Genomic DNA, 72,089 nt, shown 5'->3' on the forward strand with positions numbered 1-72,089 from the left:
CTCTGTTAAAAGTCAAAATTTCTATAACCTAGTTATATAAACAGTAAGAGCCAGTTTCTTAATTTCTTCCAGAAAGAGAATTTTGAGCTGGTTAGTAATACTCCCAAATTCTCATCAAGGAAGAAATTTTCTTCTGCAGCCTTTTGTCACATATTACAGAGCCTGGATTTATAAAAAGCTGCAACAAGTAACCAGTATTGAAAATGGGCATCATATTGCCTTTGCTGTCTATCAAAAATGTATCCTGAAATATTATTTGCCCCAAGGGTACCATTCTGACCACTAGAGAAACTGAAACGGGCATCTGAATATGTCATGTTCAGAATACTTTCAGGTATGCTAGTGCCAAAGAGACTCCATTTTAATCCTTTCAGTATTATGAGTGCTTTCTTCACAGGTGCCAGGATGTTCCCAGGCAGCTATCTCCCAGAGGAGGAATGTTTTGGCTATCGCTGTTCCAGCCTCCAAGGACTTTCGCTTTCCGAGCTTCAAAGGGGTTGTTTTGAGAACTGTGGGGGGAGGTTGGGCCTGCTGGGATCTGTTACTTTGTGCCTCATGCTTTGCCTGTCATTGGTAACAATTCACATGTACCATCCTGAGTATTGTATTCAGGCTCGTGGACTATAATGCATTCTTTCTTCAGTAAACTTTTGAAAACAATGGGCTTTTGTCTGATTGCAGAAGGTAGTCTGGAGTAAGGACATTATCTAGCCACAGTTCTTTTTTTATTTTTTATAATATTTTTTTATTTTTCAATATCTAACATACAAAACTACTACATACATACATAACCTACAAGACAGTAACTACAAAAGACTACAATAGCACAAGGGATGGGAAAGAAAGGAGAAAAAAGAGAAAGGGAAGGAGGGGTGGAAAAAAGGGGAAGGTAACCTACAAACACTAAACACTACATTTCAATGCTTTCCCTTCATACTGCCATAGTAAAAAATAGCTTAATAAAATAGTGACGGAGTGGTTGATCATACAAATTACAAATTACAGTTCAAATTAACTTTTTCCCTCCCCTGGGCCTCGGGCGCAATTCCCTCTGCGCAGCTACCGCCGGAGCGCTCATTGCCTCCCCCCTCCCTTCAGGCTTCGAATCCTCTTCTCTTTGCTTGGTGTCTGGTCCAAATTCTGAATTTTTATCCACAAAATCCTTTAGCTGATCTTCCGAATTAATCTTGTAAGCTTTATCTTTATAACTAAACCCGATTCCTTCCGGGAGTAGCCATTTATACTTTATATCCCGTTCCCTCAAAAGAGCTGCCAACATCTTGTACTTAAATCTTTTCTTCCGCACTAAAAATGGAACGTCCTTCAATATCTTGACTTTATTTCCCAGAAAGTCCAGTTCCGCATTGTATGAATTATATAGGATACTGTCCCGGACCCTCCTAGATGAAAACTCGATAACAATCTCGCGAGGCAGCTGCCGCTTCGTTGCATATTTTGAAGATGCCCGACGGACTCCCAAAATGGCGCTTTTCACTTCTTCTTTAGTTGCCCTCGCGGGTGTCGCTAAAAGTTCCGAGGTGAGATCCCATAAATCCTCTTTTTCCTCCTCTTTAACATTCTGGAGACGTAAAATGGTTTGTGTTCGCTCCACTTGCAATCCGATCAGCTGATTTTCCACCAACTTTAATTCCCTGTTCGCTGCTCTCGTAAGTGACGCACTTTCCCGGGCAGACTTCTCTGCCCCCCCCCCCGCTGCTTCTTTAATGGCTTTCACATCGCTTTCAATTAAGCCCACCCTTTGATCTGTTTCATTCAGCTTGTCAACAAAGGGTTTTATGGCTTCCATAACCGCTCTTTTAACCAGTTCCTCAAGCGTCTCGCCCCTCTGCAAGGCCGCCGTAACTGACTTGCCAAGAGAAGGACTCTGCTTTTTCGCTGCCATTTTAGGGGGGGGGACCGCCAATCTTCCGAGACTCTATGAGGGGGGGAAAATCCGAGTCTTCTAACCTTCAGACCCCACCACTCTTCACATGCGCTTGTAGTAACAGAAGGGATTCGCTTACTTGCAGGCTTTCGCCTAATCCTGCTCCTTGCCGTTTTCCATAGCCCGGCAGCACACTGGGTGCCGCGCTCGTCTGCCGTCCTCCATAGGGACAAACGGGCGATTTACCCCCTGCCTCGATCTGTCAGAGGGCTCTTCCCGCCGCGTCCCGGACTCAGACTCCCTGCCTGAGAGTCTGGGGGCTAACCTTTGCAGATCAGCCGCCCGGCCAGGCGGCTCAGCCGCTTCCTCTCGGACCTGCCGAGAGGAGCGTCCGACATGGCTGCGAAAACGAAACCGAATCCATCTAGCCACAGTTCTGACAGAATAAAAGTTTTAAGCATATCTTAAAAGTCATTTGATATCTACATAATGCATTTAAGTTTCAAGTCTGTTCTTGTCTTTCCCCAAGTACCAAACATGTCTTCACACATGTTTAGCACAATACTATTAACCATGATGCTTCTACCTGCTGTTTGCTTGGTGTTATTTGTTCACAACTTTATTCTTCGAAATGCTACATGCCTTGCTGGACGTTTCAGATTACATCTACAAAATGAGACGTCATTATCTGCTGCTGGGATACAAGTACCCAGTCATTTGCAAAGTGCCTTTTCTTGCATAAGAGTCAACATTTTAAATAGCCCAAATACTGCATTCTTACACAGAATTGCTTGAGGATTCTGGAGTTATTCTTAAGAAAACATGTAGAGGATCAGGCTGCTCTTAAATCCTTTTGTTTAAGTGTAATTTGTTAAAAAAAGGTGACCTTCTTTTTACCCTTTGAATACAGGCTTATGAGCAGGATAGCATTATCAGTCTGCACTACAGATTTCAAGAGTAAGACTAGAAAGAAAATAATAGGAATAAAATAGTGATATTTTGCAAACAGTCCCTTTGCAACTAAAGCAGTCCTGGCAGAAATCATCTTATTCTGACTACAATTCTCATGAGTCTGTCCTTTAAAGGTGCAGACCCTATTATCTAGCATCCTTTAAGGCTAATACAAGCTTTATTATTCTGTTATAACAGCACACATCTTCTACCATTTTCATTGGATGAAATACAAAGGTTACCTCAAGAGATAATGATGTTCTTCTTTAATTTCCATGGGAACACAGACTTTATGTACATACAAGCATGTTGTGAGAAATGAAATGCTATCAATCCAAAAAGCATGATGTTTTCAGAACAAACATATACTCTTAACAAGTTATGCACAGAAATTGCTTAATATCATTATGACACTTAGTTTGGGCTGCTTTATTAGGATGCTGTTCCCTTTGGTAACTTGTCCTGACACACTGGGATAAAATGTACAGGGATTGTACCCCTTATACCAGGGAATGTTCCTCCCAATTTTCAGGCAGATTGGAGAAAGCAGTCCTCTTCTACGAGTGTTGGGAAGTTGGGAAGACTTCTCCCCTCCCCCTAAAATGGCCAAGAGCAGCAAGGCACGGAGGGGAGGAAGCAGTTTTCTACTTGCATGCTCTGCTTTTCTACATAACCCTTTAAGGTTAACAAAGGGTGTTGTGATTGGATTAATTACATTCTGATTACAATTTCTAATACAATAAAGTTCCCTTGAAACAATTTTTTGTTCTGTAGGGTGATATAGATATCTGTCATAATCCAGTGCGGCTATTAGGGCTTCCCCATCCAAGAATCTGGAAAATGAGCTCAGAGAGCTAAAATTTCTGTAGAAGAGATTTTGCCCTCACTTCCTTCAGTTTCCTGGGAATGGACTGTTTAAATCTGTAATGCAGATCAGACTTAGTGGGAACATCCAACGTAATGATGTGGTATATCACTAAGGTGGCAGAAGGGACTGTACCACTTCAGGTGGGATTATTTTTTTCAAATTTCCCCTATATTAATAATTCCCTCTAAGGAGAAAACTAGCACCTCAAGCAAAAGAATAGGATATAACATTTCTCACAAATATGCTTTTTACAAATCTGCAGAGTTTTTACATGGGAGAGAATTAATCTCACAGGGCTGTACCCCGTGAGATTGCTCCTGGCAATCTCATGGGGTACAACCGTTCTGCCATCTCAGAATTCTGCTTTGTTCTGCTGCAGAGTTGAGAGCAAGTCTTAATCAGCGTTTATTATGTAGGATTAAAAGAAACTAGTAATTCCTTATACCAAGACAAAGTTCATTACATACAAAATAAAAATATAGCCACAAATAAAAATATCCACATAGCATATGCTAAAAGAGAAACATTTTATTAAAGTAAATAGAATGCACCATACAGGTTTGTTGTATGATTTTCTTCTGCTTGCACATTAAACTCAGGCTGTTCAGTTTTACACACTACCATCAGTTTTTTGCTTGCATGTAACAAGAATGTACATACCATAGAAATACAGTGCTATCTCATATATGCAAATTCTTTCATATGCAATCATATGCAAGAATTTCAGAATAAAAGGAACTCCAAAAATGCATTTTAATAAAACACAAAACAGTATTATATGCTACCTATCCAAACTAAAATTGCAAACCAGGTTGCTGTCCTAGTTTAGAGAAGAAACACTAAATAGTTTGCCAGTTTGGCTGCAATGGTGGTTACACTAAAGCTGAGGATACTAATGGACTCGGAGTGCATGACGGGAGGGGGGAGGGGTTTAAGGGGGGGCATGGCAACACAAGGATTGCTCAGTAATGGAAGAAGCCCTCATTTTGAATTACATCTGAACCATGTACAAGATGGGGGGACTTTGTATTTTTGAACATTTGTCCTAGACTATTCTTAAACATCTCATTTTGTATAATATACAATATACAGATTCAGTAAGGAAGAAAAAAGAAACTTACCTGAGCCGACATAAGCCTTACATTGCCACATCTTTCTTGTATCAATTAATCAGTGTGTGCACTATTCTTAACCTATAAACAAGCTTTATCAAAATTAAGTTAACTTCTCTCATTTTCCCTCCATTTTGGTCTGTTTTACTTGATTAAATGGCAAACTCTTAGGGCGGGGTCCCAGTCACTAAATATAGAATGAAAAAGAATTTTTTCTAGCAATAATTATGATTGCTTATTAGCAACCTGGCATAAATTGTAACATATATTTAGAAAAAAATTATCAGGTAGCAATGGTAACTACTTTGGTGTAGGAAAAAACAAGCAGATCACACGCTTGTGATGACAGAACATACTTATGATTTGTCATATAGGACAATCTATCCATTGCCAGCATGTTCCTGCCCCAAAATGCTTTTTATGTGCTAAATTTGTAGGCCCATTTCAGTTAAATAACTTTTTTTATGCTTGAGAGTTTGGGCTGTCTTGGAACTTGGTACATTCAAAGTATTTCAGCCATAATGTGCTAGAAAAGTTTAAAACAAGGAAAAAGACAGTACATCTAATTGTGTTATGTTTACGGTGCATCTTCCCTGCAAGAAAGACCCGCATTCATTGTTTTAGAGTGAAACAGAAAAGTCTGTATTAGTAACAGGAAGTATTTGGAAAGTAGGGAGACAAGACAGTACTGCTTGTTTATCTCTCAATTGTTTTAAAAGCTCCCCCCTCCAGCCAAAAGAAGGCAGAAGGAATGCTAATAGTTTGCTATTGTAAAAAGAGTTGCAATGGAAAGTATACTAGTTTCTATTCTGATTCTGCCAAGACAACCTCAAAAGAATTTTGCACATTGTGCCTGAAATAGTTTCTTGAGTCAAAAGAGAATTTAATTCTTTACAGTTTCAGAAAAACAACATACCAACGTCTGCCAAAATCTCCAATAAATTTATACATATTGCTAAGTTTAGTGTAACAAAGTAAGCTTCTGAAGTGTATGCTTTTGCTAAAAGCTGGGAAAGATTCCAAAATAAGTTTTAATTAATTGCCCATTTATTTTTACGGAGTCATTTCTCCTTCGTATGGCAAATACACTTTCTTTCTGCCAGCACCTGCAAAATAATAATCAGGACTGTCCCCTGCAACAGACACTCATTTAAAATAACAAGTGGAGACTTGTAATAAAGAGGGGTCAAGGATGAGGGATGAAGACGGCTGTCCTTCCTTCCCTTTGCCATCCCCATCTGCTTTCTTTTTATCTCCACAGATCTGACTGGCAAACAGATTCAGAAAAAGCTGCTACTTCTGCCAGTCCAAACAGCCCAGGAACTGCCTGAGCTGCTGGGTAGGCAGCAAACTGCAGTCACAGCCAGGCGCTCCTTGTGTCTCCACACTATAAAGAGAGGGCAAGTGCCAAGGGGCTTGGCCAGAAATGAAGAAAGTCATGCCTACAGGCAATGCTGAAGTTTGGGGTGCATGGACAGCATCAAACTTATGCTGGACATCCAATATCCCAACTTCCAATAAAACAGTTACATTACTGGTTCTATAATGAGCAAGGCTTTCTAAACAGGAGTGATAATTCTCACAACAGACACAACAAAAAAGGTTAATTTAGATTATTGTAGCTCCTGGATCGTAATAATAAACTTGACTTGATTTGATTACTGTAGGTGGGTGAGCTGCGGCTCCAAGCATTGCAGTGTTTCATTTTTAAAACACACATTCATTTGTTGTTAACAGCAGTCCCTGCTGGCTCTTTTTCCTGCAATCACTGGTTCTGCAAGTTTTGCTGAAGAGCCCGCTGCACACTGTAACCCTCCCTCCCCTCTTCCCAAATTAGTCTACAATGGTTTTTCAAATGGATTGTGTTACATGAACGTTCATGCATTTAACATTTCCTTTGGCACAGTTTTTTTTTCAAGCAGAATCCATTTGCAAAATATCCTAAACGCTGTTTCGGGGGAATGAGTGTTGTGCAGGGTCGGCAGCGGGACAATCAGCACCGTGCAAGGCAGCTCTGCTGCAGAACCTGCAACTGGTTTCCCAGTGCTCAGTCCTGAAGGGAAATAAGTACATTTGTCAACAACACAGTGCATTTCCAGCATGCAGTGGCTTCTTTTGTTTTTGTGTATGAACCTAGCTTAAGATAAAAAGCATTTTTGAATTGATTTTGGAAACAATGGCATAAGTAATCTGTGCAGTTACCACAATGATGTACAAATTAAATATGGTTATTATCAAAACCAACGGACAGGAAGAATGGCTCTCAAACTGCTCAACAAGTTCACAATTCAGTAGTTTCTAACTGTACACAGAAATTATGTCAGGTCCCAAACACACTTTCATTTACTCTAGGAAAAAAATCAAATGTTGGAAAAGTAACAATTTACATTAGAATCTGCAAGTAAGCTAATCCTTCTATTATTGTAATTGGTTTAGGAATCCATCTGCTGGACTACATTAAGAAAACAATACTAAACAGGTCTATGAGGACGTAAGAGCCATTTTATTTAATGGGGCTTACTCCTGGGAAAGTGTTTTCAGGATTGCAGCCATACTTGCCTAAGGAAGGACACCATTTTTGAAAATATGTAACAAAATATCCTTGTCAGTTAGTTCCCTTGGAAGAGAACATTTTAAATTCAGACTTCCACAAAGAGAGAAATACATGTGACAATGTCATATATATCATTTATTCAGCTACTTAAGATGGGCAAAATTTGGCAATTATTTTCAACAAATGAGAACCAGCACATGTATACACACATGTAAGCAGCTATTTTTTTATCCCACTGAATTATGCACAAGGAAACACACTACGTACGTAGTGGGGAGCACCAGATGGGAAAGTAATATATATATAAAGTTACAACCATATCTATGATCGCAGCTGCTGCATACTTATGTCCACAATAATATGGACAGAAAACCAGCCACTTGGATTGATAAATCATCCCTGCTTCTTTACATTGATCTCCATATTTTAGTCATAATTATCACATGCAGCAGGCCAGTAGTACTCACTCCGTGGCTCATGGTAAGCCACATTCACAATTCTCCGACCAAAACAGCCACATTTACTTCCATCCCTGACATGAGCCTGCATATCAGGGAGGCGTGCAGCTTATCCATTGCTTTTGTGGCAGCTGTTTCAAAGTAGAAACCACTTGCCAACTACTAGGCAAGGGCACTGACTGCTTTTCTGTAACATTGGGCAGATGCTACATTGGGGAAGAGTTCAATAATGCTCAGAAAAGTCATAGGTGGCATGCCAAAAAGGCTTTCAAGGCAATGAGCGGGTGTCATTGCAATTGACTGTTCATGCTCATGCTCTCCAGGTATAAATCGCAGAGCATTATGCTGCTTACTAGAAGTGTTTGATTTGGGTTTCTGATTCGGATAAAATAACTGAATCAGACCCGATTCGCAAAAATTTGGGATTTCTGGATCTGGGCCCGATTTGGAAACCCCAAATCTAAGCTTCCCGAAGTGATTCGTATTGCTTCGGGTTAAGGGGTTTAAATGCCCTTTTCCATGCCGCTGCGAATAGGCATGGAAAGGGGCATTTAAACCTCCGGATCAGCTGCTGGGTGGGGAAATCCCCGCCCAGCAGCTAATCCAAGCTGGCAGAGGCCGCACTTCCGGGCCCTCCTTGCTGCCCAGCTGGCCCCAGTGGCAGTGGCTCAGCAGCCCAGGTGGCAGCTCCTGGCCTTCCCACCACCCTGCTAGCCGGTGCGGCGGTGGCATGGGTGGTGGAGGAACTGGCTCCAGGCCTTCTTGCCTCCCAGCTGGCCGGCGCAGTGGTGGAGACAATGGCAGCACACCCTCCCACCACCCAGCTGGGCTTCCCTCCCGTTGGAGAGGTAAGTGGGGTGGGAAGTGGGCTAAGTGAGGTGGGGGGCTGGGACACTTCCCCCCCTCACTCTGATATGCTCCGAATCTTTACGGAGCATACCAAAGCAATTTAAAGACCCAAATCCCAAAGCAGCTTGCCACTTTGGGGTTCGAGTTATTCCGGAACAGTTTCCAGAATAACTCGAATTTTTCCCCGGTGCACACCCCTACTGCTTACTTATACACGAAACCTCTTTACCTACAGTATTAGCATTCCCAATCTCTTGCTCTTCAATTCTTATGATGTAAAACATGCCAAATGCTGCACTATGTATGTTGAATTTGCTGGTAGCCTTGGTGAAAGGTGCTGGAAAAAGAGACTTACCTATATAGGACAGTGGAATTCTTTGTGTAAACTGCATTCTTGCATACTGGGGGCTATACACTGAGTACCACTTATTTAGACATATGGTGTTACGTCAGAGAGCCAAATCATCACTTTAAAGAAAGGATGCAAGAGCCATTTTCAATTCTCATTAAAATCAGATGTTGTGCAGAATTCTGGAACTTTCCTCACAACAATGGGCATTCTCAATAGCTCCTTGAAGACACAGCTTTGCCAGGTGGACTCCAGGGAGGGAGCGTTTCATCTTCAAGGATAACCTGGAGCTTCTTTTGCTTTTTCTGGATTCTGTCCTTCAGTTCTTTCTTTTCCTTTTGATAATAAAACAGATTGTCTGTAAATGATCCTTTACATAAATGCCAAATTAATCTGTGTCTAATCTACAAGACACCCTTAGCGATATTTACAAAATCTCAGGCGTGCAAGATGCCTCTTTATGTGAACTTATTTTAGTTTTTTATCCATCTATGGCAGTTTTCCATGTTTAATTACCATCGGGTATAGTGTTATGAAAATGGATTTCAACAATCATTTTCAATTCAATGTTCTCTTTACATTATGCTGACAATGCCATAAGGTCTTAATGACATTTTTATAGCTTTAAATAACAGCAGCAAGCAATTAGAATAAGGAGAGCTAAACAGAATGCCAGCAGTGACTGCTTTTGATTTGTGATTAATTAACCTTTTTCTGAATTCTTTCATGAAATCACTATTTCAACACTATTTTAAACAACTACATGTGTTTTTTTTGTTTTATATATACATTTTAAATGTTATTTTAATGTTTTAAACATTTTAATATCTGTTGATCACTGCCTTGGAGACCTTTTTTGGGTAGAAAAGTGGCATATAAACGTTTTAAACAAATAACCAAACACTATCTAGCTTGCACTGATAATAAATATTTGGACATTCACTATCAAGTGGAGAAATACTGCCATTTAAAAATGGTTACCAGGTGTTACACTTGGTGAATATCAACAGATACTACTACCACTACCACTACCACTACCACTACTACTACTATTTCTTTATAAAGACCACTGCCCTTTCAAAATGCATTTTGTTATCATCTCCAATATTTCAAATATTACCAAACAACAAGGATTTCTTTAATGAACCCTTGGAGCCTATTATAAAATATATCCCTGAAGGCCATTGGCATTTGTTAACACACATAACTCTCCTGACTGTCAAGAATGGCATACAGACCTTTAACTCTCCAAGGAAATAAGGCTCAGAGAAGGGCTGATTTGACCTCAGTTAAACTCTGATTTTTTTAAATCCCAGAATCCTGTACCCAGGCTACCACATTTTTTTTTGGTGCACACGCCTGATTGCTAGGTAAAGCTAGGGCCATTTCAGTCCATTCCTTTTTAAAAATTAAAGGTTCGTGCGTGTAGGCTAGGTCAACCTAACCATCAGCTGTTAGCCAGCTTCTGTCTTCCCTTTAAATTGGGGAGATACCAACTAACAATTAATTGTTCCCAAGCCAGCACACCCTCTTCCCTCCCCACTCTCGCACCTCCACAAAACATTCCCAAAATTCTGGAAGATAAATTTTCATTACTCACAGAATTTCAGGAGGGTTTTGGATCATTTAGAGTATTTGGGACAAGCCAAAACAGCTAATTTCAGGTAAGATTTCATCTTGGGTACACCTGAATACACACCCCTACTCAAAATTAGTATGAAGATTTTTATGTAATCTATACGATAGAGAATTATCATGCTTGTATATATGATGCAAAAATTCTGCACCTAGATAGTGCTGCCATCAAGAGAGGACCATAGAGGGTATTCTTTGTTTGTGAATTGCTGCTTGCCTTTTTCTGTTGACTTTGATCTACCTGGGTGGAGGCAGTAGAAGGTAGTAACCCTGAATCTGCTGTCCTCTTGACCTTGCCGACTTTGGTCAACTGTTTCGGCTCTCTTCTCAAAGGACTCTAATATAGATACCCACAACCAAGGAAACCAGCAGTATGATGCCCTGCCTTGCTGCAGATGATGCCAGTATTTCCAAGGATAAGTTTAAATGCAACTAATTTTGTCCACAATTAATAAGCTATAATGGCTCAGTAGTAGAGCACCTGCTTTGTGTACAGAAAGCCCCAATTCCTAGCATCTCCAGTCAAAAAAGACCTCTACATGAGACCCTGAAAAGCTGCTGCTAGTCAGGGCAGACAATACTGACCTTACTTTGTGCTTTGTATTTTCAATTTCTGTCTCAGAGGCCAAAACTAAGATATTTGAGCTAAGGTAATTCCAGCTGAATAACACTGTTAGTTTGTAGCAGTAAACTTAAACAGGCGTCCAACTACATTTTAAAGACTAAAAAATTCATTCTGGCATCAGCTTCTATAAGTTAGAGCTCAGTTCATAGTAAGACATGAAAGAATGCAGCAGTTTGCAACTCTTTCTTTCTCTAGCATTACATGTAAATTACATGTAAAACATGCAACTTACCAGTAGTTTGTTCTTTAAATGGTCATCTATGCATTTATACTGACAGGCTTTGCAACTGTGCAGAGCAACTATTTAGAAACTTCTAGAGCTAGAATTTAGATGAACAAACCTCTGTTCAGCTTTGAACAATGCATGTCTAAAGGGGAGAAGTTGTGCTTTACGGCTCAGTTCCTTTCTAACTGTAAGGGAATACCACAGCAAATTGCAGGCACCTGTTGCAGGGACCTTGGCAGGTTGTATGAATGTACAGGTGACCACTCAAAGATCAAGAGTTACAGGTAAATTTCATAAATAGGCCAAATAATACAACATTGTATTCTAGATTAAAATGATTTCTTCAAAACTGTTAAAGCAGTAAAATAAGTTTAGGTTTGAATAAAAATATTAAGTAACACAAAATTTGCTTTTTCTATAACTTGCTTGCTTCCTTCCCCACCCCTTTGGGACAGAGCAGAGAAACCATTATAGACAAATGGAGGTCTACGTGAGCCTCCCATATATAGCCTTCTCTCGCTGAGCAATTTAAATTACCTGAGCTCATAACCAACTCCTTTGTACCTAAATGAACTGGGTTGGATCAATACCAAACTTTTTATTTTATTTTTTAAATGGACAAGCTAGAGTCAAATTAAAAGGTGTCTTGACATCAAGTGCTTCTAAATACACCAAGCTAATTTGTGTGCAGGCTGCAGTAAACTCCACATAAAACACTTTAAATGTGCAGCTGCAAAAAGCCCAGCTTTTAAGTGTGACCTTGGGATGGAAAGGCAAAAACCGTCCAGAGGGGATGAGCCACTGCAATCCCTTGAAAGGCCACAAAATGAATGGCTTCGCAAACTAATTTGCCACTAAATGCTGACGAGGTGTTCACAGAATTCTGACAGAACCATCTCAAATATACCAGAATTGTTCATTGTTCATACAGAAGTCACAACAGCAGTGATTCCAAGTAGCTTGAAAAAAAAAAAGGTATTTTACTCAGGCACAAAAATATTGCTCTTTGAGTGCGAGTAAAATGTGGCCTCACTGAGGGACACACGAGTGTTTGACAAATGAAAAAACAGGTGTGTGTGTGTGTATTATGCAAAAAGTCTGGCAATATCTCATTGAAGCCCCAAGTGTCCCAGCTGTACCGATTTGTGCTCTGAGTGGCATGGCAATGTATTATACAGTCTCCCCCTCCACTACTCCCAAAGCCAACATAAAGAATTTCTAGTAATTTTGACTGTGAAGTGATTTTTAAAAAATACAACAAAGTGTATTTTATTGCTTTCTTATGGGATCCAAAAGTGATCTAAGGACTCTGGCAATACTATGCAAGTTCATGGTTTTATTTGCATGTTAAAATTCCACAATTTGATACATATAAACAGTATTGAGAAACAGGTAGGATAGACTGAAAAAAAACTTCCAATAACCAATCAGGATGCTTAAGCCTTCTTTCATATGCTTTTATACGCCAAAAATGTCTCCTGTCACACACTCACACATACACAAATACAAACTATAAATATTAAATATAACTATTTTCACAACTCTTGATTAATAGAAATTTTTGTCTTTAAAAGTGATTGCCTTGTTATCTATCTACATTCACTCACTTTTGCAGCTGCTGCTGCTGCTAGCTTTTGCTGGCTCTGGGCTGTGCTGACCTGGCCCTTCAGAGGCGGCTGTTCCTGACAGTGAATGGGAGAAGAGAAGACTCTGCTGTCACTGACTATAATGCTCAGGACTGCCAGTAGTGAAAGCAGTGGCACATAAAGCTGCCTAAGGCACCTGCTTTGCTCTACAGACACAGGTGTTAAAAACATGACTGGGAAAAGTGCCTCAAAAAGGTGAATCATACTAGCAGAAGCATCTACATGTATATACGTACAGTTTTCATGGGCCTGTTAGGGGATTAATAATATCTAAATTATCACTAGGTATCTTTAATCTGCCAGAAAATATGCCGTTTTTCAGGTAGATTGAAAAATGAAAGGATGCATTTTTGAAAAAAGCAGTTTAGCTACTACGTGCAGTCCTTTCTTCTCCTAGGCAACATCATGATACTAAATTTCAGAGAAATAATATAGAAGGCACTTTCCAGTGACCGGCACATTCTATTATTACAGGAAATTCTACAGAAAGAAACAGTTTCTGCAATAATTAGAACAAATAGCACCATATTTTGGTGAGACATACTTTGTAAAGCATGTTGAACGTGCCAGATGAATGCAAGGCATTGGCGTGTATTTCTAACAACAGTTTTGTTGAACTACCCTTAAAAGAAACTTTGTTAAAATTAGATCATACTGCCCTCACCTGGTAACTTTTATGGACAGAAAGTCTATATACAAAGTAATACTGTTTTAATCATGCCAATTTTGCATATTAACACAACAACCAAACTTACCAGCCATTTTTCATATTCTTCTATAGCTTTTTTATCTTTTTCTTCCTTCTCAACTTGCTCCTCTATTTCCTTTTTTCTTTCTTGGATTTTTTCTTTTTTCTTTTGCTTCATGAATTCTTCTTTTTTCTCATTCCTAAAAGTACAGCAGAAATTCATTTAAAACATGGAGCAAATGAATAAATCTTTAACCAAAGGGGGTGGCAATATTGTGATACAGAGCAATATACTTTTGAGCTATGAATAAAACTAAACTAATTCACTTCCATTCTCAACGCTACTTAATTGGGGTGGTTGCCTGCATAAATATATATATACTAGCAACAAAGCCCGTTGTGAGAAAAAAATGCAACCGGCTCTAGAAAGGGGAGGGCGAACAGGCAGGCATTCGCTCCTCCTCCATCTCTGATTCTAGCTGGTGAAGGAGGGGGGTGGACATTGTCATCTGCTCCATGCCTGATCTGCCTGATCTCGGCCATGTAAAGGGGTGGTGGGCTTTGCTACCTGCTCCATGTCTGATACATGCCAGGTAAAGGGGGAGGATTGCCTCCTGTTCTGCGCCTGACTACAGCTGGGTGAAGGGGGGGGCAGGCATTACCGCCTGCTCCGAGCCTGATCCCAGCGGAGTGAAGGGGGTGGGTGGGCATTGCCACTTGCTCCCCGCTGGGTGAAGGGAGGAACAGGCATTGCGTCCTGCTCCGCGCCAGATCCTGACAGGTGAAGGTGGGCAGTGGGCTTTACTATCTGCTTTGGTCCTGACTCCAGCAGGGTGAAGACAGGTCTGCTCAGCCCATTGCCGCCTGCTCAGTGGCTTAATCCGGTAGGTTGAAGAGGGCGGGCATTGCCACCTGCTCTGTTCCCAATACCAGCTGGGTTAAGGTGTGTGGGGGGGTGGGCATTGCCACCTTCTCCGCTCCTAATACCAGCTGGGTTAAGGCGGGGGGAGGGCATTGCCACCTGCTCCGCTCCTATTACCAGCTGGGTTAAGGTGAGGGGGAGGGCATTGCCACCTGCTCCGCTCCTGATCCTAACAGGTTCCAAAGGGGGCGGGCATTGCCACCTGCTCTGCTGCTGCTACCAGCTGGGTTAAGGTGGGTGTTAAGCATTGCCACCTGCTCCACTCCTAATACCAGCTAGGTTAAGGCAGGCGGCGGGTATTGCCTCCTGCTCCCATCCTGGGCTTCCGACCATGGCACGTTTTCTGGAGGGACATGGTGCCTTGCCTAGGCTTCCCTCCATGGCAGCACCCTCTGGTGGTACACCAGGGTATATAGTGAGTTGTCTGAAATAAGCTTACTGAGTTATATAAGTAAGACTAGTAACAAAGCCCGTTGTGGGGGAAAAATACGATGAGCTCTAGAAAGGGGAGGGCGGGCAGATATGCATTGCCACTTGCTCCACGCCTGATCCCAGCTGGATGAAGGCGGGGGCCGGGCATTGCCATTGCTCTTGATCCCAGCTGGGTGAAGGTAGGGACCAGACATTGCCACTCGCTCCACTCCTGATTCCTGCTGAGTGAAGTCAGGGGGTGGGTATTAACACCTGCTCCACTCCTGATCCGAGCTGGATGGAGGCAGAGGGGAGGCATTGCCACTTGCTCCGCTACTGATTCCAAATGGGTGAAGGCGGGGGGCGGGCATTGCCACCTTCTCCGTTCCTGATCCCAGCTGGGTGAAAGCAGGGAGGCTGGCATTGCCACCTGCTCTGCTCCTGATCCCAGCCGGGTGAAGGCAGGGGTGGGCACTGCCACCTTCTCCGCGCCTGATCCTGGCCTGGGCTTCCCACTGTGGTGTGCTCTTGGAAGGATGGGCTGCCTCTCCTGGGCTTCCCTCCATGGCAGTGCCCTCTGGAGGCACACCAGGGTAGGAAGTTAAGTTGTCTGGAACATGCTTAGCCTTTTACATAGTAGGATAAAATTCAATTCTATACAACTTACCATTTTTCAACAGCAGACCGGCTATCTTTCTTCTTCTCTGCAACAACCTCCTCTTCTTTCTTTTTTTTCAGTCTTTCAACTCTTTTCTCCCTTCTTATTTGCTGTTTTAAATATTCAGTTTTCTTTTCTTTCCATTTCTCAAAAGCCTAAAAAAAGCAAGCCTATCAAAAATGCCATTCTAGTACAGTTGTCAACCAAGAGAAGGATACTTAGCTGATCAGTCAGCTGTCTTAAATTGACTGATCTATCCACTGACTAAAAGTAAACAAATTTCCATGTACATTTAACCAAAATGTAGTTATGAAATAACATGCAATTGATTTTTGTTAGACGGAAAGGTCACTTTTTAAAAATTCCCTATGTAACAGAACCCAGTTTAACCCCCCAAAATGTGCCCTTTATTCTCAGCCTCAGATTAAAATTGCCCACCCAAATAATCAAATAAAGCTTTAGTGATCTATATACTTATTACAGACAGAGCATTTCCATTTGTTATGCTATTTTTCATTCATAGGCCTTATAATTTTTGAGAATATCATTTCTAAGTTATGTTGTTAGAATATCATTTCTAAGTCAATGTTGCTATGGGGGAAGTCCTGTTCCTAGCATGCCATTCAAATGATTGGTTTAAGAATACACTCATGAAACTGGATTGTAAGTGTACAGTTGTTAGTCTCCATTTCTTGTGAGATCCTTCACCAGATTTCGTATTTGAAAGAGAAACATTTCTCACTGCCTTTTGTGCTTCTTCTTTTTTCTTCTCATTTAGTTCTGCTTCCTTCTTTTTCTTTTCTTCTTCAAGCCTCTTTTTTTCAGCTAATTTCTTTGCTTCCTTTTCTTTCATAGCTTTCCAAGCTTCAAAGGATGCAGTTGCTTCTTCTTTCTTAGCAGCTTCCTTCTTCGAGAGAAACAAATATGCTGTGAAAAACACTCTGAACATTTCATTATCCTTAAAGTTGGTCTTGGGGGAGGGGAGCTTGACAAGAGGGCCAAAAATATGTGAACTGTTAGTTTCCATTATCTATCTCAAAAACGTATGAAATCCATCACTTTGCATGATCTCAGCATGCTACCTCAGGGGAAAAGCAGGTATGATATAGCTAATTGTCCAGGGGTTGCCCCATCACTTCTGTACTTGTTAGAAGCCAAGGGGAGAGTGCTGGCTAGTGGTCCATCGACATCAGAATTTGGCCCCATACCTGCTGGCTGATGTAGCAGGACAGTCTGCCTTCCAAGGGGTGAGCCTGTTGGAGCTGGGCCTGATCGAGAGGCTGGTGGTATGCCCAACTGAGAAGGGAAGGGTGAGGGAGGAACAACTGCCAGTTGGGACAGACTTGAGCCTTAGAGAGCTGGCATTAGCTGGCTGTGGGGAGGCTGGGGGTGGCGTGCAAGGCTGGCAGTCAGCATAGCCCTGGTCACACCTGTTCCTGCCCATCAACCCTTGAGGGTGAGGCAACTCTTAGGGAGGCAAAGGCAAAGAGAGGAAGGGGCAGGTATTTCCCAGAGAGTCTCCCTCATAAGGGCCAAGGACTCAGGCATGGGGTTACTGACACCCTAGCTGTCACACTAGCTAACTGGCTACCGGAAGTGCAGTAGGGAGAGAGGAGGTGCCATTAATCCTTCTCCTCTTGAAATAGTCTTTGGAGGGCATGTCAACCCCATCTAATCCCACTGACATGGCAGACTCTTGCACTAACGTCAACACTTTGGGGGAGATATAAACATTTTCAGCAGATGAGAAAAATTCTGCATTAGCAAATTTGGATTTGAAAGTCATAAATATATTGAAAGGAGAGAGAAATATTCTAACTATATTTTTCTACAGCCACACTCAATCTATAAGTACATCAGCTCAGCAATCAGGAAGACCTGATCTACATAGGCAACCAAAGGTGTATAGTGTCTCCAGTGTGGTCAAGGGGATTAATAGAAAAATTTACTTTGACTTGGAAGATATGGATTGATACGGCATGGACTCACTGGGTACTTTGTATAAATAGTAATATTCACCTTCAGGTTCCCATCTATAATAATAACCTACTTCTCACATTTAATATTCCAATATTTAATATTTTAATGTTAATCCTCTAATATTAATACGTCTAATATTTTACCAACAAAAAGCGGTGTAGAGATCTTTATAGCAGGACACCTATGCAAGGGTGGGAGTTTCTGCATACTCCCCAAGTATGCAAAACAATACTTTGTATATTAATTTTTTAAGAATACACAGTGGTGTGATGAAGGATGAGCATACTCTGTAAGTCAGTTTAACTTTAGTTAAGTGGTGGGGAGGGGGAGAAGAGGGGGTGAAAGACCCATTCAAGACCTAGGAACCAGAGGGGTGAGATCAGCAGCAGGGGATATTTGTTTCCTTGTGTCCCTAATTTAATAGATAATAGCAACAGCAAACAGAAGTTAAAACACACTTACACTGAAGATCATAGTACATACATTATTAGCGTCATTCCATTTTTCTTCCAAGAAACTCAGGGTAGCTTATACAATATTCTCCTTACCCATTTTATTCTTACAATAGCTCTCTGAGATTGGCTGACAGGGAGGGAGGAAGGAAGGAAGGAAGGGAGAGCATGTAAAGGGCACAAGATTACCCATTAAGCTTAACTGATGAAGATTCAACTGCATGGAATGGCTTCCTCAGGCTCTCACAGGTTAGGAAAATGTGGGGAAGCATACTTGAATCCCTTCTTCCCTTGCACTACAGTTCCTTGCTGGGATCTCTGTTTGCAGAACTCCCAGCGTCTAGTGTAGCTGAGCCCTGAAAGGGAATTTGCTTCCAGATCTGGTGCTAATCCAACAATCCAACCATTAAATCATCTTTCTCAAACATGAGGAGAGATATGAACCTAAATCTCCCCCCATCCAGTATGTAGAATGTGCACACAAAAAAAGCATATAGTTTATATGCTATAGTGAGTCCCTTTAAAAAGTGTACCTTTTCACTTTTATCTTGCAAGTTCTTTGCTTTATTTCTTTTTATCCTTTGTAGTTCCAGCAGGAAGATTCTTTTCTTTTCCAACCAGTCCTATGAAAGAAAACAAACAAATGTATAGCATGAGATGCAGAAATAACATTAGACTCAACCATGAAACTGATCTATCTATCCCATCTATTATGATCAGTGTCAACAACACTTCCCTCTTCCAAACTCACGATAACCTCATTTCCTAACTTTTAGGAAATGTCTCATTCTTTGGTATATGAGATAACAGGACTTTTCAGCAGAGATCCAGGCATGGCAAATCACAGCTCCTCATGCAGTCTCCAAGATCACTCCTATAACTTTCAGGAGTGCCTAGTTGGGAAGAAAGCACCTCAAAGGTCAGAGACCCCACAATCAAATAAAGGTGGGATCTTTGGTTCATGTGCAATCACCTGTTGATGGTGAGAGAGGAGAAGGAACAGGAGGAGGTGAGAGAGATCCAGTGCAAGGCTCTTTCACAATCAAGGCCCACCTAAGATCCTAAAGAAAAAACAGCATCTGAATCACCTGCTAAAGTGGCCTTATAATCCTTTCTCTGTAAATTGAGTCTTCTGAAGTGGATTCTAAGAAATACAGTATGAAAGAATTCTTCAAACTATTTTTTTAAAAGACGGTACTTAAAAAAATCCCCACCAAGCACTTGCTATATACTTTACAGTAAAACAACGTATTCACGTCTTTTCTGATTTGTGGATCTATCAGTCTGAAGAACTGCATGCTGTTCTGAGGCAATATAGGGCCACATTCTTAGTGGCAGAATATCTAGATACAGATTTAGAATGCATTGAATATTTACCTGATAAACAGCTGCCCGTAAACTATCTGCTTTGTCAAGTTCAGCGCTAAATTTCTGTAAATGCTTGTTGTCCAAGACCTTTAATGTTCCTAAGTATTGAGAAGATGTACTTAATGGGATAGGAATGGACTTCCCCGTTTTCTTCAAGTATGTAGAGCTCAAAGATCTGTAAAATAAAATATGCCATATGGAAGCATAAAGTAGATACAGGAAAGATCCCTTTTTAATTACAAACATTAACAGATATATTATAGTCACAAAAAGTGTTTCCATTTCGTTGGGCTCCAGTCCTAGGCTCAAACATCAGAAGGGTAGGATACAGAGCACCTTGTAGGGAGGAATTTTTTCATGAAATTCCATGAAATAGAAAAACTAACAATAGAAGAGAAAAATTAAAAATCCAACTCCACAGTATTCAATAATAATAAAATCTCCCAGTATATTCCAATCCTAACAATAAATGATTCCACCCTTAGCAGTAATAAAACCAGCAAAAATGATACAGCATAGCTTTATGAATCAGAAGGTTCAAGGATCTTTTGTATTCCAGGAGATAAAGTTTTCGTGGCCAATACAGGAGAACAAAGATGAAGAGACAATTGGTGCAGAAGAAAAAGAATCTTTAATAATTGCACAACCCCTATGCGTTTCGTGTGCAGCTTCATCAGGGGGAATCTTCCAGATCTTTTTAAGTTCCATTCAAATATATACATTTTAGCAGAGTCTGCATCTTTGTTTTGCCTTGGTGTGCCCCCCCCCTTTTCTTCAACAAGGGGGAAGTCAACTGTCAGTTTGGTGTAGTGGTCAAGAGTGATGAGACTCTGATCTCGAGAACCAGGTTTGATTCCCTACTCCTCCACTTGTAGCCAGCTGGCTACAAGGAGCTCTCTCAGCCCTACCCACCTGTTTTGTTTTGTTGTGGGGATAATAATAACATACTTTGTAAACCGCTCTGAGTGGGTATTAAGTTGTCCGGAAGGGTGGTATATAGAATGTTGTTGTTATTATTATTCGAATTATCTGAAACATAATCAACAATAAGCAAAGATCACCTGTTATTATTGATTGGCCTTGCTAAGCTGATACAAGTTTCCACCGGAGACCTAAGTATCAACCAGATATCGGCATAATATGTATGCTGTTCCAAGTAGAGCCATCTTTTGCAGTTCCATGGGCGTTATGTCAGAAAGCTGCAGTTTTTCCATATGAATTGCAAAGTTTTTCGAGATGGTTCCAAGTGTCCCGATGACAATGGGAGATTACTGTTGCATTCTTCTTCCATAGTCGGGTGGTTTCTATTGCCAGATCTCTATATTTAATGTATTGTTGAAGGCTTTCACGGCCGGAGAACGATGGTTGTTGTGGATTTTCCGGGCTCTATAGCCCTGGTCTTGGCACTGTAGTTCCTGTCATTTCGCCAGCAGCTGTGACTGGCATCTTCAGAGGTGTAGCACCAAAGACAGAGATCTCTCACTGTGACACTGAGAGATCTCTGTCTTTTGGTGCTACACCTCTGAAGATGCCAGTCACAGCTGCTGGCGAAACGTCAGGAACTACAATGCCAAGACCACGGCTATACAGCCCGGAAAATCCACAACAACCATCGCTCTCTATATTCAATCATTTTTTCTTGTTCTTTTTCTTCAACTCTGGCATCCCCAGGAATTGCAGTGTTGATTATCCAGACATTTCGATTTTCCACAACTGTTATGTCTGGTGTATTGTTGTTGTTGTTCTCAGCTAGAAAGAGGGACTAATGAATTCCTGGCCTTAAACTATCCCGCAAGGATGGGGTCCCTAAAGTTCCACCGAAACTCAGTGGTAGAATGTTCATGTTAGCGGATTTTTAATGACTACAGTCACATGACACCTCCCTGCCTCTAAAATAAGTGTTTTGTGTTGTTCAACTAGCAGAATATAAGGTTGCAAAAGTACCATCATTTCAGGTAATCAAGAGTTAAAATGTCATACCTCTCAAATGAAAATATGGAATCTAAAAACTAGTCACTTGATTTATGAACCTGCTTACAGCAGTGTAAACAAGGGTGAGCTGTTTATGAATAATATGTCAGGACATGGGCTTTGTTAGCATTTAAAGTCATGTCACCTTCCACAGAAATCACTTTTAGAATTCTTTACAATTAAAACTGCATTCAGATATCACAAACAACCCCAATTGGTTCACAAGCTACTCATGATTTATAATCCTGGTTTGTAGTCAAGGGTGAAAAATGCAACTTCTCAAAGTACCCCAATTTGAAAATCTCAACAAACTCAATCTTTGTAAGGTACGTGATATGAAGCTGGACTTCTGCTCATTCTTGTCACAAGCAAATCATACTGCATTCACAGAGAGAAAACAATAGAATCTGGTATTGAATTTTGAGGGTAAAAGGACCCAAAATCCTGCAGTTCATCCATTTCTGAAAAGCTTATTCCTCAAGTCATAATTTCAATCTTCCTACCTGCCTGCTGGAGGCTTTGTTTTTTGTGGAGCTGTCTCTTTTTCTTCAACTTCTTCCTAACAAATGCAAGAATAAAAAGAATTATTTAACTTGGTAATCAGCAGAATTACCACCAATGCATCTATTTTGGAGTGCGCCTAATTGAAATACTTTAAAAACTCAAAAGGGGGATGATATACAATTGTGAAAGAAGTCTTAATAAATACAAATGAAAGCCCATGGAACCACTATATGGTTTAACACAAAATGTTAATACTATTATCTTCCTTCACCACCTCCATTCAATTTCTGGATCTCTTGTTTGTCAACAAGTAGTTGATTTGTATTTATCACTTGTTAACTAATGGTTTCAGTTCCATATATTGCCATCCTAAGTCCACTTTCCTGGGACTATCCCTTTGAATATACTGAGTAGGAGTCTAAGGTTACCTCCACTATTACAGGATAATTATAAACATTTATAAAATGTACCTTTACTGAATCCTTTGACACATTCAGTGCAACCTTTGAAGTACTTAGTGCTATCTTATGTTCAGACTTATCTTCCTTAGTTGTCTCATCTGAGCCATCTTCAGTAGCATCATATCCTGATGTCTGAAGCTTTCCTTCAAGGTAACCTTCAGTTGACTCGTTCAGTTTCTTAGTTTTCTCATAAACTGTTGTCATCATTAGTTCTATCACAGAGGGAGATTCTCTGCCACTGTCCTGCAATTTCACATCACTGCAGTTGTCAGTTTCTTTTTGTTCCTGGTCTAATGTCAAGGGAGAAAACCCAGAAAATGAGTTTTTAGGATAAAAAGAACACCAGACAAGTAAAGGGGAAGGGGAATAAGAAGCGTGAAAGAGAATGTATCCTGGAGTCTTTTTCTCAGAAAACAAAAATACAAGACTAATGTATTTTAGTGGTGACCTAAGAACAACAGAAGTAAAAATCTCTGAAACATTTGCATGTAGTCATTCCATAATTTGTCTATGTTACGTCATAGATTGCTTTCATAACATATAATGTCACAATGTATTTAGGAAGTACCTAACCTATCACGTTAGTTACCTTATCAGTCAGAAAACGTAAATACTACTTGAATACAAAATAATCATATTCCTTTAACCTCAGACACATCCTTAATATTCTACTGTGAGCTTGTCTAGGTACATATTTCTCATGGAGCGTCTTTCTCTGCACTGGTGCTACATGTAGAGGCTGCCTTTATTCTTCCCTCCCCAAAGATACATACACCATAGCCCTGTGGCAATTATGCTGAGATAGACAAGCAACTTGGTTGACTAAGAAGAGGGCTGGGATGGTGACATGGCAGGTGTGCAAAGACCACTAATTTCCTGTAACAGCCGGCTTACACTGCTGATGGAGACCCATAGGAATCCCTCCAAATATGGGTACTTTCTTGCAAGGGGGAGAATCATGCTAAAGATATTTTCAATGTGTACTTTTAAATATATCTACATAAATATGAATATTTTATATATTAAAAAACAAATGGTCAAGAGTTTGTCATTTCATTGTAAGAGATAGCATAGATCAGGTAACGTACTAGGTAGGTAGGGCCTAACATGGAACAGGTCACTAAAAAGACTACACTGTGTAGAAGAGAACTTGTATGGAATCACAAAGTTAAACAAGAATCAGACCCCAAATAGGCACAGGAAATTATTTCTCAATCATGCCCCTGCAACTAATTAAACTGACCTATAACATGCTACTAATATATTATACTTCAGTTTGTTAGCATATCTTTCCCAAAGCTCTCTGATGTTTATGGAAGATTAAGGCACAGCCAAAGCTAATGATAAAATTAAGACTTTTAAAAAAGAAGTTGTAAGTAACATGAACTTTCTCCCATTAATGGTCAGTAAATTATTTGAAGGCAGGATGCATTTAGATACTTAACATTACTCAGGTAATTCAAGATTATAATCCCTTGCTTATTATCAACAATTTTTTTAAAAAAATAATATTATTTACCTTTTGAAGATTCTTCCTCTGATACTATCAGTTTGGAATCTCCAGTTCTCTCAACCACTGATGAAAAATGAATAGGGAATAGCAATGAGGAGCTTGCTATCCAGGGACCCTGGAGTACAAGGTAACAATATAAGTAAATAACAACAATTTACACCAAATGAAATCCTGTTCAGCATTCTAACATTCTGTCTTCTAAATGTTCCATTAAAATCTCCTGCGGCAAGCATATTACTTACTAACAACCTATCACATTTCATGGATTCCTTTCCTCTGAGGCCTGCCTGCCCCCCCCCCCCCGTTTCCTGACAACTCTACAATGTAGATTGGGTTAAAAGACAGAAGCTACATGTGCAATGAATCAAAAGTGGGTCCCACCCCCGCAAATGAGTGCTAATAAGGCATACATTTCATACATTTCGGCCCACTTGAGGTTAGCAATAAAATGTAGTCCTGTTTTTGTCCTAAGCATGCTGTTTATCAATACATACATCTTCAGATGAGGTGGGTGACAATAATACTGCTACCCTGAGCTTTCCTCTTGAGTACTGATAAGAACTATATTAATTGTGACTGTATGTGGGAATAAACATATACCCCGGCTCAACGATTTTGCTGCATAGTAGAACAGTTGCCCCTAAAACATTTATATACAGATCCATTTAATAACTGCAACTTCCCATTTATACAATACTGTTCTAAATCATTCAAACAGGTAGAAACAACATATCTTGGGATATAATTTGACCATAGTAAATCCAGTTGGGCATACATTTATTACTTTATTGAGAACAAGGGGGCTTATACATACTTTAATTTTGCTGGCGTATGCCTCATGTTTGTGAATAGATATAATAATCCTTTCCTAACCTCAGGAGCAGGACTTTCAGAAAGTGCTCTTTGCTCAGATTTCATCACTTGATCACTCAACCTTGTGAGGGACGATGAAAACAATCTGTGGCTGTAAGAAGTTCTGTCCTCTGCCTTGGAACCTTCGTAGTCCTCCAGGTGGGTGCTTTTCCTTAAAACACTTCTCGGTTGAGGAGATGGCTTTGAATAATCATCTAGTGCAGGAATGCTGATATTCTCAGCTGTATATAAAGAAGGTGATTGTCAAATGGCTTAAAAATAACTTTGTTAATTTAGAGGGAATTAAACAATCTCTTAGAATTGCAGTCTTTTATCAACTGTCAGGGTAGTTCAAACATCCAGAAGATTAATAAATACCTGGTGTTCATTTAAAATGAAATGAAACATTCCCAATGATCTAATACTGACAAGTAAGTGGCTGCTGCTTTTCAAAAACTTTTTACAAACTCCACTTCATCAGCCCTATATCTTTTATGAAAAACTTAAAGACAAATATTTGACAACAACCTTTAGATCAAACTTCTATTGTGGGATCATTTGAAGGAAGTATTTTATTATAGTATTCCTAATGCCAATTTTAGTTTGTTGTTTTTAGGTGTAAAGGTCGATTTATTCTGAAAAATAGGCAGATATCAAGCAGCGTTAAGACATGTCGAATTTATGCTCCCCCCCTCTCTTTTCTGATAAGATTTACCACAAGATCTAAATGCCAGATGGTTCAGTTTATTGTGGTGAAAGGTATTGATATATTTTAATGCTGCTGATATTGCTATCCACTGATGGAAAGTACAAGAAGTGCCAACTATCGAGGACTGGATTCACAAATTGCTGTACATGGCGGAGATGGATAAACTGACAAGAAAACTAAGAGACCTTGATCCAGGACAGTTTAACACAGATTGGGAGAAGCTGAAACAATATTTGGTGAAAAAATGGGAGGTGGGAGGAGAACTGTGGCAGTTTGAAAATTATTGAAGAAAAACAAAAGAAGAGAGAAGTGACTATACCGGGGGGAGGAGAGTTATAGAAGAATTACTAAGCAATTATTCTATTTGATTATTCTATACAGTATTAAGTAATAGTTATTATGTGATATATAAGAATAGAAATTAATTAATTAATTATGTTGCTGGCAGATAGGGGTGTAATTGAGAATTAACAGAATTAAAATTCATGAATACAAGAAGGGGGGGAATGAGAAGTAGCATATAGAATATAGGTTAAATTGATTGACTTATGCTGAAGGTATTTTTGGTTATAGCGATATTTAGAAATGTGCAGAACATGGGTCAAATTGATTGACTTATGTCGAATGTATATTGTGTTTATAGGTATATTTAGAAATGTGTAGAATACGAGTCAAATTGATTGACTTTATGTTACAAAGATAAGAGATATAAGAGGAAGTAAAGAGTAACATATAGAGTATAAGTTAAATTGGTTGACTTATAAATGTATTCATCACTTATGAGTACTCAAGTTATGTATAGGGAGGGATAAATTGTTTGTCCCATATTGATGACATTAGAATGAATAAGTTAAGAGTACAGGATATTGAGAATATTACCAGTATTATTACTATTGAATAACATGCCAGGAATGTATTAGTTAGTTGATAAGCGAAGGGAAATTGACTTAGCACTGTGTTATAATAGACTAGCTTAGAAGAGTGTGAAAGTATATGTTTAATTGACAAAATAAGTTGAAATGAGTAGGGGAAGAATAGACAAAGGGTTGGAAAACTGTGGTTGTTGGGGGTTTTCCGGGCTGTCTTGCCGTGGTCTTGGCATTGTAGTTCCTGACGTTTCGCCAGCAGCTGTGGCTGGCATCTTCAGAGGTGTAGCACCAAAAGACAGAGATCTCTCAGTGATCTCTCAGAGATCTCTCGACACTGAGAGATCTCTGTCTTTTGGTGCTACACCTCTGAAGATGCCAGCCACAGCTGCTGGCGAAACGTCAGGAACTACAATGCCAAGACCACGGCAAGACAGCCCGGAAAACCCCCAACAACCATCGTTCTCCGGCCGTGAAAGCCTTCGACAATACATCGGTTGGAAAACTGTTGGAAGTCAACAAACGGGGGGGGGGGGGGAGGGAGGGGGTTAGAACTGGAATATTAAAGTAATTTGATTGTTATAAATGACAAAATATTTCTAAAAAATTTAAAAAAAATAAAAATAAAAAAGATATTGCTATCCACTGATGATGCCATGAAGGCAAAACCTACCCTTGAGCCCGTTCGCGAGAAGGCCTGGGTATAAATCAAATCAATAAATAATCAATAGAGAAACCATGGGGGTAACACAAGCAGTGTGCACATACTGCACAGAATCCTATTCCAAACTCACAGCCTTTTGGGGACTTCACAATATACCAGTCTTTTTTCTAAACACATTATATAAATCATAATCACAGGCCTTTGGAAGCGTTTAGATAAATCTTGCTTCAAGACAGGAAATTAAACGAAATGATCAGCAAAACCATTTTGCCTCATTAATTTACTTCATTTATATCCCACCTTTCTCCCCAGTGGGAACCCAAAGCAGCTTAAATTGGGCTTCACTGTATCCTCACAATAACCCGGTGAGGTAGTTAGGTTGAGGGGGCGTAACAGGCCCAGAGTCACCCGGCAAGCTTCCATGGCAGAGCAGGGATTCAAACCTTGGGCTCCCAAATCCTAGTCTGACACTCTGTCGCAACACTGGCTCTCTTTACAGCTCTCCAATTTTATGATCCAAAGAGAAAAGAATGAGCCAAAACACTTTTTCATTTCTGTTTTATTCCTGCAAGGGGGGGGGGACGACGACCCCATTTTGGAAGGTTTTCAAGTGCTGCCAGGCAAAAATCTGGATATTAGAAGGAAGTGTGCTAAAGTCTCCAAAGACTGGTTTTTTTAAATGTTCCTGTACTTGTTAGCCCTGGAGTTTCCCAGTCTTCAAAAGGAAACAATCCGTGCAGTTTTTGAGTTATCTGACCATGAATCCTTTCTATATCCTTCCTATCAATCCGACTGTACACAGGGCAAGAGGTGGGGCTAATAAGAGACTGTAATCGGTTGCATAGGCTAATTAGCTTTCAGAAATTTAGGAACCATGACTAAACTTCCAGATCTCTAGAACTTTCCCTGAGAGAAGTTCAAGCCTATACAATTCCCTGACGCCTTAGGAACCAGATTCTGGGAACTTTGCACAGCTATGTCTAAGCTATAATTACTGCCCAGGGCTTGGGTAAAGACCAGATACATTTCTGATTTTGGTCCCATTTGGCTTAGCTGATTGACAAGAAATCCTCTCTCATCAAGCAGGCACATGCCATCACTTTTTAAAACTTATTTCATCTACAGCTTTCCTTTATTGCTGAGACTCAAGGCGACTCTGAAAATCAAAATGAAAAACTGGTTCTGCTTGAGAATCACATCTTTTAAAACTTCAGATACATATTTTAAAACATGGAATAAGTATTTTGAGGTAGATATACCTGGCCTATATTGCCACTTAGTGGACAAAAATAATACTAACTCTTTAGTTAAATGGTGTGCAACTATTTTTCCACACCAATTGATTATAGAATCTTCCAAGGAAAATACTGATAGATAGCTTAAGGCATGACTTGTTTCAGCATGTTAAATTGCCAGGAAGTGCTTACGTGTCCACACGTTTTATTTTTGTCTATTTACTAATTTTTATTCTCTTCACCAGATACATCCAAGGAATTTTACCACTTTAAAAATCAACAATAGTTGCATAATAAAATTTATAATAATCAACAGAAAAAGACTGGGAAACAACGGAAAGACTGGGGAAACAAATTTGGCACCAGCTGAATATCTGAGGAAAGGGTGCTAAGCAACATAGAAATCTTTGCTGTTTGTGAGGTACAGTGATTATTCTCACTGTCGATTCTTTTTTTTTAAATAAATTTATTCCACATTAACTTAAAACATAACCATACAAAACCCACTGTTGATTCTTCATTAGAAAATGCACTATCATTAGAAAATGCAAATGGTACAATTCTCTGACCAGCAGTAGCTTTTGGTCATGAAATACCTTTTACCAAATTTGGTTAATATGCCAACTGCATCCCTTCTTGAAAAGGAATGATCTTGTCATGGTCATTTATGCTATTCACAGTAGTCATACCGGTGTTAACTACTGTAAAAAACTGCACATGAGGTTGCCTTAAAACTTCAGCAGACTGCTAACATAGTCAAGTGACAATGAACATACTCTTCTTCCAGTTTGTTTACAAATGCAGTTTACTCTGCAATCCTAAGGAGAGCTACACCTTTCTAAGTTCATCGAAAAAAACTCCGCTTAGGAATGCACAAAGTTGCAATAGTTGAGAATTCTTAAAACAACATATTCAGTTCGAAGAGCTAACCAACTGTGTCGTACTTTCACAGCATCATAGCAGATTTTGTTTTAGACTTCATAATGAAATCGCTACAGCTATTTTACTTAGTAATAATTTTTAAAATTTGAAGGCTGCATGATCCAAACTGCAATTTTTTTAAAAAAAAAAACCCCACTTACCTGAAGCTGATGCTGTCTTAGTCTTGAATTCCCTGGGCTTTGGCACTGGCTTGATCTCAGGCTTGCGTGGCACCATGTCACTCCTCTCCATTGGCAGCTCAGTCATAGGTTCCTTGTTCTGTTGAACCCAATCCGCCCCAACATCTAATTCTTCTTCAGAAATTGAAAGTTCTGAGTCATCTCCTTGTCTCCTTTCATTCAGACTTTTATTTTCCAGCATGCATGTTGCTTGAGTTCTCTCTTCATCCTCAGACAAAGCCAAGTAATCAACAGTTTCCCTTTTCCAAGAATAGTCATCTGGTGGAGATATTTCAAAAGAAACGGATGTTTTTGTTGCACTCCCTTCATATGACCCAGAATTTTCAGTTAGTGAAGAAAGGACAGCCTGCCTCTTTTCACCTGAAGTCTCACTCTCCAACATGGACACTTGCTGAGGTCTCCCATAGCTGTATGATGAAGCCACCAAGTCTTCTGCGCTTTGACTCTGCAAAATGCCCACATTGCCAAGACTGTAGCTGGACAGAGGAATGGCAAAGGCTACAGATTTCTTTGGGGTGCTTTCTACATTTTCTGGAAGCTCCTCTATCGTACCTGAAAATAGGTTATATTGGCATTTCATGTAGAAAAAAAGAAATGCAGTAAACAACCGTCAAAGCAAAGTGTAATTCTGCCCACAGTGCACTTTTAAGCCTGACAACTGCTCCATGGTACCAGCCTTGAAAGAGTATACTTTCTCCTCTAATTCCCGGCCTCTTTTCCTGAGTCACATGTACTATCATGTGAAACAAATCTCAAAACATGGTACAAAGCAATTCAAAGCATAAAGTTGGACATTCTTAATGACTCTTATAAAATTTCATCCCACTTCAGCGCTGAGAACCCTAAAAACATTAGCAGCATAGTAAAATAAGATATATTAGCCTGATCGTAATAGTATAAAGGTTTGACAGATATAGGGATAAAATCAAATTACAAAGAGACTAGAATTGTATTGTAATCTACATGTCATACAAGAGATACATTTTCCATAGAAGTTAAATGTCTATGAGAAAGCAAATCCATTCTCTCTGTACTGAAAAGGGGCTGAAATTTAATAGCTTCTGGACATGGATAAAACAAAAGGGTTCATTTCACACGTTTCTAAAGTTGGATCCTTAATGGCAGCACTTTGCCAATACAAGAGGCTCTTTCAGGGAGCATATTTATTATCAACATCAGAGACATTACTTTAAAGCTGTCATCTTTAGCACACTAACTAAAGAATAAGGCTTATTTACTTAGAAGTTGTACTGCATGCAATGGCAGCTCTGTAATCTATGGATCAAAAAGGGAGTGAAGACACAAACAGTATTCTAACATGTTTTGTTATACAACATACCCTCTTCATCACTCTCAAAGTCATCCAAATATCCAGTACTGTTCTTCCTTGCTGCACGAGCAAAAAGTGCTTCTTGTAGTTCTTCCTAAGATATTTAAATCAAAGAAAGCATCACTGTTCAAATTTTTAATATTCTATTATGCTGTGCAACACCTTAAGTTTTTCTCAAGCATATAAAGATTATAAGGTGCTTCCTATTGCTTTTGGCCTGCAAGGGAACTGTGTTTTTGTTTGGAATTGTATTTCAGTGAAAAGACAAAGAATACAGGACTTGGGCTGAATACATCTTCCCAGAAAATGTGCTGTAGCTCAGCACCTCAGCAACGAAGTTAAGCCTGCTTGCACCTCACAAGGATGCGTGCAAGATCAGACCTGAAAAATCTGCTTTCTTACCTTTCTATCTTCTTAAATTCCATAAATATCCTTGGGATGTAAATGGCCCTAATGCATTTATATTAACAGAGAAAATCTTATATTGCGTTGGGATAAATAGGACTGCTTAATCATGGGAATATAGTGTTTTAATTTTCACATTCATTCACAGAGAAGTCAAGCAATACTAAACAGAGTTCTACACTTTATTTTCTTAAAAAGAAAATTTGGGGGATGAGCCAGTAGGCCAAGGCTAGCACCATTACCTAGAAGGAATACAAAAAAGATGAAGCGGCTTAAGTTTGTCGGGTGGGTTATTACCCAAACAGGCAGTCTCCTAATTAGTAAGGGGAACTACCTTAGAGGAGACAAGTGAGAGGAGGTAATTGGGATTCTCCACTTATGTTTACAGCTATTATTCTTTTAAGAGAACTTTCAAATTCAACTGGACTTTTTTATTAAAGAAAAATAAAAGGGTAGATGTATAGAAAACCACACACACCACACATACGAGGCTAATGGATCCTTGTATACTAGTTGGAAAAAGCTACCGGCTTTGCTGAATAGCATTAGGTGGTGCTTAATCAAGGTAAGCGGGTGAGGGAAGTAAAACAGGCCACAGATGAGATTAGCCAGAAGCTTCCTGGGAGCCTCATGGTCCTAAGATATGCATCTCTCCAGGGCAAGGAGGGGGTGTTTAGTCAGCCAGCCACTCTGGTTCTAGTTTTAAAATGTTTTTCCAGGATCTTAGCTGGCTGGCGTCCATTTTGTTTTATTTCAGAACAGGCAGTGTCTTTAGGTTTGCCATTCCCCTGCCGGGGTGGGGGATCCCATGCTTCCACCTCCTCCCCTGCCCCTACTTACCTGGCCAGTGGCGCACCCCAGCAGCGCAGGCGCACCCCCAGGCAGTGCAGCGCGCCCCGCCGTGGCACGCTCCTGCTTCCCGCAGCAGGCCCGTTTCGGGCTGAATCGGGCCTGTGGGGGGGGGGCTGATTCAGTCCTTTGGGGAGTGAGCTCATGCTCCCAGGCCGCCCTTCGACCCCTGTGATGACATCACTTCCAGGAAGTTACGTCATCACACACTCCCGGGACTGTGCGCGCACTGCGCGTGTGCGGAGAACTGCAAAGTCAGCACAGGGTAAGTGCCAGCATCCCAGTCTCCCACCGGGAGACTTAAGGGACCTGGCAACCCTAAGTACCTTGCACTTATGCTATATGGGGAAGGATGTTTATGATTTCACATCTATAAACTGCCTCTCAGCGGGGGGAGGAGTCTAACTGCTAATGGTGGGGGGGAGTTGTATGCTTCTAGAGTATGGTGCTACTCCACTGGCAGAACTGGATTAACTAACTGTGTATAGCCTCTATGTTTCAAGAATATTTACGTACTTCACTAAGGCTTTACAGTGAATTGTAAGACATTTGCTGTGTTGATTGGGCTAAACAATATCCAGACGTTCTTTAATTTTCAAAATTGCAGAAACATGCAGCCAACTAAATATGTAGCAATAAGTCTATAATTTGTAGGCCAAAATATTTTACCTGAAAAGTGGTTCTTTTGGAGAACTTTGGGCTCTTGCTGTAGGCTAAAGTGGTGACAATATCTTCATCGGACATGGTTTTGATCTGATGAAATTAATCTTATATACTCACTGTGATCCAGTGGAGGCAAAACCTTCACAAAAGAGTATAAATAAGAGAGAAAAAGAGAGAGTCTGATACTGGCAGCACTTTCCCTTGAAAAGAGGACATTTCCTCTCCTCAGAAACAAAAAAGGCTCTGTTACTGAGCCTAGTTTCTGAAAACGCTTTTATCTTGAGTTACAGGATTAATGAACCAGAGATATCTTCATATCCCATGTGCCAAATAGGTTCTTATTAACCAGTGCCTGGAATTAACTGTTACATGGCACCACCTGACAAAGGTTCATTGGATATGCTGTATATATTAAGGGCTTTTAAAACAGTAACTTTATTGATTATTTAACAAATATGACAATAAATAGGAAAGCAAATTAATAAAGGCTACATTTTTAAAGAGAAAAAACCCACAAATATACATTGATCCAAATGTTCACTGAATAGGTACAGGCTGTTTTTAAAAAATAGTTTACAGTTGTTTCTTTGTTGTTGTTATAACCCCATCCAGTGTCATTCCTGTGAAAATACTGAAGAAACCTCTTTCATCCCCCAATACAGGTGAAATGGGAAAGGAATGGTTAGAAGGATAATCATCTATATAGCAAAATGAATACAAGGGACTCGAGTAGATGTGGTCAAATATTAAAGGCCCTGACCCTAATAGTCCAGGCTAGCCCAATCTCATAAGCTAAACAGGTCAGCCCTGGTTAGTACTTGCATGGGAGACCACCGAGGAAGTCCAGGGTTGATACACAGAGGCAGGCATTGGCAAACCACCTCTGAACAATTCTGAACACCTCTTGCCTTGAAAACCCTAAAGGGTTGCCGTAAGTCAGCTGCAACTTGATGACAAAAACCCAAAAAGGATCTTTAAAAAATTTACACTCTTATAAAGAGCATTACATATTGTTCCTTAGAGGTTAAATCTAAATGTATTCTGGCCAAGTCTTCAATAATTTGGATGAATCAGAGCTATTCAAGTCTTTAGGATCATCTGTTTGGCCAACATGCCTTCCAGTCTAATCTAGGCTGTCTGCAACATTTTAAAGGCACAGATAAATATAGCCAGTTAAAGGAAGAAAAGATAACTCAAAATTGTAGAGCTAAACTGATTTCCTGTTGAATTCTAAGTTCATATAAAAGATACTTGTTTAACAAATTCTTAATACACTTCAACTCCAATTGTATTCTAACCACAAGAAGAATTGAAGAAGATGCTGGACTAGTCATCATTTTTAAGGGAGCCTATGTTTTCCAATCCTGTTCCCAGAGTGCCTCTGCTTATCATAGAAAGAGACACTGAGGTTCTCTAGAAAGCAGAAAAAGTATCTGGGATATCCTCACATGACTGCACTGAAAGAGATTCTTTTGTGGGGAAAATATCAGAGAATACTCCTCTGTGCACAAAGTATGTGAATGACTAAAGTAAAACATTCCTAGAAAACTATCCTTAGAAAAATAATATTTTAACTTTATTCCACGAATATACAGTACAGTTACATTTCCATTAACAACTATTTAGCTGCATGTGAGCCAGTTTGATGTAGTGGTTAAGAGCATGGGACTCTAATCTGGAGAGCCGGGTTTGATTCCCCACTCCTCCACGAAGCCAGCTGGGTGACCTTGGGCGAGTCACAGTTCTCTGGAGCTCTCTCAGCCCCACCCACCTCACAGGGTGATTGTTGTGGGGTAATAATAACACTTTGTAAACCACTCTGAGTGGGCATTAAGTTGTCCTGACGGGCGGTATATAAATCGAATGTTATTATTAATGTTATGAAAACTTCATTTCCATTTCTTTCTCATCACAATCCAAGAAGTATAATATAATTATATTTCATTTTTCCTCACAACCTGAAAGATACATTAAGTTGATTTGCCCAAGATTACCCAACCTGTGTGAAATTGCCCAATTCATAGTACAATCCTAAAAAGAGTTGCACCCTTATAAGTCCATTAACTTCAATGGTAATAGACAGGTGTAACTGTTTAGGACTGCACTCTTAAGTCCCCCTTTACAACTACAAATCTCTGTCTTCTATATCTAATCTACAGCCCCATAACTGTACTCATTCTGTTTTCTTTAGAATTGCCAGGCAAGCAGAAATAAAAGGCAACTGAGCTACAATTGATCTTTTTGAACAAAACACTGAGTGAAGGAGGGACACATCAGAGATATTATGACACCTTTTCTCTTTATGCACATAGAATCATAGGGTTGGAAGAGACCTCCCCGGTCATCTAGTCCAACCCACTGCACAATGCAGGAAATTCACAACTACCTCCCCTTAGCCCACACACACCCAGTGATCCCTGCTCCATGCCCAAAAAATGGTAAAACACTGTCAAGATCCCTAGCCGAACTGTCCTGGGGAAAATTATTACCTGACCCCAAGGTGGCGATCGGCATTACCCTGGGCATGTAAGAAGGGACCACAAGAACTAAGTACTGATGTAAACCTTCCTGCCCTCCCTCTCATGATTGGCCTAGGTTCACAGTATCAGATTTGCTGTCAGCTGGCCATCTAGCCTCTGCTTAAAACCCTCCAAAGAAGAGCCCACCGAAGTTTGTTCCACTGAGGGACTGCTCTGTCAGGAAGTTCTTCTAATGTTTAGTCGAAAACTCTTTTAATTTCAACCAGCTGGTTCTGGTCTGACATTCTGGGGCAATGGAAACAACTCCGCGCCATCTTCTATATGACAGCCCTTTAAGCATTTTACAAGTTACATGTATGAGAACATGTAACTATTTAATCCAGAATGCACTGTACAGAAGTACCTAATATGGGTCACCTTTTCTTGTATCCTTCCCCTCATTCAGAGAAGACTCATGCCAAATCAGACTTGTCAACTCTGAGACTCAAGCGTGTGGCAAGCCATGCAGAGAGAGCATGAAAACTCATTTTTCCACAGTCTTTGCTCAGTCCTCACCAGAAGAGGTTAAACAGACGATCACTAGAGCATGCAGCTAGCTTGTCTAACTTTAAGGCACTAAGTGAAAAGTTTTATATTCAAGATATCTGGTTGAGATTAGTGCCGTTACCGTTGTCTGCTTTGGGAATTTCCATAACAGACATTTATGGGTTTGTTATGTTTCAAGTGGCTATTTATATTCTGCTCAAAGTGGTTGTTTGTTATGTTTTAAGTGTTTTTTTTATTCCTATGATTTTATTAATACTAATGTAAACTACCACAAAAACCTGGATTTGAGAATATATGGCTCATTACCCTTGACCTGGATAGCCCAGGTGAGCCTGATCTCATCAGATCTCAGAAGCTAAGCAGGGTCAGCCTTGGTGAGTAATTGGATGAGAGTAATTGGATGAAAACTGCCAGCGGTCGCCATAAGTCAGCTATAACTTGAAGGCACTCTCCACCACCATCCACATAACACTATATATATATATATTTTCTGGGGTGAGTGGGTGGGGCACTTAAAAACCTGGTCGCTTCCTCCCAAAGCGAGACCCACTTTAAACCGTAAATATAACCGTCCTAGTAGTAATGATGGGTTACAAACGTGCTTTTTTACATTCAAGAATAATCCCTGGGCTTCAAATGTGAATAGCACAGGCCGGTTGATATGGAGAGGGCTAAAGGGGGCGCGCGTGTGTCGAAGATGAAAAAGCATTTCGCTGCCTGTCTGCCGCTGCTGGCCCCGACGAGTTTTCTAGCGCTTGCGAGGGGCGCGTCAGCTGAGATCCAGCATAAAATCCTTCCTCCCGGTTCCAGCGCCACGAGAGCAGTCCCTTGCCTGCAGTTTCTTATCTACGTGAGTCAATAATGACTGACGCACAGCATCAAACGGCGAGGGCTTCCACAGGCAGGCGGCGACGGAGCGATTCCCCCCGCTCTTCACGCCGCGCTCCCGGCGGCTTCCGCTTCCCCGAGTTCCTGGCTGGGAGCGGCGAGCTAGAGCGCGAGGGGTTTAGGCCTGCCCCCTCCCCGCCCGACCGCCTGCCTGCCTGCCACAGACACGCTCTGGGGGCCGCTCGACTTCCCCGGCCCCTCTCCTCAGCCCAGGCTCCTACCTCGCGTCGTAAGAAGGTTCTTGTCTCGGGCGAGAGGGAGCGCGCCCAGAGCTCCGCTGTTTACCCTGCCCCGGCCTCAGGTCTATTGACCGCCAGCGGCGGCCTTAGGCCAGGTAGGCCTTTCCGCCATAAGCGTTACCTAGCAACCCTCGCCACGCTGGACGTGACGGCACAAACCGGCGGTGCGTTGCTGTGGAAACCAAGCCACACCTCCTTTACCGCTGGCGGTGGGGCTGCAGTGTGAGGGAAAAGGGCCTTCGCGCCGCCTCTCTCCCTCACGCGCCTGCGGGTGTGACGGGAATGGCTCGTCCGGGCAGCGCGGGACGGAGAAAACGGCTGCGAACTGACGGCCATTCTCTCTTGTTGACCCCTAAGTCGAAGCAGTTTGAATAGGCTAAGTGTATTAGCTGTGGCGGAAGGAAGAGAGGGGGAAAGTGTTGAGATAGGTTAAAGACATGTGCAGCGGCCTAAATCTTCCTAGCTTAAATAGGTTGTAAAGCTACCTAGGAGTAAGCCTCACACAGAAGGTAGTTTCAGGTGGGTAGCCATGTTGGTCTGTCTGTAGTAGAAGAGCAAGAGTTGGGAATGGTAGCACCTTAAAGACCAACTAGATTTTCAGTATGAGCTTTCAAGTGTCGGAGTTCTCTCTGTCAGCTCATACCTTGGGAATCTAGTTGGTTTTTGAGGTGCTGTTGGACCCAGGTCTTTATGTCTGAGTAGGCATACAAAGAGTGTCCTGTTGTTGACTTGTTGCAATAAATCTGTTCATCTTTATGGTGCCAGCAGGATCCAGTTCTGAGGAATCTGTTCCACTTTTATGCTATGCTATTAATCTGTAATTTCATCTTTTCTTTAGTATGTTTTTATCACATTCTTCCAAGGAGCTCAACTTGGCATACATCAGTCCCCTCTCCTTCATTATCCACACAATAGCCTGGTAAGGTAGATCAGGCTGAGAGAGTGACTGGCCCATGATTACTCTGAGAGCTTTGTGGCAGAGTGGGGACTTGAATCTTGACCTCCTTGATCCTAGTCAGATTATGTTGTGCTGTTGGTGTTAATGAACCAATCTTTTCACTAGCCACTGTATCATCAAGGCTAACAACTTGTTTCTATCCACATTTGTTTGTAAACATAGCTTAATGCCATAGGCCTTTAAGTGTGTATAAGACTGCAGCCACATGGCTTCATTCTATTAAACACAGCAACTTCTCACTAAATATGCATCTAATGCAGTTGACCCTGTCTAAAATCTGTAATTGCGTATTCTTTAGTTTCTGCTTGATCATTATTAATTATATATATATATATACTTTAGAAAGCTCAGAGTAGCTTATAAAGGGCTCCTCTCTTATCCGTGTATGCTTGCAGCAGATCTTGCCAGGGTAGTCTTTGAGCCAAGTATAAGGTTCAATATGAATAAGGTTTAAAATTTTAGTTTTAAGATGATGAGAGATTTAGGTGTAGCAAAGGTTTACATGTTATGAATACCAACCTAAAGTAGAATTACCTAGTATGTAAGAATGATGACAAAGAATGAGGAATGACTATTTCCTTTCAGAAATAGCAGGGTTTGAGTTCAGTGGCCCCTATGTGACCAACAAGATTTTCAGGGTATACACTTTCGAGAGTCAAAGTTCCCTTCATCAGATACCATCTGAAAAAGAAGGGAGCCTTGAGTCCTGAAAGCTTATAGCCTGAAAATCTTGTTGGCCTCTAAGATGCCATTGGACTCAAATGTTGCTCTTCTACTGCAGACCAATATGGCTACCCGTGTGAAATTTTCAGAATTAGTTACCGTGTAAGGTCAGAGTCCTCTAAATTTTCTTATAAAATAGTTATTCGGTCATATAAATATGTCCTCATGTTATTTTATGTGGTATTAGTAATAAGACATAGGATCTTTCCAAACTATATGGTAACAATGCTTTTCAACCAGGAAGTTTAGGAGAAGCTGCCTCTTGCATGTTGAGTTGGAACATTTTGTCCTCTGCGATTTGTCTTTTGGAATAGGAGAGAACCTATTTCACTTATTGGCTAATGAAAGACACAGCTTTTTTGACTTCTGGAAGTTCACAACCACCTTGTTTAAATGCAATTCAAAGAAACTGAAACACAGGATGAGTGTGTTCCTTTCTCCCCGACTGTGCTCAAAAAATTGTCAATTTTTAACCTGGAAAGTTATGAACCGCTGAGTCATCTATACTGCTGGTTAGCAAAACATGGAACCTATGAAGGCTGTTTTACAACCAAGTATAATTATGATAGATGGATAATTGTGCTAGCCATTAGCTGCAGCAATTTATAATTCAATTAGAAGATAGAATATTGTGCTAGCCCTTGCCATGGTAATTGTGTGATGTTGATATCTACTAACATTTTTTTACTTTAGTTATTCAGAACAGAGTTGTGAAACAAGCCACTAATGCCAGCTGTTTACTTTAGTGTGCTGTTACCCTCCAGAGCAATTTCTGTTTTCATAGTAAGGTTGGCAAAACATCTGTACTGCACACGATATTTCTAGAAAATAATTTAACCTTACTAGTTTATTAGTCTTTTTTGAAATGTATACTGGCTGGCTATTCTTTGCTACTTCTGGACTTCCTACCGTCTTTTAAAATAATGACATTTTTAAAAACTGCAGGCGGAACTGACTAAAATAGCTTTGGACAAATTTATTCTGTCATCAGAGGAAATACGAACAGCCTTCATCCAGAATAAATGTTCTACTTATAAACAAGGTTATTGAGAGAAGAATAGTTGATAGCCAAAATTTCTGAAACGTATTAATAGTTCATATATCTCAATCCCACTGGCAGTCTTTACAATGGAATATGAGCACTGTGTCCTTCATAATCCGGGCTAGTTTTAAAAACTATAGTAGCAATATTAATAATCTCCAGAAGATGGCAGCAGAAGATTCTGGCTTTTAAGTCAAGTTTTGAAAGGGACTCAATCGACTGGCTCTACTGCAAATTAGAATGAAATGATTACAGCAAGAAGGGGTGGTTTATATTTGCTTTCAACCAAGTTATTAATGCTACAGTTCTATCTAGTCCTACTAGGTAGAAAGCCCACTGAATACAGTAGGACTTACTTATGTGTAAACATGCTTAACCCTCTGGGCTGAAATACTGTAAGTTTTGTAGTTTTTTAGCTGAGGGGTTCAAAATATGCAATATAATAGAGAATCAACTCGTTATGCATCCTGTGTTTAAATGCACTACATACAGTTACATCTTTCCAGGTCCATTGAAATAAATGGGCTTAGATGGGTGTACCTCTGCTTAGGATTGCACTGTCCTAAGAACATTTTTGTGGAAGTATTGTGTACCTGAGACTGCAATTCTGAACTCGCTTTCCTCGGAGTAAGCTTCATTGAATAACATGGAACTTCCAAATAGTCCTGCTTAGTATTGCTCCCTGAGTAGGATTGTGAGTAAACCCACTTAAGCTCTTTAAAGGAGCAAGCCTAATTCAGTCTACACAGAAGTCCCATTTTATTCAGTAGGTCTTACTTTCAGGAAACGTGTTCTTAGGACTGTAACCTAAGTTACTTAAAGGCCAAGCTATATGTAACGACTTAGATTCAGATCTCCATATATTTTCATTTTTACTTTCAAGCAGTCATAGAAACACCTAATTTGATTAGGAAAAACAGTGAGGAGTATTGATGGTTATCTCTTTCTCCCTGTCTCATTATTCCAAACTACCCCTCCTCCCCCAATAAATCGTGCAAGGGAAAAAGACTGTAATTTTGAAAATGACGCAAGGTAAAAGGACTAAACATTTAAACATAGCTGCTTTAAATAAACAATAAAAATGTTTGGGTGATCTAGTCGCAGATCTTCTGTGTCATGTGTAGCATTGCGCTCAGTTACACTTAAACAAATTGCTTGTTTGGTTTAACAGGAACAGCAGTAACACCAAACAAATTAGAAACATTTCCTGATGTAAATATTTTCCTTTAAAAAGCACTTGCTTGTTTTCTTAACTTGTGATGATAATGGAAACTTACAGCACAGCATTATTTAAAAGTAGCATAAATATTCACAGTTCTTTGTTGATAAATCATAAGCAATTAAAGTGATGAAATGGACAGCAGCCAGAGGCCTGAGATTTTTGAGACTAAACCAAAAGAATATATATTCTAATATGAAGTTGTTTCTTTTCTTTCTGAGTACATTAATCAAGTGTATTATTTCTCCCAGGAGTTAACAGCAGTGAAACTAAAATAAGCTACAAGCAAAAGTACGATGGAACTTTGTTGCTTCAATGGCTTTTTAAAAAAGCAAGTGGCAATACCTTTTGTGTAAAAAAATAAAACTTCAAAATGATTTAAAGATCCGGGGAGAGAGGCAACAAAACAAAACGTTCTATTACCTGCATTTGGTTGTCTGAAACGTGCCAGCTTACAACTTCATTATGTGTGTTTTTAGTGTCTTCCCACTCTCAGAATGACCATTGATTAGGGAAATACTGTGTTGGATCTAACCAACTTTTCGGCCAGTGAAAAAGGGTCCATATTGATTGTCAAAAAAGAGACTATTCTGGGGATCATGGGACTTGCATGTACAAAAACCATGTGGGACAAAGGCTATAATGAGGGAAATTGGACACAAGAATGAATAGAGGAAAAGCTGACTGGATCCAACCCACTTTCCCTAAATAGCACAGTACTTCTGGACGAAAAGACCTGTTCATCTAACCTGAATCCCAGAAGTCTCTAACATGTTGACCCCGACTGCTGAGATTTCAAGTAGGAAAACAGGAAGAAGTTCATCTTGCCCTGAATCTTAGTGGTGCTGTATGAGGATTAGGATCATCTCCTCTCTAGGAAGTATGCAACAGCACACTTTACATTTTCTAGATCCTCATCTTAATGGTTGGACTTTCAAGTGGATCATGAGTCACAACAAGCCCTACAGAGCAGCAATTCCCCCCCCCCCTGTTTTGGAAGGACCTGCAGCTATTGTAAGTATATAGACAACAAAGTGCCATACCTCCTGCCTCTCTTTACACCCCCCCCCCAAAAGGAGTGGCAGGACAATAGAGAGAGATTGTCCAGTGCCCTGCACTTGGGCTTGCTGGGCACAGGCCCTGGGAAATACCAGCTTTCTTGCATGACTAGTCTGGGTGGGGAGACAGAAAAGGGAGAGCTTTTGCCAGGGAACAGGCCCTGTGCTGTCTTGTTCTTTAGATAAAAGTAAAATTTCTTATCAATACTATCTCAGAGGGCTTGAAGTAGAAGATGGAAGGTACCACTTTGCCTACTTTCTTACTGATACGTTGTCCTGGCCCATATGGACTTCCTTTCGCCTCTGCTGGTTCTCTACAGTACAATTCCTGGTGCTCCACTTGTGTTTTATGCCCCTGGCTCAACGGTTTACTGTCCATGATTATGGGCCTTACCCTGGCTTGGGCAGGCCAATTGCTCCCCTCCATTTTCCTTTCCCCCCTTTAATTGTCACACAACTGCACTCAACATTCTGTGCCCTCTGAAGGGCAGTGAACATGCCAGTAAGTTTCATGGGCCATGGGAAGGCCTCTCCAGGGAAGAGGCGGTCTCATTCCATTGTTGAACTGACAGACATGGGATCATCATTCAGTTTTAGGAAGAGCGATGGCCTGATTAGCAGAACGTTGTGAATACTCTCAGAGGCATTTGGAATAAAAGTTTGCAGTTCAATGTGTCGTTAGTCTGGAACAGAACACTGGGTGCTTTAGTAGTCAAGCAGTTAGCAAATTGCTAATCAAATGGTTGCAGATCTATTGCTTCCACTTACCTTTAATATTATAGTGTCACTGCCTGTTCTCTTCAGTCGCATCCTGTAATTCATCTATCTTTATCATTTGGTACTGCATTTTATACACAAAACTACCTTCAATAAGGTGGTCAGTTTTCATGCTGTGTCCTATAAAGTGGTTACCTAATAAAGATTCTTGGTATTTATAGTATTTCACTGCTCTTATTGTCTCTTGTATACTATCTTATTGTGGCCTTTAAAGCAGCCCTGTAAAGCAGATCACAGCCAGGGCCGAGAAAGAATGAGTCACCTAAGGCAGTTTAATGAGCTTTAAGTAGAGGTTGTCAGGGCTTGTCGCTGCCGCCGCTGGGCGGGGCACCAGCTGGGCTGGCCCTGACATCAGAGGGGTGCCAGGGATGCTGCAGAACCCAGCTCTGTGGAAGGAGGGGTGGTATACATCACCCAGACTCCCTCTCAGTCCACTCGCTGGCCCCGGGGCTTGCACCCGTACAATAGCTCGAATGGGCTGAAACCTGTGGAGGCCTGCAGGGTCTCTCTGAGGGCAAACATCGGGGGGTCAATATACAGGTCCCACTGATGGGGCCTGTCCTGGGTCATCTTCTTCAGGGCCTCCTTGACGGTCTGGTTTAGGCGCTCCACCAACCCGTCGGTCTGAGGGTGGTAGGCGGAGGTGAACACCTGCCTGATCCCCAGGTTCTGGCAGAGTTGCCTTGTGGCCTTGGTGCGGAAGGGCCCTCCCCGGTCCGTCAAGATTTCGCTTGGGAGCCCCACCATTGTGAACAGCTTGGACAATGCTCGGATCATCCCTGGGGTCTGCATGGTCTTCTGTGGGATGACCTCAGGGAACCGCGTAGCATAGTCCACAATCACCAGGGCAAAGCGGTGGCCCCGGGGTGTGCGCGGCAGCGGGCCGATAAAGTCCATTGTGATGCGTTGGAAGGGCGTCTCCATATGGGCAGCGGGGAGAGGGGGGCCTTCAGCGGGCGCTGGGCTACGACCCGCTGACAGGTGGGGCACGAGCGGCAGTGGGCCTTCACGTCCGCGTTCACGGAGGGCCAGAAGAACCGCTCGAGGACCTTCCTCAGGGTCTTGTGGTGCCCCAGGTGCCTAGCCCAAGCGTGCTTATGGGCCATGCGGAGGACTTCTGCCTGATAGGCTACCGGTACAAGTAGTTGGCGGACCTCTCCCTGGCCATTTGGGGCATGGGCCAGGCCGACCCACACCCCTCCTTGCTTCTCGATGCGGGGAAGCTGTTGGGACCTTCGCTCGACCCGCACTTGCCCCTCTTCACGAGCTGCTGTCTCCCGCAAGTGCTGCAAGGCCTCATCTGCCCCTTGGGCATCGTGGAATGGGTGGTCTGCTGGAGGTCCAGCTGGGCCCTCAGCCCGTGGTTCTGCCCCTGGTCTGACAGGGGCCCTCGCCTGGGTCGGCGGCCCCCTCCACTTGCAGAGCCATGGCAGCTTGTGGGTTTGCCAACGCCTCCGCCGCCTCCCTAAGTAACCTGGAGAACTCCAGGGCATCTCTTCCCAGCAGCATTGGGTGGGGTAAGTGGGCTACCTTGGCAACCTCTAAGCGGCGGAGCGCCCCCAGGTATTCCACCGTGACCCAGACCATAGGATACGGCTGGGTGCGGCCCATCACATCCACCACCGGGATCCAGCGGTGCACCGGGGTGGCAGCCAGGACGAGTTGGGTGTGGATCGCCGAGACTGTGCTCCCTGAGTCCAATAGGGGCTGTAGGCTCTGCCGGCCTATCCTCACGGTGGCGCACAGACTCTGCATCCCCTTGCCAGCTGAGTCGGCTGGCGGGTTAATTTCCCAAGCCAACGCACATACCACTGGCACAGAGGCTGTGGGGGTACAGGCTTGCATCCGCTGCTCCACCGCCTGCACTAGCTCTGCCTGAGCTGCTTGGAAGGCCGCCTCCAGCTTCCTCCACATCCCATTCAGGTGTTCCTCCAGCCACAGTCTGAGCTCCACTGGGGCTGTGGCATTGGGATACATCCCTTCGACCGGTGCCTGCGTCGGAATGACCTTCCCTGTACAGGCCGCCAACTTGTCAGGGCTTGTCGCTTCCACCGCTGGGCGGGGCACCAGCTGGGCTGGCCCTGACATCAGAGGGGTGCCAGGGATGCTTCAGGACCCTGCTCTGTGGAAGGAGGGGCGGTATACATCACCCAGACTCCCTCTCAGTCCACTCGCTGGCCTGCTCAACCTGGCCTGCTCACTCCCTGCGTCCTCCATCATCTCCTCCTCCCAGAACTCTCCTCCAAGTCTCCACTCTTGCACTGCTCTCACTCCACACCATCACTCCTTACTCACATCCCCTTGGCCGCCTGCCCAGCTCCTCCCCCAGAATGCCTCTGGCAGCTCCACCTGAGGTTGCTTGGCTTCTGGCACTCCCTGGGCCTGGCTATTGCCTTCTAGCTAGTGTATAGGCTGGGGCGTGGTTCTGGGCTGTTGGGACTGCTTCTCCTCATCAGGTAAGGGCTCTGCTTGGGCCGCTGCTGGGTCACTATTTCCCCTGCCCTTGCCTTCTCCTTCTACTTTGCCCAGCCCCCTGCCTTCTCCCTGGACGGTGGGGCTAGCTGGCCTTGCCCTGCCCCTTTCAGCCCCCTGGGGCCTTGGACCCTTGCCCCTTTTTCCTGGCATAGGCAGGTTCTGGCTCTGATGGCTGGCTGGAGCAGCAGGGCCGCTGCCTCCTGGCTGTCTCTCACTGTTTCCTCCCAGCGAGGCCGGGGGCTGTGCCTCAGACCCCAGACAGAGGTGGATTGCCAGGCCTTCTACTGGTAAGCATCACTGCCTGCAGCCACTCTGAGGGGTGGCAAGAGAAAAAAAAATTTAAACCTTGCACACTCACCTCTTTGTGCCCACCCCTGCCCTCCTGCTGGTTGCCTGGCAACCCTAGGTAGAGGAAAAATATGAACTAGGGATCTCATCAATTGCCAATCATTTCTGACAGCGTAGTGCAGTCTAAACCAGAATTACACCCTTCTAATTTCCTTGAAGTCAATGGAATTAGAAGGGTACAACTCTGCTTAGGATGGAACCGTTAGTCATGGCTCTATATTAGCTCCCTTCTAGTGTCAGCTGGCAACCCGAAGCTGTAGTTCCCTCACTCCTGGTGTTCACAAACCCCTCTAGGCACCTTCCTCTCCTGCTTAATGTGGAGCAAAACTAAAGTCCTCCTGGTTACCACAAGCAGGGAGGACAGGAGGGGTGAGCAAAGGATGGGTAATGGGTGTGGGGAGAATACCCAGTGACTGCACATTCTCTGGCTGCTTTTAAAGGATCAGACATGATCTCTGAGTTGCCAGCTGCAGCCTTACCTGTCTTTATTCTTCTGTTATTTCTGTTATTTAATTTAGGGAAGCTTAATATTTGATAATACTTTCCCAGTCTTCTTTATTGCCCCCGTGTACGAAACAAGTCTTGAAGCAGGATGCCATCTTTTCTGTTACGTCATTTTCCACTGATGTCTGACCATCCTTTCCATGGAAAAAGAAAAAGACACTGATTATATTCAAATCCATATATAGCAATATGCCTCACAGTAAGTTGTAGAATATTTGAGCCATGTCATACAAGCCACAAACCTACATAGACCAGCAAAACCATCGTTTCCCATTTAAGTTGGAAAATGTCCTTATCTAAAGGTCCTGTGTGCAGAAAAGGACCAAATTATCTCAGTGAAAATCCATTAGCTAGAAAACTGAGACAGGTTTACCCAGATTAGACTTGATAGCAGAGGGAATGTCTTGAGCCAGTATCCTTCCCCACGACTGTCCTTTGTGGGAAAAGTGGGGCAGACTATCAACTAAACTGGCAGTGGCAACTAGAATTCCATTATAATAAATTCCCACAAAGTATACCATGGATGACCTGGGTAGCCCAGGCAAGCCTGACCTCATAAGATCTTGGAAGCTAAGCATGTTAGGCCTTGGTTACTAATTGGATGGGAGACCTTCAAAGAAGGTTGCTAAGCAGAGGCAGGCAATGACAAACCACCTCTGCTAGTCTCTTGCATTGAATACCCCAACAGGGATCGACACAAATCGCCACCACCACCGTACCATGGATAGAATTGTACTGACATAGGGGACTTTAGAATGGCTGGATTATTTGTTTATTTATAGTCTGCTCTCTGCAAGCAGGCTTAGAGCGGATAACAACATAGTTTGAATCCACATTAAAATTACCATTTAAAGCCACAAAAACTTTCAATTCAGTAGCCCATATTACCCATTTCTAAGACATTCCTATGGGTGGGAGGGACAGCAATGGTCTAACAGATAGAAGAGAGAGGTTACGTTCCCCGTCCTCAGGTGGCTGGCCAGAAGGCTCATCCATACCGACAGCTTTGGATTTAGGTGTTGATATCTCATGAAAATATTATTTTACAGTGTAAACCACTCTTTCTCCCTTTCAGGACTCAGGGCATTTCCCAATTCTATAAAAAAACAGCAGATACAAACAAAAACAAGAACAAAATGTAATTGCTGCCAACGAACTGTCCATTTAAAAAGCTCAGTCCTGCATCGCCTTCTGAATTCTAGTAAGGACGGCAACTATCTAATATCTTCCATGAGGCTACTCTTTCTGAGGCAGCTGTTTTTCTCCTTCTGATTTGCCACATTTTAATCTCTTCCCTCCTGGACAAGTCTAACCTTGCTCTGCTTCAGTGACTTCTGGGCCTGCTGTCCTGGAAGACTTTTTTGAAGCTTACAGTGGTGCAGAATGTGGCAACGTGTATTGACAACAAGTGCCAGTTACTTTGATGATATTCATTCCATTTTTACCAGACATTGGCAACCAGACTCTTCTGAATTCAGTTCAAGGTGCTGATGCTTACCTTGCATGACCTGAGACTCATACCTGAAAGGTCATCTCTCTTCGTAATAACTTCTGCTCTAGTTTTAGTCAAGTCAGCAGATGATACTATCCCCTCTTCTCATCAGAGGATGAGACAAACAAATAATTAACAACAGAAGAAAGGCAGCCAAAAAAAAGGGACAGAAAATTACTGCCCAAATGTTTATGAACAGTAATGTACGAGCTCCTTAAGGGGCTTCTTCCATGGCAGCTTCCTCTCCTTGGATTAGTTTGCTAGTGCATCTTATGAAGATCACCCCCTACTCTTCCAGTTTAAGACTGAGTGCAATACAGGTTGATTTAGAGTGGCTGATGGGGAATCATTTTACTAGACTGGTAGGATACATCTATAAGTTTGGTTCAGTTTGGGCACTATTGTGGTTCATAAATATTTGATCTGTAATGTTCCTTGTTTTGAAGGTTGAATTTTTATTGTTATTTTATTTCATTCTGGTTTGTTGGTTGGTCGTACTTGTGAGTAGACATAGGTGTGAAACAAAAAAAATTAACGAACCAGCGGTTCACGGTTCGGTGTCGACGATGATCCCGAGATTGCAAACCGCAATGAACATTTCCCGTTACCGAACCAGTTCATGGTTCGTTGGGCACGGAACGCCCCCCATGACACTTACAGAGCCCATATTCCCGGGGAGTCTTTTGCAGCCTTTCTTGCAGCCATCACCCAAGTTTGGACAAGATTGCAAAAGGGATCTTGGAGTTATACCCTCTCCAATCCAAGGCCCCCAGGAAACTCCCACTCAACACAATTAGAGCCAATGGTTGACGTTGGCCCAGTGTACAGAAGGTGGGTGTTGATGGCGGCCGCTGGTCCTGGCGGCCATGAGGAAACAGCAACGAGCCACCTCCCCTTTAGGGGGCGGGGGGTCTGGCCGCTCGCCGGCAGCACCCCCTGTGTGCCCGCAGAACAGGCCAAAGAGGAGCACGCTGGTATTCCCGGCATGGGTGGGAGAGGACATGTTATTCGGATGGGGACCTGATCCCCCAGCAAGCGAGGGTCCTCACCCGAGGGTCGCACTGAGGAATAGCGCGGCAGCAGCCGACAGCACCCACCTTCCTGCCTTGCCGGAAAGGACAAGAGGGAGAGGAGATGTCATTTGGAGGGGAAGTGGGAAGATCCACCAACAGCCATGAGGCCTCCCCCAAAGCTCTCACTGAGTTACTCTGTGGCAGCAGCCAACAGTACCCACCTCCCTGCCTTGCCAGAAAGGATGGGAGGGAGAGGACCTATCATGTGGGGGTAAGTGGGAAGATCTCCCTGCAACCGCCAGTCCAAAGTGGAGCGCGCTGGTATTCCCGGCGCAGGCTGGAAGAAGAGTGATGACAGCGGCCGCTGGTCCTGGCGGCCACAGGGAGACAGCAACAAGCCACCTCCCCTTTAGGGGGTGGGGATCTGGCCGCTCACCGGCGGCACCCCCCATGGAAGGACGGGAGGGAGAGGAGATGTTGTTTGGAGGGGTTGGAGTGCTCCAGAGAGGGACAGGTCGAAATAGTGTCTGTGAAGTCGGAAGATCCTAACAGCTGCGAGGCCTCCTCCAAGGATCCCGCTTGGAAACTCTGCGGCGGCAGGCAGCATCAACCACCTTCTTGCCTTTGGGGAAAGGATGGAATAGGACAGGACCAGAGAGGTCATTGGGAGGGGACTGAGTGTTCTGCAGAGGGCGAGGTGCGAAGAGGGACCATGTACTTGTGTGGGAGAGGAGGGCTGAGCCCGAGGCTTCCTGGCCGCATTGCGCAGCAGGACCGGGACGGAGGGTTCCCACATCCACCCTGAAGGAGTGCACAGACTGCTGTGGCTTGTCCGTTCCCCCTGTGTCACAGTGGAGGCTGTCACCAGCATCATTCACCTTCCTGCCTTCACGGAAATGACGTGACTGGTCGTGGCGGCATTACCCATTCACACCTGCCCAGAGAGGACCGCCGCTGCTGTTGGCAGGGGCCACCGTGACAATGCAATTTTATGCACAACAGCAGTTGATCTGTCCCTCGAGGCACAAAGCTGAAGCATCATACAGCACCCACCGTCCGGCCTTCACGGAAAGGGTGTGAGGGTGAGGGACCCATTCCCCCCTGCTCAGAGGGGACAGCAGGTGCCCATGGAAAGGGGGGGGGGTACCGTGTGGCACCACACTAACACCAGCAACAACTTCTGAGCTGCCCCTCTTGCCCAAAAGCAGCAGCAGCAGACCTCAACCACCTTCCTGCTTTCACGGAAAGGACACGTGACTGCTCGTGGGTCCCATTCCCCCCCATGCACAGAGAGGACAGCAGGTATACATGGATAGGGATGCACCGTGCAGCTCAAACCTGTCAAGCTCAGCAAAAGTTTCTGAGCTGCCTCTCAGGGTCCAAAGCGGCAGCAGCAGACAGCACCCAACTTTCTGCCTTCGTGGAAAGGGTGGGAGGGACCCATTCCCCCCTGCTCCGAGGGGACAGCAGGTGCGATGGAAGGGGGGGTGCCATACGGTGCCACTCTCACATCGGCAACAGCAGCAGAGCTGTTCCTCGTGCCCAAAAGTGGCATCAGCTGGCAGCACCACACCTTCCTGCCTTAGCGGAAAGGACGAGATGGGAAAGACAGGAGAGGTTGGGAGGCATCTGAGCAGATCCAGAGAGGGAGAGGTGTGAAGAGGGAACGGGAACTTTGGTTGTTGTGGGTTTTCCGGGCTGTATTGCCGTGGTCTTGGCACTGTAGTTCCTGACGTTTCGCCAGCAGCTGTGGCTGGCATCTTCAGAGGTGTAGCACCAAAAGACAGAGATCTCTCAGTGTCCAAACCCACAACAACCATCGTTCTCCGGCCGTGAAAGCCTTCGACAATACATCGAATGGGAACTTGTCTGGGAGAGAAGGGCAAAGGGTCACCAGCCATGGAAGCAGCCCCAAGAACTGAGGGAGGCTTGAGCCCGCTGTGGACGAGCTGGGCTGGCTACAACCCCAGGGTGGCTCAGAGCCCAGGTAGGTCCAGGTCCACAGGAGGGTGCCCCAGTAGGTTGAGGTTCACCTTGATGAACGTCAACATGTCCACCAGGTCAGGGTGCAGACGTGCGTGGCAGGGACAGAGGAGGTCTCCCACGCAGGAGAACACCCACTTGCTCTGCATGCTGGTGGGAGGGCAGGACAGGATGTCTGTTTCCACGATGGACAGGTCCAGCCATCGGTCAGATTTCCTCGCCCAATACTGCAATGGGTTGGCATGGGGGGGCTTGGTGGGCTCAGAAAGGTACTCGCGCACCATGGCCCCTGCCAAGTCCTCCACTGAGAGGGATGCGCCCGCCGTGCAGTGGCCATCCATGCAGCCCACCGATGAGGCCCAGAGATTGAATGTGTCCATTGGTGTGGCTCTTCCCTGGCGTGGTTCTCTTCCCACCTCCTCCCCCTCCTCCTCCTCCACCGCCTGCCCCTCACTGCTGCCTGGTTCCTTCTCTCCTGCCCTCTGTCTCTGGCAACGGAGCACCGCTCTGCGGAGCTCCTTTTTCCAGTGCTGCATCTGACCCGCCTGCATGGCGATGCTGCCCTTGATGCGGGGGTCACAGAGGGAGGCCAGTTGGTATGGCGCCTCGCAGCATAGAGGATGCAGGTGTTCAGCAATGCAGGCCTGGATCCTCTGGACAAAGTCCCGGACCCTGGGGAGCAGCACTTGCCCTTGTTGGAGCTCTTGGGCCAGAAACTGGTCTAGGCTGTGGATCAGAGGGAGGACCTGAGCCAGGCTGGCCTGGTAGGAGCATAAGAGCTCGGTGGCATCCTTGAAGGGTTTCAGGATCTGGGACATCTGGGCAAGAACTCTCCAGTCCATGGAGCTGAGGCTCAACTCCTCTCCCCTCAGCACATCCGAAGAGGACAAGATGTCTTCCAATGTGCCCTTCTGTTCCACCAGACGACATATCATGTTGTAGGTGGAGTTCCAGCAGGTGGGCAGGTCCTGGAAGAGTTGGTGCTCGGGGTCCCCTGCCTCCCCCTGCCTCTGGAACAGCTCGCTGGAAGAGTTTATGCTGCGGGAGAAGTGGGAAGCAATGCAACGGCAGCTGTCCAGCAGATTGGGCGTCCGCAAGGTTCCCTCATCCCAGCTGTCCCTCGGCTTGCTCCCCAGACCAAACACATCCCGCATCATGAGGTGCAGCTTGTGCGCCATGCACACCAGGCCCGGGAGGGATGCCTCTTTTAGGGCTGCCAACATGTTGGCTCCTGCGTCCATGACCATGAAGCTACGGACAAACCCTTCCACCTCGGACTTCCACTCCCTCAGAGCCGCCTTGACGATGGCGGTGATGTTCTTCCCGTTATGGACCTCGTCCATCCCCCGGGCCTGAAGAAGAACCGCCCTGTAGCCCGGTGTCAAGCTGGGCACCTTTTTACAGTTGACAGATCTTGGCCTGGGGAGGCAGAGGTCCTCTGGTTGCCACCAGTGGGCAGTGATGGCAAGGTGCTTGTGATGGCAGCCACTCCACAGATCAGCTGTGAAGTGCACTGTTCTGCCTTGGGCGGCCGACAGGTCTCTGCGCACCATGTCTTGCACTGCCTCGTACAGGGCGGGCACGACTCGACGCCCAATGATGTGCCGTGATGGCATGGAGAACCATGGGGCAAAGTGCTGGAGCAGCGGTTGGAAGCCCACGCCCTCCACGACCGATAAGGGGAAGTCTTGCAGGGCAATCGTCTTAGCCACCACACGAACGCCCGGCTCCTGAGCCCTTGACCTCACCCTTTTCAGCGGAGCCACTCCCGCCCTCAATGGAACAACTTCCCCCAGGGCGGCCTGCTTGACCCTTCCGCTCCCACCAGCCGCACCCTCGAGGCAAGGCTTCTTGCTTGGGGTGCATTCCAGAGACCCTCCCATCAATCCCAGATCAGACAAGCTGGTGGCCCTCAGTCTCCCCCTGACGGATGTTATGCTGGCCGAGGACGGAGACCACAGGCTCGGGTGGTACCTCTTCAGGTGCCGAGTCAGGGCCGTTGATGACAAGTGCTTCGGGTCATTGTCCCTGCGCACCAGGCCCTCACACACACAGCACTGCACCATGCGGGGGTCAGTAGGAAGGGACCGAAAGTGCCTCCAAACATTAAGGTTGAACCGTGGCCCACTAATGGTTCCAGGGGAGGGAGGACGAAGGGTTGCTGCTGGATGTGCCGTGGAGCTGGCAATGGAAGATGCAGTGATGGGTGGACTGCAGGCAGGGACAGCACCACCGGTAGTTTGGGATGGGGACAGGCTGGATGTTTCCTCGAACCCCAACCATTCCTCCAAGGATCCCTCAGCCTCCTCCTCCCCAAAATTTTCAGGAGTTCCTCTTCCGCCGTCAACAAAACCTCTTTGGCCTCCTCCACAGCCGCAATTGGTGATTTGGGGGGAGCAGGAGTCTCTGCTGCTCCAGAGTCCTGCACAGCACTGTTTCCCGTGCTGCAACTGGGACAATCTCTGCACTGCCCCCCACGACCACTCTTGTCCCCCACCCAAAGCCCCATTGTGCCATCAAACAACAATTGAGAAGAAGAACGGAGATTACAAGGAACGCAGCAGAGAGTTAAAGCAGTAGAAGGCGCGATGGAGAATCTAGCAGACACGCAACAAACAGAGATGAGACTGATGAGGGGAAGAATGGCGGTTGCGGAAAGTAGACACATGGAGAAGCAGCTGAGATTTCGCGGCTTGCCGGAAGTGGAAGGAAAGACAGCGCAAGAACAGATGACTGAGGTGTTAGCTGAATACCTGGGGAAGGAGGAGGAGGAAGTTGTGGCTATCCTTGATGTGGCATATCGCGTAAACTCGAGAATTGCAACCCAGAGAAAATTACCAAGAGATGTGATTGTGCAGTTTACGACACGAAACATGAAAGAGAAGATTGTGACTAAACAGTTTCAAGACCCATTGGAGATTGATGGCAAGACAATTATCATAATGAAGGAATTACCCAGATCAGTGTTACTAGATCGGAAAAAATATAAAGTGCTAATCCAGATGTTGAAGGACATGAAAATCAGGTACAGATGGGAGCTCCCAGAAGGTCTGTCCTTTGAATTTGGAGGGGCCAAAAAGCGCATTAGATCTGAGCGAGAGATGGAGCGATTTATAAGGGACAATGAAAAGGACTTACCAAAAAGATTATGAGTATGGAGTGTAAAGTTTTATCTTGGAATGTAAATGGACTAAATTCACCGAATAAGAGAAAAAACATTTTCCACTGGCTATTAAAACAAAAATGTGACATTGTTTGTTTGCAAGAGACCCATATTCGAAAGCAGGATGTAAAATATTTAAAATTGGGAAAATTGGGCAAGGAATTTGTAGCGGCCTCCAATAAGAAAAAAAGAGGAGTGGTGTTGTATATAAAAGAGGAGCTACAGCCAAAATTTGTAATGAAAGATGTGGAAGCCAGATTTATAGCAGTGGAATGTACCTGGAACTTAAAGAGAGTGTTGGTAGTCGGAGTTTATGCACCTAACGGCGCAAAAGAAAGCTTCTTTGAGGATTTGAGGAAGCAACTAGACGATCTTTCATATGACCAGATAATTCTTGCTGGAGACTTCAATGGAGTGACAAACTTGGAATTAGATAAAAAGACAATAACGGCACAAAAGAAAAGAGGACTATTACCAAAGCTCTTTTTTGAGTTGATACAACAGGAGACTCTAGAAGATGTATGGAGAAGAGAATATCCTAAAAGCAGACAGTTTACTTTTTATTCTGCAAGGCACTCTACATTATCAAGAATTGATATGATCTGGGCCTCAAAAGACTTAGCGTTATGGACTAAGGAGGTAGAAATAATGCCGATGGTAGGCTCAGATCACAATCCAATTATGTGGAAATTAGGGAAAAGGAGAAAAAGGAAAGCATGGAGAATAAATGAGGACTTGCTACAGGAAGGAGAGAATATGGAGATGCTGAGAAGAGAGACAAAGTTCTTCATACAATACAACGTGAATAAAGAAGTACCAACTGATAAAGTTTGGGATGCTTATAAGGCGGTTATAAGGGGCATACTAATGGACTTAAATGGTAGAGCAAGAAAAAAGAAAGAGGAGAAAAGACAAGAGATCGAGGAGAAAATAAAAGCCAAAGAAATACAGTTAAAAAAGAGACCAGGGAAAAAGAAATTATATCAGGAAATTAAAATACTTCAAGAACAGTTAACAGCAATGAGTAATAAAGAATTGGAGTGGAACCTTAAAAGACTGAATCAGAAAGCGTTTGAAGGTGCAAATAAACCTGGGAAGTATCTGGCATGGCAATTGAAGAAGAGAAGGGAAAAGAAAATAATAAATAAAATTTGTGAAGACAATAAAACGTATTTGGAACAGACTACCATTAGTAGAGCCTTTTACAAATTCTACGCTAAGCTGTATAATAAGAAAGAGGTAAATAAAGAATCAATAGCGTCATATTTGGAGAAAATGAAACTTCCAGTAATCTCGGAAGTTTGGAGAAATAAATTGAACAGTGAAGTAACGGATGAGGAATTAAGTAAGGCAATACAATCTGCAAATCTAGGAAAGGCGCCAGGGCCAGATGGACTTACGGCTAAATTTTATAAGACAATGGCCAATGAACTGGCACCATTCCTAAAAGAGGTGATCAATGGAGTTTTAAGGGATCAAAGGATTCCAGATACCTGGAGTGAAGCGAATATATCATTGATCCCCAAAGAGGGCCAAGACTTGACTAATGTGAAAAACTATAGACCTATATCGTTACTTAACAACGACTATAAAATCTTTGCGAAGATACTGGCGGAGAGACTGAAGGGGTGGCTTTCGGAAGTTATCGAGGAGGAACAAGCAGGCTTTTTGCCAGACAGACAAATCAGAGACAATTTAAGGACAGTGATTAATGCTATTGAATATTATGATAAGCGTTGTGATAAAGAGGTTGGTTTCTTCTTTGTTGATGCTGAAAAGGCGTTTGACAATTTAAACTGGGACTTTATGTTTGCCACTATGGAAAAGCTACAATTGGGAGAAAGATTCATTAGAGCAATTAAGGAAATTTACAGAGACCAGACTGCAGCAATTGTGGTGAATGATGAAGTGACTAAGAAATTGACTATAAGTAAAGGAACAAGACAAGGTTGCCCGTTGTCTCCACTGTTGTTCATTTTGGTATTGGAGATCCTGATGATACAAATACGACAAGATGAAGAAATTCGAGGAATAAAAATAAAGGACTATTCATACAAGGTCAGAGCATTTGCGGATGATATAATGTTAATTGTAGAGGACCCATTGGAGAACATGCCAAAAGTGATAGATAAGATTAAGGAGTTTGGAGATTTGGCAGGTTTTTATATTAATAAAAAGAAGTCAAAGATATTATGTAAAAACATGATTAAGCAGAAACAACAATTGTTAATGGAAATAACGGATTGTGAAGTAACAAGCAAGGTGAAATATTTGGGAATCGAACTGACTGCTAAGAATATAGACTTATTTAAAAATAACTACGAAAAATTATGGACTCAGAGAGAGATTTGATTAAATGGAACAGGCTGAATTTGTCATGGTTGGGAAGGATTGCAGCAGTTAAGATGAATGTGTTACCAAGAGTAATGTTTTTGCTACAGACAATACCAATCATCAGAGACTCTAAGCAATTCGAAAAATGGCAGAGGAAAATATCAGATTTTGTATGGGCAGGCAAGAAGCCTCGAGTGAAAATGAAAGTTCTACAAGACGCAAAAGAAAGAGGCGGAATGCAACTGCCCAATCTAAGACTTTACCATGACGCAATCTGCCTAGTGTGGTTGAAAGAGTGGATGACGTTAAAGAACAAGAAATTACTAGCCCTAGAGGGATACAAAAAAATATTCGGATGGCACGCATACCTATGGCATGATAAAGTAAAGGTGAACTCGATGTTCCTGCATCATTATATACGGAGAAGTTTATATACAATCTGGAAGAAGTACAGAATCTATTTACAAGAAGGAACCCCTTTGTGGGTAGTTCCATATGAGGTGATAGATCCGAGAGCTGTTGATAATGAGCAACAATGTTTAACTTATAAAGAAATAACTAGAATTGAAGCATCTAAACTCAGAATAAGGACTCAGGAGGAACTACTACCTTATTACGATTGGTTCCAGTATAGACAGATTAGAGATTTATATAACTCGGACTCTGTAAAGGGAGGTATACGAACAGAGAATTCGGAACTAGAGCAGACCCTTTTTAAAGAGGACAAGAAAAGAATATCCAAAGTATACCAAGTACTGTTGAAATGGTATACTGAGGAGGTAGTCAAAGCACAAATGGTGAAATGGGCTATAAACTTCAACAAAGAAATAACAATGGAGGCATGGGAATACTTGTGGAAGACTACAATGAAGACAACGACATGCACTAGCATTAAAGAGAACATTTACAAAATGATCTATCGTTGGTACATGACACCAAAGAAGATTGCGCTAGGGAACTTGAACACTTCTAATAAATGCTGGAAATGCAGGAAGCACGAGGGCTCCCTCTACCATATGTGGTGGACGTGTGAGGTAGCTAGGCAGTACTGGGGGGAAATAATAAGAGAAATGAGTGAGATTTTACAATTTCAAGTAAATAAGAACCCAGAACTCCTGCTACTAAACTTGGGAATGGAGGGCATTTCAGCCCATCATAGGACGTTGATATTTTACATGACGGCAGCAGCTAGACTTTTGTACGCGCAAAAATGGAAAGTACAAGAAGTGCCAACTATTGAAGATTGGATTTACAAATTGCTGTATATGGCAGAAATGGATAAGATGACAAGAAAACTGAGAAATCTGGACTCAGGACAGTTTAACACAGACTGGGAGAAGCTGAAACAATATTTGGAGAAGAAATGGGAGGTGGGAGGAGAACTGTGGCAGTTTGAGAACTATTGAAGTACAATAAAATGTAGAGGGGGGTGACTTTACCGGGGGGGAGAAGAGGTAAAAGTGAATCTCTAAGCAGCTATGTTATTAGATTGATATATATAGAATAATAAATAGAATATTGATAGAAAATAACTAATCATAAGTGTTAACTATAAGGATTGACTAACTAATAATATTTTCTTTCTGATTCTGTATTATGTACCAAACTGAATATGTTCATCTGAAGGTATATATCAGTCAAATTGATTGATATCATATATAGATTTATGATTGAAGGGGAATAGAAATATTAATGTAAACAAATATAACTAAAATAGAGAGAAGAAGATAGAATGAATAACATATAGAGTATAAGTTAAACTGGCTGGTTTATATGAATGTATGGTTTACATAGTTTATGATATATAGAAATATTTGAAAATGGAATTATGAAAAAGGGGATAAATTGTTTATCCATTATGGAAAAAAGGGACTCATAGTTAGGGTACAGAGCATTAAAAATAGTTAAAGAAGTATTGCTTAGAATAAAGGGAGAATATATATTTGTTAGATAGAGGAATATATAAAGAGCAAGGGAAAAGGGATAAAGGGTTGGAAAACTGTTGGAAGTCAACAAAAAGGGGGGGAAAGGGAGGGGGTTAGAAAGTGGGAAATGGGAAAATTGATTGTAATGTATAAACATTTGATTCTAACCCAATAAAAAAATTTTCAAAAAAAAAAAAAGAAGAATGGAGATGACACTGTGAACCCTCAGCCGAGGTGCCCACTGAGCTTGGCCCCAGGGCCTGGCAGCAGCCCTGGCACCAGAGGGAGGGAGGGACTAGACACCTAGCCCACCACTCCCACAGACCTGAACAGATCAGGCACTAATGTGAGCCCTCAGCCGAGGTACCCACCGAGCTTGGCCCCAGGGCCTGGCAGCAGCCCTGGCACCAGAGGGAGGGAGGGACTAGAGCCGTAGCCCACCACTCCCACAGACCTGAACAGATCGGGCACTAATGTGAGCCCTCAACCGAGGTACCCACCAACGTTGGCCCCAGGGCCTGGCAGCAGCCCTGGAACCAGAGGAGATAGATCCCTATCCCCCAAATCCAAGCTGAATTATACTCTCAGTCTCTCTCCCCAAAGGCTAGCAATTGGCAAGCAAGAGCTCTGTCCCACTCTACTGCTCACTGTAAGTGAAACCCAGCCTGGGAGCTCACGGCTATTTATAAGCACAGGTCCCATTGAGAAACGCAGGAGGTCTGTGTTTGGCCATCAGAGCTGCCTATCAGGGTTTGCAGGGATGAGATTGGAGTGCCCATGGCTACAGGACACCCCCTTCCCCCTCCCTCCCCTGGGTGTCTTCTCCCAACTTGTAACCGCTTTGCAGCTCCGTGGTTAGAAGGAAGACCTGCCGATCAAGGTAAGCTGGGTTTCCATTCAGGTTTCCAGGGCGACCGAAGGAGCGCAGACAGAGTTCAGGCATTCCCCCAGCTCCGTTGCCAGGGGAATTGTTTGCTGGCGCCTGAGTGTCTGGCTTCCCAAACCGCGGCCGAACGCACCGAACCAAGCTTTTACCGACCGCTGGTTCGATAGCGAGCCGCCGGATCGCGATCGCACGATTGCCATTTTTGTGGGTTTTTGAAGTTCATAATGCGGTTCGTGCCCATCTCTACTTGTGAGTCTTTTAAGCAAAACACATTGAAAGACCAAGAAAGGCAGCTCATGCATGCTTTGACTTTAAAAGAAAAGTCTATCGTATGGCATGTTGAATATTTTCCCTCTTTTTCTTGTCATGCCTTCATTCTGCCATCTCACCATTTATTCATTTATTTGTTACTTGATAGCTTTATTAACTGCTGCATCATATTAGATTCTGGATTCTATTTTGGAGATGGCAGTGCTGCTCCTAGATGTTACCATATTTGCTTGTGCACATGACCATTTTTTAATGTGCGCTTGCATCTGCCTGCACACTAACACAACAAACCTAGCCACCAGGACTCGGGGCCAATGCACAGCAGGGGTGTGCCCACCCTTGCTAAACAGTAAGCCTGCCCCCACCTCTAGATATTTCAAAGCAAGAACTATTTTTGGCTTTCTACATTACTTCATTTCCTTTGCTTTTGGGCCCTCCATGGTATGGCAGCTGTTTTGAGTACAGCTAATATTTGCTGATGCTTTCCACTTCCATAAAGTTGTCAGGGTTTAAATGTTAAATTTACTGCACAGCATAAGCAAAGCACAACATATTTATCCAGCCACTGAGATTCTATTTCTGATAGGAGAGTAAATGTGCTCTCAAAAGCATTTCATGACAAAATGCAGCTGGGAAATTCATTTCGGCCTGCTTTGAAACATTCTTTCCTTGGTATATGCAAGTGAGTGAAAAGCAGATCAAAACAAGGTCGCAAGAGCGCGCTAATCTTGCCATGAAATGCTTTGGAGTTAAAAAATTTTCCTAAAAAGTCTTGTGGCAAATATTTGAAGGACTAATTTGCATGTTTCATTAAAACTGCTAAACTGATTAGACACACAACTTTGATTTAATTAAGATCTCCCTTTCCCCATCATCTCTATGTTTCTTGTTGACTCAAGCACTTTTAAGAAGCATGTGGATCACTTTGGACTAAACGAAGCACATCAGGTATACAGCTAGTAGGAGGTAGTAAAGTTCCTTCAGAAACAATGGCAGAGAAATCTTAATAAATTTGATTCATTGGCATTTGGAGTCTCTTCTATGGCTTGGGATTTAAGACATGCTTAAAGCCTCTAGGTGGTAGATAATCTGGAGCAGAAGATCCATACTGATTTTCTTGACTTCCCCATTTTAAAGAGAGGGGGGAAGTGAGGCTTAAAATTATTGATTTTCCTAAGGCTACCCAGTGAATCTGTGGCTATGGTCAGACATCATGACAAGCTCCATTTAAATGCCAATTAAATTCAGATTGACTGCAAGCACAATGTGCTCACGAGTGTACCTTTCTTCTCCTCCCCCCTTTCCTTTATGTGCAGAGAACTCCCCAGCTTGACTGAGGTCCACTTCAATGTGATATTTCAGTGTCGGTGAACTGGAATTTCTTTACTCCCCACAAGCCAGGATTCTAAACTGTGACTAAACCAGGATTCTACCATACTTCATGGATAGTTTCAGATGGGACATTCCCTCACTGACCTAAGAATAGCAGTTCTCAAGCAGAAAAACTTCAAACATGAGATGGCTGAAATGGAGTTTATATGCAGATTTGGAAAAACGGATCTCCCAAGGTTGAATTGGGACATAGGATTTTTCTCACATTACAGCTGCTAATTTTCTTCATTTTGCACCCAGGCTCTATCAAGCTAACTACAACATGTATTATAGCTGCATCCTTTTTTCTGCTCCTTGTATCTGACAGAGGGAGCTCTGACTCTTGACAGTTCATACCTTGGAAATCTTGCTGGTCTTTAAGGTGCTACTGGACTTGAATCTAGTTTTTACAAACTAAACAAACTCCCGCTCACTGAGATGCCTGCACTTGGACAGTACAGCGAACTGGGATTTGATGAAGCCCGGAAATTCTCTGCACACAAGGGGAAAATGAGAGAGGCATGCAAGCACAGTGGCCATCAGTGTTTGCACCCACTTGGAAGTTAACTGGTGTTCCAGTGGAGTGTGTTGTGATGTCTGAATGCAGCCTGTGGCAGAAGTTACCGCTCTGCCTGTATTAAACAAGTAGTTCACAATTAATGGTACACGTACCACTGGTGAGATGCAGAAGTAGTCTAGGCAGGGTGCAGGGTTTTCCTAAAACTTATTAAAAAATCACTCTCCCTCAATCCCCATGTACATCTGCCAGTGTGACGTGCTCTCTTCTGCTGCCATGGATCATCCATCTGTGACCTTGAGGCATGCTAGTAATAATAAAAACAGAATGCCTGCAAACATAAAAACTGCCATCTTGCAAAAAGTGAATTTTTTGTTTCTATCATGGCAGGACCCAGGTTCATAGATAGAGTGACTGTTGGGATGTAAGATACAAAGGTTGAAAAAAACAATGTTAAACCTCAGAGCCTCTTTATATAAAAATTCTAGGCCGCTTATGCCTGAGATTTCCACAAATACAGAAAATTCTAATTATACAAGTGGGGACCCATAAAGACTTGCCGGGGGGGGGGGGGGAAGAGAAATCTCATTTCACTCTCCTCCATGTCCTTTTCCCCTTCCCTTCCCCCCATAGCCTCTCCCTATTTCATGCTTCCTTTTCCTTCTCACCCATCTTTTCCCTGCCCCTGTATTCACACAAACCCGACAGCCACGCTCCTATGGTGAATCTCTTCAGATATCATTAGGTTGTTAAAATCTATCACTCCTGTGATTATCAAGCATTGTTCAGGGCCCCCTCCCTCTAGTGGGGTTTTATCCCTTCCAATTACACCCTGGACTGTGAGGATATCTTTTATTGTACAATAGTTTGACAAGGAACCCCACTACCTTTTCCATTATCTGGTTATGCTTGGCCTCCAAGCTCTCATTTCAGTTCCTACTGTGGAATGTTTGTAAAGGGCAAGACCGCCTTGGTTGGCCACTATTTTTTCTGTGGGCACCAAGCCTACAAGAGGTTACCTAGAAACTGGTATAGTTCCTATGTCCTTGCCCGTCTTCTCCTTCACCTGTTGATTCATAGCCAGCTCCCAGCAGGAAAGGTTCAAAACTGTTTAGATCTTGCCCAGTCTCAAACCATTGTTAAAAAGTACATTCCCTTCACTGATGCCCAATGTTTTCGAAATTATATGTTTCTTATGTATGGTTCTGGCAGGATAGATGTGGCCCTCCTCCATCTACAGCCAGTGGTTGAGATTTTAGCAAATGAGACTGCTCCTGCCCTGTGGTTCACTGCCAATGAACTCCATCAGACTCAAGCGATGGTCTTACAAAACCATACGGCTTTAGATATGCTCACTGCTGCTCAAGGAAGTACTTGTCTGTTGGTAGGAACCTCATGTTGTATTTATATCCCTGATAATTCTGATGCCGCTGAATCTCATGCTCATCATATTGCCCAAGTTGCCTCCCTCTGCCACGATACTTCAATGAATGGGTGGAATTCCCGTTGGTCTTGGCTCCCCTCTGCTAACTGGTTGAAAAATTAGTAGTTATAATAATTGTTGTCCGATTGCTTTGCGTTGTTGCCTGCAGTGTGGTGTTTCCTTATTGTCTTGGTGCCGCGTACCTCCCACACCTGTCCAACAAATGCCTCTGCAACTTTGCTGAGATGTCATCTCTCCTGAAGCAAAAGTGTGCTTGCTCCAGCAGTATTCCAGTTTTGCCAAATCGGTCCCTTAAGGTGTTGCAATGAGTCAAGGCTTCACTGCAACAAAAGGGGGAATTGTCCTTGGAAATCTGACTAAGGTCCTGACAGAGGTCAGAGCAGAACCATAAGTCTGAAGTGAGCAGGTCATGTATGCCAGGCCCAAGGGTGTATTGGCAACATTGAGACAACTGTCCATTCTCTGGTATAATGAGATAGTTGTGTGTAACATTTCTGCTGGTTCCTTGTTCTTGCTCTTTTTTATGTAAAAAGTATAAACGGTTATGAGGTAACTTGTTCTGTGCTTCTGTGGCAGGAGACTCCCAGAGCTCGTGCACATTAAAAACAAAGCTTTCAGGTTATAAGGAACAGAGTAGCTGTTTCCTGTTTCAGTCCACCAGGGATAGCCTGGCTTGCCTCAAAGAACAAGTTCTTGGAACAGGGGGCTGTTGTTGAACAATAGCAAGCATCTAGGCCTGGGTAAGTCAGGCCTGTTGTTGCTTCTGGGCCTTCTCCCCAATCAGTCCTCCCTCAAAAACCAAATCTACCCTGGAAATGCCTGCCCCTTCCCGTGGCCTTTTACTGACAGAATCCAAGCCTGGAATTCTGGCTAAACTGTTATGGTTGCCCAACAACATGAGGGCTGTTAAAGCTACAGGTGCTCCTTTTATCATTTAGATTTCAGATTTTTCTGCAAACCTGAGGCATTTTTCAGGTGAGTAGGAGGATATGTCTTGTCTGTTCATGACTCCAATCTCTTGCAGACTCAGGTAAGAGCCCAGGAGTTATACCGGATCCAGCAAAAAGCAAGTTAGAAGCAGCTGCAAAAAACACTTTCTATAAACTCAGTCTAGCCTGGACGACGGCCCCCTACCTCAGTACAGCTGATCTGGCCTCTTGGATCCATGCTGTGGTAACATCAAAACTTGACTACTGTAATGCACTGTACATAGGTCTCCCCTGTATGTTAACTTTGATACTCCAGTTGGTGCAGAACACTAAAGTTCAGCTATTATCGGGAGCTAGGAAGAGCATGAATGTCACTCGCATTCTGTAATCACTTCACTGGCTACCTGTCAGCTACCAGGCTCAATTCAAGGTACTGGCTATCACATACAAAGCTCTTCACAACCTTGGTCCATCTTATCTACGGGATTGCCTCTCTCTCTCTGTTCCACCACAGCAGCTTTGAACAGGGACTTCTGCTGGTGCCGTCTTGCACATGGGCAAAATCAACAGCTGCCTGTATACATACATTGTCTCTGTTGGCCCCACCTTATGGAACAGCGTACCTGAAGAGGTCAGGAAAGCTCCCACTCTTCTGGCTTTCCACAAACTATGCAAAACTGAATTATTCAAGAGGGTTTTTTACTCAGATAGCATGGCTGTAGTATAATGAAGTGGTCTCAAAGAGTTGCATTAGTAAAGGGAAAGTGACTATAGACTTTACTGCTATATACTGTCTTTTGCTGTATATATGATCATACTAGATAGTTTCTATATTGTTTAATATGTCAGTCTCGTAATTGCTTATGCTCCGTTTAGCATTTCTTCAACTCTATGTTAGATTTTTGTTAGTTTTAAATCTTTGCAAATTTGCATTTATATAGCCTATTACATGCCTTTGAAACTGACTATGTTGCTTCACACTGTGTAGTCTGCCTTGAGTCTCAGTAAGAAAGGCAGACTATAAATAACTATAATTTTTTTAAAAAAACAAGTAACTCATTGACAGGCTTGGGCCATATGGGTCTTTAAAATGCAGACATCTGGCACTGAGCTGTGCACCCCTTCTGCTGTATCCTCATCCCCTGTTCCACAAATCCAAACACAAACAATTCTGGCCATTCCTGGTGTAATCTCCAGCTTTTTCTTTTGGTCAATCCATCTTCTTCTCTTCCTGTCCAGTATGATAGCAGTGAGAGAAGAGTATCAATCCCAAGCTGCCTCTTCAACGTTTCTGTGTGTGTGTGTGCTGCAGAAAGTACAGAGATAAGGGCACTTAGCATTGCAGGACTTTCCTAAGGTATTTCCTAAGATGTGCTTGAGAACCTACAGAGTACTCTGCCATAGTTTGGGGACCGTTGATGCTGCCAGGCAATTAAGCCAGTCCCCATTATTGGTAGTCTAGAAGCTTTGAGCGCATATGAACAGATACCTAACAACCCTCAAGTGTTTTCTAGCGCTCTGCTATGATGTGCTTTTGCAGCTGCTGTCAGTCTCAGTTTGCCAGAAGAGGAGAACCGATACACACATAATCTGCATTAATAGCCACACATTCATTTATTTGAAAATCAGAAATGAATGCACAGCACTCCAAGTTATCAATGACACTGCAATGCACGTTGCATTCAGCTTTGATCATTCCCTCGCCCTGCCAAATCCCTGGTCTATTAGAAGTTGTTCAAGTGTGTCCAATTTAAAAGTAGTACTTATTAAACCCTTTCTGGTACTTTTATTTTTGTTACTTTATAATTAGGACATATATAAAAATATTAGCAATGACAGTATATATTTCTGAAGGGCACATAGCTAAGCTTCAAAGCATGGATGTTAAAGTGTCAGAATTCTATTCCCCCCTCCCTTTTTATGGAGTGTGAAAAGATTTCATGGTGTGCTAAAGATAGTTCTGTGGCTAATGTACTTGGACATTATTATAACAAGCATATATATGGGCTGTCATGGAAAGTTTATTGAATACACAATTTCTGTGCCAATATTTTTTCAGCAGCAAAAATGGATGTGTCTTGTGGTTACTTTCAACCAAATAGTTCAACTATGCTTTATTTTATAGCTGTTTCTTAGAAAGAGATATATGGGTACTGATAAAACTATAAGAAGCCCTGTTTTTGAAGACAGAGAATCCCCCCCCCCTAGTTTTGTTCCAACTTACTATACAGGTACCTACATTGTGGTATCAGACTGCTTCTCCCAAGAGTCCTGCAAATTGACCTTTCCTCTGTAGCAGCAGGCATTACAAAAGGCCAGGGCAAGGAGAGGAACCAGACCCACAGCAATAAACATTCCTTCAATGTGCTAAAGGAGGCAGGGAGTGGGTTTCAATGTGGGAAAATCCAGTATGATTCTCCATGCAGAATAGCAATCTTGGGCAAGCCCACTATTTTTCAACCTCGGCTGCGTGTATGGTTAAAGGTCTGACAAGAAAGTGTATACAAATACATTCTTTAGAAAATGTATTTAGAAACTGTGTAGGCTGCCTCTCTTGACTGGCTACATGTAATGAAACCAGGGCTGCAAACTCTTGAAATCAAAATTTAAGGTCACCAGGAGTGGAACTTTTCCTTACCAAATGGAAGCAGAGTTGCCATCTCCGGATTGGGAAGTTCCTGGAGATTTGGGGGATGGAGCCGTGGGAGGGCAACATTTGGGAAGGGACCTTAGCAGGACATAATGCCATGTAATGTTTAGTTATCTTTGAAATACCCCATAATGATTTGCTTTTTGTTTTAAGTTTAAACTTTTGGCTTTGGACCTTAAATTCAGCTCCTCATTACATTAACTTAAATGTATAACTTAGGAGGGCTCTGGTCTCAGCCAACCCACTTTTTAATTCCACTCACACAGAGTGTAGGAGTTCTCTACTTTACCCAAACTTTTACTTTGAGAATGGACTAGGCAACTCAATATGCCTTGGACATTGGGGGGCACTGTGTGTCCTCCTACATGCATTTATCACTCTCTTGATAGTAAACTATTTTTCTTTGTCTTTGGTGGGAATGTTTCCTGACTCCTCCTCTGTCTCTCTGTCTTTTGGGAGATGTTTCTTTTTTCTTGCCTCATGGCCTTCCAAGGACAAAGATGTATTTGTCAGAGCTCCAGGCATGAAGGCCTCACCCTCAGTGCCATACATGGTAGCCGTTGGTAAATAAAGAAATAGGGAAAGTGACCCTTTAGACTACGACTCTTTCTTTCTACTCCAAGATATACCCATGAAAGGACTCTATCTCAATATATTGTAAGTTCTATCTTTTCTACAATTTGATTGCTTGAGAATTAATTGCTGCATGTTGGGGAAAATGCTTCTTACTAGGGTTCCCAGGTGCCCACTAGTGGTGAGCAAACTTCTGGTGGTTTGCCCCAGTACTTGACGATCATTGGCAATTGATGGGAGGTAACAAGCTGCCCAGCGATTGCCTGCCACCAGCAGACAACCTGGGCATGAGCATGGTAAACATACTCCTGGCAGGGTGTGACATTGTCACTTCTGGAAGTAATGTTATCACGCTGGCCACGGGAATGCTCCTGTGCTTTGCAGGGGCTGATTTTGGCTCCAAACATGGCCAGTGCAACGATGTCACTTTCAGAAATGGTGTCCTCACGCTGCGATCAGGAGTATGAGTGTACTTTGTGTGCATGTGAAGAACATGCTTCCAGTAAGTACCAGGCCTTGCAGTCTCCCACTGGGAGCCTAGGGACCTGGCAACTCACTCTGCTACTAAACAAAATATAACTATTTCTTATAAAGAACATTTTCTATTTTGTGTCTCTATAGCCTGTGTATTGCTGCCTCCCTGACTCCCTCGAAAGGTTTTTGCTGCCACCAAAGGTTGTAACTTGTAATATAGGAAGGCTTGTATTAGATGATAGTTTGACAGAACAGTCAGCATGTAAGGGTGGTTGTGAGGAAAAACTACTTTTTTTTCTTAAGCAAAAGTAGAATTTATTTATGGGTACATAAGTGTGATGGTTGCAGAGTTTTTTTTTTTTTTTAAATTTTTTTATTGGGTTAGAACATTAATATTTTTACATTACATTGCATTCAATTTTCCCCTAATTTTTCGTTTCTAACCCCCTCCCTTTCCCCCCCTTTTGTTGACTTCCAACAGCTTTCCCACCCTCTGTCCCTTTTCCCTTACTTCTATTAATTTCCTCTGTCTAAAACAAATCTATATTCTCCATTATATTAAGCAGTACATCTTTAACTCTTTTACTTATTATACATCCAAACTATACTTCTTTAGATAAACAATTTATCCCATTTTCCAATTTTGAATATTTCTATATATCATAAACCATAAAAATTTCCCACATTTAAATCAAACAATTTGATTTGTTCTCTATATATTAATCATTTCTTCTTTTTATAGTATTTCTATATAACTCATCACATAGTCAGTCGTTTTAACTCTTCTATACATTCAGTTTGGTGCATATAAGTCTTATCAAGTAAAAAAAATATTGTTAATTACTCAATCCTCATGTTTAAACCATTAATTATTCTCTATCAATATTCTATCAATTAACCTTTACATATCTATATATATATCTCAATCAATTAATTAATCTAACTGCTTATAAATTCACATTTCTCTTCCTCCCCCGGTAAAGTCACCCCTCTCTTTTATACTTTTATTGTACTTCAGTAGTTCTCAAACTGCCACAGTTTTCCTCCCACCTCCCACTTCTTCTCCAGATATTGTTTCAGCTTCTCCCAGTCTGTGTTAAACTGCCCTGAGTCCAGATCTCTCAGTTTTCTTGTCATCTTGTCCATTTCAGCCATATACAGCAATTTGTAGATCCAATCTTCAATAGTTGGCACTTCTTGTACTTTCCATTTCTGCGCATACAAAAGTCTAGCTGCTGCAGTCATATAAAATATCAACGTCCTATGATGGGCTGGAATTCCCTCCATTCCCAAGTTTAGCAGCAGGAGTTCTGGGTTCTTATTTATTTGAAACTGTAAAATTTCACTCATTTCTCTTATTATTTCCCCCCAGAACTGCCTAGCTACCTCACACGACCACCACATATGATAGAGGGAGCCCTCATGCTTCCTACATTTCCAGCATTTATTAGAAGTGTTCAAGTTCCCTAGCGCAATCTTCTTTGGTGTCATGTACCAACGATAGATCATTTTGAAAATGTTCTCTTTAATATTAATACATGTCGTTGTCTTCATTGTAGTTTTCCACAAGTATTCCCATGCCTCCATTGTTATTTCTTTATTGAAATTTATAGCCCATTTCACCATCTGTGTTTTAACTATCTCATCCTCAGTATACCATTTCAACAATACTTGGTATACCTTGGATATTCTTTTCTTATCTTCTTTAAGAAGGGTCTGCTCTAGTTCCGAGTTCTCTGTTCGTATGCCCCCTTTTGCAGAGTCCGAATTATATAAGTCTCTAATCTGTCTGTACTGGAACCAATCATAGTTAGGTGATAGTTCCTCTTGCGTCTTTATTCTAAGTTTAGATACTTCAGTTTTAGTTATTTCTTTGTACGTTAAACATTGTTGTTCATTATCAACAGCTCTCGGATCTATCACCTCATATGGAACCACCCACAAGGGGGTTCCTTCTTGTAGGTAAATTCTGTACTTCTTCCAGATTATATATAAACTTCTCCTTACAAAATGATGCAGGAACATCGAGTTGACCTTTACTTTGTCATGCCATAGGTATGCGTGCCATCCAAAAAATTTTTTATATCCCTCTAGGGCTAATAGTTTCTTATTCTTTAATGTCATCCACTCTTTTAACCAAACTAGGCAGATTGCATCATGATAAAGTCTCAGGTTGGGCAGTTGCATTCCGCCTCTTTCCTTTGCATCTTGTAGAACTTTTACTTTCACTCGAGGCTTCTTGCCTGCCCAAACAAAATCTGATATTTTCCTCTGCCATTTTTCAAATTGCTTAGAGTCTCTGATGATTGGTATTGTCTGTAGCAAAAACATTACTCTTGGTAACACATTCATCTTAACTGCTGCGATCCTGCCCAACCATGACAAATTCAGTCTATTCCATTTGATCAAGTCTCTCTCTATCTGAGTCCATAATTTTTCATAATTATTCTTGAACAAATCTATATTTTTTGCAGTCAGCTCAACTCCCAAATATTTCACCTTGCTAGTTACTTCACAGTCCGTTGTTTCCATTAACAATTGTTGTTTCTGCTTAGTCATGTTTTTACATAATATCTTTGACTTCTTTTTGTTAATGAAGAAACCTGCCAAGTCACCAAACTGGAGGAGAGAATATCCTAAAACCAAACAGTTTACTTTTTATTCTGCAAGGCATCTTACATTATCAAGAATTGATATGATCTGGGCCTCAAAGGACTTAGCGTTATGGACTAAGGAGGTAGAAATAATGCCGATGGTAGGCTCAGATCACAATCCAATCATGTGGAAATTTGGAAAAAGGAGAAAAAGGAAAGCCTGGAGAATAAATGAGGACTTGTTACAGGAAAGTGAGAATATGGAAATATTGAGAAGAGAGACAAAGTTTTTTATACAATACAACGTGAATAAAGAAGTACCAACCAGTAAAGTTTGGGACGCGTACAAGGCGGTTGTAAGGGGCATACTAATGGACTTAAATGGCAGAGCAAGGAAAAAGAAAGAGGAGAAAAGACAAGAGATTGAGGAGAAAATAAAGGCCAAAGAAGTACAGTTAAAAAAGAGACCAGGGAAAAAGAAAATACATCAGGAAATCAAAATTCTTCAAGAACAGTTAACAGCAATGAGTAATAAAGAATTGGAGTGGAACCTTAAAAGACTGGATGGTTGCAGAGTTTTGATAAGCATATTGGTTTCAGTTGTTTGGGGTTTGTTTCAGGCTTCTCCTAACACCAAATGGGAAAAAAAATTAAGATATGTGTGGAGAGCTGAGGAGGGAGAAAATCTGAAAATCAAGAGGAATGGAATGGAATCAGAATCAGCTTAAACTGACCATGCAGAATGGGTCTAGGTATGCCCATGAGAAAGCAGCAGTTGCGCTACAAAGGTAACATAAGAGAAGAGTCGAATCTTCTGATGTTATGTTATTCTGATGTTATGTTGTTGAAATAATTATTTATTTCCTTGGAGCTGCTATTGAACCTCTGGGAGAAAGGTGCATTATAAATGAAATAAATAAAATAAATCTGTCTCGGACTGAATGTTGGGTTTCTAGAAGGGAAGTGGCAAAGCCAACAACTTGGGTCTGTACCTGAAATACATAGATAAGGGGGAAAGAAACTTCAGAGCCATGCATTGGATATGAAAGACAAGAGCAGTCCAGGAATGTTCAGCATTATGTACAGTATGAGGTCTGACTATAATTTGCTAGGTAAATGGATAACCAACAGCCATTAATCTGAATTAATACCAGTTTTCAAATTTTGGATAATTTCCTTCAGATTTTGTAAATGAACAACATATCATTTTCATTTATATGGAATGAGATGCATTTCGGCTTTTCTTTAATATAAGGAGATACATTTCAGCTTTTCTTTCATGCAAGGATATTTCCCAACCATGTTCTTCCCAGGATAGTTATGTTTTGAAGTCTTGTTTCTGGACTATATTTTAAAATAATTATTCTAGGATAGATCTACTGGGATGTAAACTTCACAGATGAGTCAGAGAGGTCATTTTTTTCCACAAATGTGTCAGATTCTTTTCTTCATTTAGCTTAAAGTTCTGTTTTCCACTTTGGGTCTCTCTGGATTGGTAGGGTAGTATGCATTTTCAATGTGTTTGTTTATTTGCTTGTTTATAAATTGCCTCTCCACTTGTATTTATGAATTGCCTCTTCACTTTAAAAACAGAGCATATGTTGAGGTATGATAAAAATACATAAGAACATTTATATATCTGAGTGAGCAGATACCCATAAATGTCCCTTTTGGCCCATAAATGAAATGAAAGCAAGCACTTAAAACATTTACAGTTTTGTTTTTTTTTACTGAGATTGTGCTTGCTGGCCAAAAATGAAACGTGCAGTAATAGCCTGTACTGTCATTTTTTCCCTTCATTCCCACTTGTCTCTTTGCCTTGTCACTATGAAAATGTATCAGTGACCTTTGTTTTCCCCTGGAATGCCCTTTTAAGAAACACACACTGTGCCTAGAACAAAACAAATGTGTCAGCTTTTAATTAAATATTGACAGATCAGCCCCTATCTTTCATCTATCTGGCCAGCAAAACCACTTGGGGACTCCGTATTCAAACAATTTTGACCCATTGAGAACAAAACCTTTTATTTTTGTTATTCAATTCCTTTTTTTTAGATGATAGGAACTGGGCATTCTAGCAATTTTATTATTGAGGTTGCTTCTCTGCTGCAATGGATATGAAAGATAGGCAGAGCAATCCTAGGTTTAGTTAAAATGGCTGCTGCTGCACAAGAGCTACCATTGGCATAACTAGTTGGGATCCTGTGTTTCCCCAGCAGCAATGTCAGAAGTACAATATTACCAGTATGTGAGTGTAGCAATAACATAAATTCCCACAGCATCCCTTGCAAGTCGGTCATCACTCAGTAATCACACTGACGCTCCTTTCACTGTCCACACATTACTTAGGCATGGAAGGCACCAATCAGCATGCAGCAGTAATGGAACATTGAGATGACAGCACAGAAACGGCAGTGTTCCATCATCCTCTCAG

The 72,089-nt window shown here is 42.5% G+C and overlaps 1 protein-coding gene across 4 annotated transcripts; it reads right to left on the minus strand.

Annotated features, from left to right (window-relative positions):
• Positions 1–4,293: 4,293 nt before the first annotated feature.
• MAP9 (microtubule associated protein 9) lies at positions 4,294–36,991 on the minus strand. Of its 4 annotated transcripts, none has more exons than XR_008597715.1 (15): positions 36,916–36,991; positions 32,787–32,919; positions 30,873–30,957; positions 29,495–30,085; positions 24,960–25,180; positions 24,093–24,201; positions 22,583–22,863; positions 22,112–22,167; positions 19,647–19,812; positions 18,803–18,892; positions 16,580–16,744; positions 15,847–15,992; positions 13,914–14,046; positions 9,033–9,361; positions 4,294–6,869 (listed from the first exon to the last, which is right to left on the minus strand). XR_008597715.1 is itself a non-coding variant. In XM_054989538.1 (15 exons), the coding sequence occupies exons 2-15, from the start codon at positions 32,859–32,861 to the stop codon at positions 9,239–9,241; spliced, it is 2,139 nt and encodes a 712-aa protein (XP_054845513.1). In that variant the 5' UTR covers positions 32,862–32,919; positions 36,916–36,991; the 3' UTR covers positions 7,520–9,238. The 4 variants fall into 4 exon arrangements, 3 of the variants coding, with proteins under 3 accessions (XP_054845513.1, XP_054845512.1, XP_054845511.1); XM_054989538.1 differs by lacking the exon at positions 4,294–6,869 and having other exon boundaries at positions 7,520–9,361; positions 29,495–29,791; positions 29,894–30,085; XM_054989537.1 differs by lacking the exon at positions 4,294–6,869 and having other exon boundaries at positions 7,520–9,361; positions 16,580–16,741.
• Between the last annotated feature and the right edge of the window lie 35,098 nt (positions 36,992–72,089).

The sequence above is a fragment of the Eublepharis macularius genome, chromosome 10 (assembly GCF_028583425.1).
Source record: "Eublepharis macularius isolate TG4126 chromosome 10, MPM_Emac_v1.0, whole genome shotgun sequence".
Taxonomy (NCBI): domain Eukaryota; kingdom Metazoa; phylum Chordata; class Lepidosauria; order Squamata; family Eublepharidae; genus Eublepharis; species Eublepharis macularius.

Excerpts from the sequence above, each read along its gene's own strand:
- MAP9 (XM_054989536.1), bottom strand. The coding sequence starts at position 32,861 with ATGTCCGATGAAGATATTGTCACCACTTTAGCCTACAGCAAGAGCCCA. Across the intron at positions 30,958-32,786 it reads CCAAAAGAACCACTTTTCAG|GAAGAACTACAAGAAGCACT; the intron begins GTAAAATATTTT and ends TAAATATCTTAG. Across the intron at positions 18,893-19,646 it reads TACGGGCAGCTGTTTATCAG|GACTGGTTGGAAAAGAAAAG; the intron begins GTAAATATTCAA and ends TTTCTTTCATAG.